Here is a 65,185-nt window from a genome sequence, read left to right as displayed (position 1 = left end):
TGTAGCTTACATTTATTATATTGTCTTATTGTATTATTGTATTCTACTTTACTTATAAAAATCGAGGTTTTAGTTTTCACACAATAAATAAACAATTATATTATATAATTTTATTTACGAATATTAATAACAAAGTACAAAAACATGAAATGTTTACGAAATACGAATGGCATTATATTCTATTTCAGACTATAGTGGTACTCGTAATATTGAACTTGGATTAAAACTATCATAAGTAAACCTGTGTAAAAATTAAAGTTCTGAAAGTACGAAAAAAATAATAATTAAATATAGGTACATTTAATAAAATATGGATTTTTTACAGTTACCATCTACCAAAATATATAGCTCTGAATGTGATTCAGGTAATTATTACATTTATATAAGTTAGTTATGACTTATGGTACACAAGGGTTTTTTTCAAAGCTGGGCAGTAACGAGTTAAAAAATTAAAGTTAATTTAATTTAAACTTTTTAACTTAACTATTTACTTTTGGCTTTTCATTAACTTAACTGTTAACTTACTAAATTTCTTTCTTAATTAACGTGAAATTAACAGGTTAATTTTTCATTTTAGGAAGTGAGTTAAATTAATTTATTTTGTTTTTAATTTTATAATTTATCACTATTTCAGTCTATTTCGTTATCATGTCAAAAAAGGTGGGAAAGTGGATGTCACTCTGCTGTACAGTAGGTTACAATTTGGTCACTGTAATGGATAATGTTAAATTTGAATTCAATGATATAATATCATTGTATAAGAAAAACGATTCTGAGCGAAAACGGTCAGTCAGCCTATGATTTTACCATGTATATTTGATGATATTATTGTGAATAAAGTAACTTATATATAACCTATTTACGTGGAGCCTTGTTTTAATTGTTTTAAATTTTCAATCCTTAGCCATAAAAGTTAAAAATTTATAAATTTTTAACCAAAAAATAATTAATAAATTATAAATTTGATAAATGTTGTCAAAATTTGAACTTTAAATGCTTATAAATAAAAACTGTGACTAAGGATTTTTAATTTTTTTCATCTGCCTTTGAAACAATAACCTAGGAGCCTTCTATTAAATTTTCAAGCTTTTTTACTCAACAGATAAAATTTTATTGATATTTATAGAAAAAAAAAACTAAAAAAATTGAAAACTGACAGAGGCCGTAAACAGCTCAAAAAAGAGTCAAAAAAATTTGTAAAATTTATGGTGTATAGAAAATGCTAATATAAACATTCAGTCAAAATTTCATGTTCCTACGGTCATTTGTTTTAGAGTTACACCAAAAACCAAAATCTATTTTCTCGAAAACAGATTTTGCGTAAAAATTCCCGTTTTTCCTTAATTTTTCTTTTGTTTTTCACGTCACTTGTGAAAACTACTAGGAAATTTTTACTTTTGACCCCCCAAAGTACCAATTAGATTCACTTTCCTATCAGAAAAGTTACTATTGAAGAAAATCCAAGCACTTTCACTGTCCTAAAAGGTTACACAAAAATAAAAAAAAAAATTAAAAAAAATTAAAAAATTAAAAAAAAATTAAAAAAACACACATCATTGTAAAATCAATACATTCATCGCTTCGCTCAAATCTAAAATATGCATCGTAAATTGTTTTAAAGTTAAAAATGTATATCATTTGAATCCAACTTATATGGAAATACTGTATGAAGTATTAACACTATATCCTATAATTGGGTTGGAAAAAAATTAAGTACGCTAGTGTTGGCTAAACAAATTAACTTTTTTTTAACTTAATAAGAAGTTAACAAAAAGTGTGTATTAACTTTTAACTTAACTGAGTTAATTTAGAGTTAAAATTAACTTTTAACTTTTAACTTTTTGTTATTGGTGCATATTAACTTAACTTAACTGAGTTAAAAAAAATCATTAACTTGCCCAGCCTTGGTTTTTTTTGCAGATATAGAAAATTTTACTAAAATAAAATAGATATTAGATACCTACCTATATTATATTTATATAAATTGTTTTTATTATATTTTTTATTTAATTTTAATTACTATACGGACATAAGCGATTAGCGTTTCTTTATCATCTAGTCTAGTGTAGTTTTCTTAAATAGGTAGGTATCGTTGGTAGATATTTCTAGACTGATGCATAGGGGGAGAGGGGACTCGGGGTTAAGGAGGATTTATAACTCCCCCAAAACTATGCCAATTCCGCGCCCCCGAATCAAGTCCTCACCATGTATGTATAAAGTAAATATAATTTTTATATTTTTTCTACAACTTTGAAATTAAACCTATTAAAATATATTGAAATTTATTCTTAATTTCACGGTTAAATATTTCTAAATTTCTGGTAGGGGATCTTATGCACAAACAGTGGGAGGACTGGAGGTCGGGGGATAAGCCCCCAAAAAACTTAAGATGAAAATATAATATAATATGAAACATTTTCTTCTGTACATCAAAATTATTCAGCCCTCCCCATCAAAATCTCAAACACTATTACCGCCTATCGGCGAGGTTCGTGAACTAACGGAGCTACACGTGTTTTGCTGAGCGTAGAATTTGCTATATTACGCACTTGTAAGACGGAAACAATACATGCGGGTATCACGTCCTCTTAAAGATAAGTATACCTACCTATTCTATTAACATTAATAATAGCATACAACTAAGTAGTTTTAAAGTTACAGCCGTTTAAAATTAGCAATGATAGTGCTATATTATGCAGACCGTGTGGCAGGCATTATATACCTACTATAGATAGGTACCTAAGTAATATATTATTTATATAAATTATATTATATTATATAATTTTATTCGGTGTAAATCAAGTTTAGCGCCCACGCGAATTTTTCAATTTTTTAGGAAACCTTTATGTATTACAAACAAAGAATGATAGTGCATCAATTTGATTCCAGAAATCGTTAGTTTATAATTTTTATGGTATGTCATTACGAAGTTCACAATTTTCGGTATTTTACAGTTTTACACACACACGCACAACGCGTATAGTTTACCGCGCTTAAAATGGATTTTCAATTTTTTTTTTTTTGAAACATGACTAAATCAACGTTTTGAAAATTAGGTTGTGAAAATAATTCTTACCCATGATGGTTTTTCATAACAAGTCGAGGGATGTTTTCGATTTTAAATGTCCGAGCGAGCGAAACGAGCGAGTGACCACGCCGGGTGTATATTATGACAATACCATACATTTCAATTAGCTATAACTATGACTTCCCCATTGTTTTAAGTATGCCTCACTGCATAGGTACGATAAATAAAATTTTTTTACAAAAAAGGGTGTTTTGTAAAACAGAAAAGTTCCGTAAGGCTATAACTGAAAAACTAATGAAATCCTGCAATTCATTTTAGCAATATCGTTGTTAACTCGCCATAATACAAAATTTTCCCTAAAAAAAAAATTTTAATATTCTAAGGGTGCTAATCTAGAATTTTTCCATAATTTAATACATTATATTCTTAACCTATATGGCTATAATACTAAGGTATTTAAATGTTTCTCTGTTATCCTTATTACCTATTATTTTATTTTGTTAACAGATGGAATATATTTTGAATAAAAAAAAATAATAAACTTAATGACGTATATTATATATTTATATACCTATATATTTTAAATTCAACTTTTGAATTTTTTTATTAAATTATTTATTGTAACGAAACCAAAAAAAAAACATTTTTCGTCGAAGAGTGATAGTCGCTCCTTCGTGGTATCCTCTGGATAATGTTAAGTGGCTGTCATACAAATAATATAACTTATAAATTATAATTAATAGTCTTTGCTGACTACTAAGCGCAATTTACTATAAGAAAATTATACCTGAATGTATTGCACACAATAATTTACAATGTTTTCCCTTCGTTGAGCTTGATTTTTGAACTAGGTACTTCATTGTTTCTATATATTTATTTTTGCATATTTGTATTTCGTAATCAATAAGCATCAAAAGTTCAATTTAAAGAAAAGGTGGGTAAGAGGATGTCACTCGGCTGTACAGTAGGTTACAAGTGGGTTACTGTAATGGATGGTATGAAATTTGAATTCAATGATATAATCTCATTGTATAAGAAAAACGTTTCTAAGCAAAAACGGTCAGTCAGCCTATGATATTAGCAAATATATTTGATGATATTATTATGAATAAAGTAATTTATATATAACCTATTTACGTGGAGCCTTGTTTTCAATTTTCAATCCTTAACTATAAAAGTTGAACATTTTATACATTTTTAACTACAAAATAATTATTAAATTATAAATTTGATAAATGTTGTCAAAATTTGAACTTTAAATGCTTATAAAAAAATTGTGCCTTTGTATTTTTAATATTTTTCAACTGTAACATTATATCAGTAGCCTTACAATAAATTTTCATGTTTTTTCACCCAATGATATTTATAGAAAAAAAAATTTTAAATGTCCGTAAACAGCTCAAAATAGGTCAAAATATTTGGAAAATATTATGGTGTATAGAAAATGCTAATATAAACATTCAGTGAAATTTTGTATCTACAGTCATACGTTTTTTAATTACAACAAAATAAGAAAATCGTTACATGAGAAATCGAGTGAATATCAAATGTTGTAAAAATATGAATTTAAAACGCTCATAAAAATTTGATTTGACTTTCTTGTAGACATTTTTTTTTGATAAAAATAGGCAAACTTATGAGGAATCTTGTATTACATTTTCAAATCTTAGATTTAAAAAGGAAATTTTTTATGCATTTCTAACTCAAAATAGTTTTCAAATTTTTGTCATTTTTACGAATTTTGTCAATTTTTGAACTTTAAATGCTTATAAAAAACATTGTGAGTATGGATTTTTAATTTTTTTCATCTGCCTTTGATACAACAACCTAGGAGTCTTCTATTAAATTTTCAAGCTTTTTTAACCAACAAATAAAATTTTATTGATATTTATAGAAAAAAAATTGAAAATGTCCGTAAACAGCTCAAAATAGGTCGTAAAAATTCCCGTTTTTCCTTAATTTTTCTTTTGTGTTTTACGTCGCTTTTGAAAACTACTGGGAAATTTTTACTTTTGATCCCCCAAAGTACCAACTAGATTCACTTTCCTATCAGAAAAGTTACTGTTGAAGAAAATCCAAGCATTTTTACTGTCCTAAAAGGTTAGGTTAGGTTAGACACAAAAAAAAAACACACTATTGTAAGTGGTGCATGCATATTTTGTTCTGACAACAGTGCTAAAGCAAATTGGCAATTTCCAGAAGGCTATAATTTCGAAGACCAAGTCCATGACCAAGTGACCCACATAATATTCTGATAACACTTTCGTTATTAACTACGTTCCAAAAAAAAAAAATTAAAACATTTGTGAGTGACGTGCTAAATCAAATTTGTTCCCTAAGAAACCACAACAACTCAAAATACTTGTTGCGGCCGTAACACTTAGACACCGCCACCCTGGCTACTGGTTTTGGTGTCACGCTGCCACTGATAAAATGTATCGGAAATAATAATGGTAACTATACGGTTCGATTTTCTTGTGATCGATAATTGAATTTTCGGGGAAACATTTCATACAAGGTGCTGTACTTATTTCATATTTCATATTATATTGGTAGATTTCCTGAACGACAGTATGACACACGAGTCGCTTTCTGATTCGGTAGGTATTGATCGGTAAAATAAAAATGTAAGTGTATAGTCATGGGAACTCCGCAGTATGACGCGAGGCGATGTCGCCCACGTCACGGCTGCGCATTTCATAATCGTCACACTCGTATTTTAATAGAACTTACCTAGGTACTTATATTAAATAATAAATGATATATTGATATTATATTATATTTTTCATATTCATATTGTGTGTAAATTATAAAATATGACATAAATAATATCAATACTATTGTAACCTGTGACCTATATTCTAAATATCCAACCTTCAGCTGACGACCACCTGTGCGATTGCGCAGTTACGATCTATCATTTCGGTCGTCGTCGTCGTAGTCGTCGTCGTTTAATGTGTGTTCTTGTTTCCTCTCTGGCACTTGTCGTCCCAATGGACCGTAATGGCAGTAGATCACAGTAAAATTATTTCAATTTCTTAAGTTTGACACAATTCGCAAGTCCTCTTTTCCAACACACACCACAATTACATCACCGATCTCCGTTACGTTTGGGTCACGTCCGTCTGTCTAGGCCTTAGGGTGAGTACGTACGATTAGTAATTCACATATTATTATCATTGTGTGTGTAAGACGTTCTTAAAAAAAGTGATTGCCTGTGACTCGTGCGATATCTTAGATTGTTTCCAGCGTTCCCGTACATGCAAACAATTTGGTTTAGTCGCTTTAGTAGCCGGTGTAGCATTCGTCAAGGTTTCCTGCTCAGTTTGGTTTGTTCCTAAGTTAGAGGGGCAATTTCATCATGTCTGCCAACAATAGCTTCCAGTTCAATATACGAGACAGCATGTACTTCAGATTCTCAACGAAATACATGCAATTATTTCCAAGAAATGTAAGGAGAGTTATAGAATTTGTATTTCTATTTGAGGTAAGTTTTCACATTATACCTACGTACCAAACGTCAGTGTTTAGAACTACCCAGTGTTGTAATATTTGCGTTTTTTGATTTTAGGCAATATTAGTTTTGTATACATTTGTTAATTTTCATATAAAGTTATCGCAACCAGCTCATTGTTTGGACCATGTCATAAATATTTGGCCCAAAAATGGTATACTGAGAGTGGAGATAATTCAAAATTATGAACGCTATCCGGAACAAAAAGGCAAAATAAACAAATTCTTAACAGAAGAAAATATTTTTGAACGTGAATACAGATTAGAAAATGTATTATACAAAATAAATGAGAATTTTTCACTGTTCAATGATTTCATTAAAACGTCTAACCCTGAGTAAGTACCCAAAAGTTATTAATTTTAGAAAAAATGGTCTTATTGTTCTTAATGCAATTAATTAATTTAATATCTAGGTATTAAAAACCAATCTTCTTAAAATATATCTACTTATAAGGCGCCCGGTGCCAATATAATTTTGCACATAGAAATACACTCTACGGGAATAATGATTCTGTTCTGTAGAACCAACCAAATTTGATAATTTTTTTTTTTCTAATAGAGGGTAACATTCTACGCATCAAACGCCGTTTTTCAATATTTTTATCTCAAACTTAATAATTTGCAAAAAAAAACCAAATTACAATTTTAAGCATTTATTTATAAATTATATTACATCATTATTTTAAACAATCAAAGTTCAATGAGGTCTGTAGGAATTTTGAATTCTGAGTGAAGCAATGAATGTATTGATTTTACAATTGTGTGTTTTTTTTTATTTATTTATTTTTTTTTTGTGTCTGTCATCACCTTTTAGGACAGTAAAATGCTTGGATTTCTTCAACAGTAACTTTTCTGATAGGAAAGTGAATCTAGTTGGTACTTTGGGGGATCAAAAGTAAAAATCTTTTTCCCAGTAGTTTTCAAAAGCGACGTAAAAAACAAAAGAAAAATTAAGGAAAAACGGGAATTTTTACGCAAAATCTGTTTTCGAGAAAATCGATTTTGGTTTTTGGTGCAAATCTAAAACAAATGATCGTAGGTACATGAAATTTTGACTGATTGTTTATATTAGCATTTTATATACACCATAATATTTTCCAAATATTTTGACTTATTTTGAGCTGTTTACGGACATTTTCAATTTTTTTTTCTATAAATATCATTGGGTGAAAAAACGTGAAAATTTATTGCAAGGCTACTGATATAATGTTACAGTTGAAAAATATTAAAAATACAAAGGCACAATTTTTTTATAAGCATTTAAAGTTCAAATTTTGACAACATTTATCAAATTTATAATTTAATAATTATTTTGTAGTTAAAAATGTATAAAATGTTCAACTTTTATAGCTAAGGATTGAAAATTGAAAACAAGGCTCCACGTAAATAGGTTATAATATATAAATTACTTTATTCACAATAATATCATCAAAATAATATACTTAGAAATATCATAGGCTGACTGACAGTTTTCGCTCAGAATCGTTTTTCTTATACAATGATATTATATCATTGAATTCAAATTTAACACCATCCATTACAATGACCCACTTGTAACCTACTGTACAGCCGAGTGACATCCACGTACCCACCTTTTTCTTCTTTCAGTTAAAAAAATAGTTACCAAAATCTGATAATTCTACAAGACCTGTGAATTATTCCCGTGAAGTCATTTTTTCAATATAATACACCCTATAAACCCCTCCCAAATAGGAATCGGGTAGTTTAATGGAAAAGTATTATAACTGAGGTGGCAACTAAAATATAAAATTGTATAGAACTGCGGACAATTTGAAAAGCTGGCACCGGGTTCTTTAAAAACAATATTTTATTATAATATTTAAGTTTATAGAAGAGTACCTAATCTAACGTACATGAATATGGCCCCCCGTCTTTGTCCAAACATTTTCAAAATTATTGTAAATAATTGTAAATTAATTGTAAATAATTGTAAATTACATTTGCAAATTTGTAAATCAGCAGATAACTTATAAATCAAAAAACAAAAGTCGGGGGGCCAAGTTCACGTAGCCCCCCGACTTTGGCCGATCGCCTCCGGACAAATTGCAGGCAATTGTAAATTAATTGTAAATAATTGTAAATTATATTTGCGAATTTGTAAATCAGCAGACAACTTATAAATTAAAAAACAAAAGTCAGGGGGCCAAGTTCACGTAGCCCCCCAACTTTGGCCGATCGCCTCCGGACAAATTGCAAGCAATTGTAAATTAATTGTAAATAATTGTAAATTACATTTGCGAATTTGTAAATCAGCAGAAAACTTAGAAATCAAAAAACAAAATGTGGGTAAGTGGATGTCACTCTGCTGTACAGTAGGTTACAAGTGGGTCACTGTAATGAATGGTGTTAAATTTGAATTCAATTTCTGTTTTATTTAATACTTAATATAATATGCTAATTCACCATTATATCTCCTGTTGAAACAAAACTTTAATTTTTTTGGGAGATCATTGTGAGATTGCATTATGTAGCATGTTATATTTAAAACTAAACCGTCTGTATAAAAACCCAATGCTTTCAGTAATAACGCATCGTGTGGCCTCAGCATCAAATCAAATTATATTGTTTCGACTGTACCGATTGTTATTATTATTGCATGGTGGACGTGTTGTTACTTGTGTGTTGTATTTTTTCGGGATTTCCTATTTTTGTGTAAAGGCGTCGTCTAGATATGCCATTGACGATTTCTGTAGACAACAATAATAATATAGGCTAAAATTTACTGATTGATAACAATATTATTAAATTAAAATTATAGTGATTGTGTTCTCATATGCAGTCCAGATGTCCAGTCGCATGCTCTTGCATTTTACCCTGGTTTATATATTTTATAATAATTTGTGTATTGTTATAATATTTTACTTGAAACTTAATACATCTTGTTTATAATGGTAAGTTTAAAAATATTTTCAATTACAATAGTGTGTACCTATTATTAAAATAAATTTATTAAATGATACAGCCATAGGTAATTCTTTTCATAGTCCACACTAAATTCATATTTGTTGATTCAATTTTTGTATGCCATAAAGTTATAATACTTAATTTCTATCAAGACATTTGATTTGATTATATTTTTATCTGAATGATTAGTAAAGATAAGTTTTTGGTTCTTACAATATCCATCTATGTAGTGAGTTACTTTGTAATGGATGTAATATTAGGTATAGGGATGTATATATTATATAATATCTATGGTCAACTTCTCAAAGTGGGCCCACCGCATAACATGTATTTCAAAATTACCTATAGGTACTATCATTTATGAGGCATATGTAACGTCGACGGGTTTCTAACTCACGCGACATAATATAATATAAAAATATATAATATTGTATATGTTTTTTGTGTTTTACTTTAGTTTATATTAAAAAAATTTAAATTGATAAGAAATCAATAAAAAATCTTTTAAAGCAAATTGATAAAAAATATGTTTGATAAAAAATTCATTATTCAAAAAATCTATATTTTAAATTAAAAATAGATAATTTGTAAAAAATCTATTGAATAAAAAAAATGTTAATTTATAATCCAAATTTGCTAAAAAAAACTATATTTTTATGTTTTTTTTACCAAATATTGATTGTGTATCAAATAAAGATTTTGTATAAATTTAGATTTTTTTAACCATATTTTATCAAATATATATTTTTTAAACCATAGATTTTTATCAAACGAAAAATACCTCACATTATTATTTTTTATTTCATTTAAGTTTTTTTTAAAAATATGAATTTTTTATCAGGGATTTTGTTTTATAAATTTTTTTTTCAAATTTAGATTTTTTATCAAATATTGATTTTTTTACAAATAAAGGTTTTTTAGCAAATTCAGATTATTATTTAGTATTTTTTAAATTGTTATTATGAATTATCCATTTCTTCATTACATATATAATTATCATTGAATTTTTTATCAAATAGAATTTTTATTAAATTTATTTTTATAAAATTTGGATTTTTTATTAAGATTTTTATTAAATTTATTTTTATAAAATACGAATCTTTCATTAAACAGATTTTTAGTTAATTAACGTAACAAATAGTTATAATACGTAAAAACTGTACAAAGTGTAAATCAATACTAGACACTGCTAATACTATTAATTCATTAATCCATTATAAATATTATAAAGTTTTAATTTCAAGTAGGTTAGGTTAGGTTTTTCATGTTATGTAATCCTCTTCATCATTATTACTTGTTGTACTTAATTGTATAGTTGTATATTTTCTTATTAAATAAAAAAAAAAAAAAAAGTTTTAATTCGGTGAAAACTATAAAATAAATTGTATATTTAAGGCTACAGTTAAAAGGGGACGAAAACCTCGTGTTGACGAGAACCTAGTTTTTGAGACATTAAAAAAAAGAAAGCATGAAATTATAAATGAACAAGGTTTAATTAGCCCAGTTTCAAGTAATGTGTGGAAAGTTTTATCTGAAGATTTAAATTACAAACTTCCTTCAAATTCATTATATATTATGTTTTATGAGGATAGACATGGATGGAAATCTAGATTAATTAAATTGCTTGGATTGGAAGATCATATAAAAAATTCTATAGAAGTAGACCAAAGTTCATCATCAGATACAGAATGTTCATTGCAATCTAATGAAGGTGAATTCCTCAAAAAGTTATTTCAAATAACTATTCCTTTTAATGTGTTCACTCAAATTAAACCTAAAACTGTGTCTTATAAGGATAAAAAATCTGCGTACAGATCGTATGACATACTCCCACCAGGAATTTGGACAGATATGATCAACGATATATTTTTAAAAGAGCATAAACTTCCATGCAATTTCATATATAAAAGAGGAAAAGTTAGTCGTGATCCTCGGAATAGTAAACATTATATTTGGTTCTGTGCTAAATGTAAAGATTGTGGTTCTGAAATGGAAGGGTGGTCAGACACAGAACCTAAAGGTGGTGAAGCACTTATCCTTAGTCTCCGTACTAACGACACTAGGGGCACCGAAACAAAACATGACACTAAGCGTCCATTAAAAGGTTTCAAACGAAAAATTGTTGGGGAACAATTGTCGTCAGATTTTGGATCTAATTGGAGGAGAAAAAATGCCAAAGATTTGGAATTTGGATGTACTTCTCCGCCAAATCTTTATACTCTTAATACTTTGAGCAAAGCTAAGCAGCAATTTAAAGATATATCATTAGGAATTGTTGAAAAGTGTCCTATTAAATCTCTCGTTGAGTTCAAACATAATTCAACTTATGCTGGATCAATATATAATATTGGTATGGATCCATTTTTTGTTTACTATTGGTCCAGTCATCAAATTATTATTTACAAAGATGAAGTAAAAAGTTATTGCAGATTAGCCATAGATGCTACAGGTGGTTTAGTACAAAAAATTAAAAGAACAAGTATGAACATATCATCAAATAATATCTTTCTTAATGAAGGAGTAATAAATACGGGTTTTGGGCAAATTCCAGTAGTACAAATGGTGTCTGAAAGTCACGATACAGACAATATATTCAATTGGTTATGGCGTTGGAAAAAAGTGGTAATTCGATGTCCTCAAGAAGCAGTGTGTGATTATTCATTACCAATACTGGGTGCTATGTCTCGTGCTTTTTGTAATGCATCCTTAAGTGAATATGTTGACAAATGTTTTTTATGCTTAAATAAATCACATAGTAATTTACCATCATGCTACATAAGAATAGACGTTGCCCACATGGTAAAAATATTTTGTAGACTTAAATGTTTGAATGGGAAAAATAAACATCTTAAAGTATTCTATGTCAGTTGTCTCAGACTCCTTTTAGTATCAAAACACATTGATGATTTTCGTGAAATTTTAACAAACTTACTAACTGTTGTATTGAGTGAAACTGATGGATGGTTAGATAAATGTTGTACAAAACCTAATCCTTCAGAAAAAAGTAGAGTCTATTTAGTAAATCGTATAAAGGATATTATACCAATTAAAGACGGAGTAAATTTTGATATGTTAGACGATGAAGAATTTAACGAAGACTCTGAAGAAAATTTGGCTTCTGGTTTCGATGAACGTCCAACCCAGATTACAGCATTTCTAGAAGATGTATTAAAAACAAGTAAAGATAATTCTGAACAAAAAGGTAACCGTTTGTCTGCTCATTTACTTCCAGAACTAACCACTGATATTATACGTTTATGTAAGCACTTTCCTCTTTGGACATCTGTCATGCAATCATTGTTTGATTCCCCATATGATATTGCTACTTCTGCATCCGTCGAAGGGGACTTTAAAGAACTGAAATGCAATATTCTTCGTTTTGAACGTAAACCAATGACAGTAGACAGATTTGTTATAAATCATTTAAATAGCATAAATAGTAATGCTCGACTATTCAAGAGTGCCCAAATTCGAAACTCAGCAAAAATAAATAAACAAGAAATATCAGTTAAAGGCCAGGATACAAAAAATACATTATCAGTTGAGAAAACAAAACCACTTGATATCATTGATGTTCAAAATGATATTTGTATTCAGCATGACAAAGATGTATATATACCAAGTTGTTCAAAGACAATATTTGATATTAACGACTCATTTGATGAAGAGTTTGACAAAGAAATAAACGACACGCTACCAAATGTAGTCTCTGACAAAAAACCAGATGTATGTGAAGGCGAAAAATCTGATAGCAAATATAGTTGTATAGAAGATGAAATATCTGACGACAACTCAATAACCCTTTCAACTTCTCAGTCTGGTGAAGAATATGAAAATTGGCGTGGACGTGGTGGTGAATCACAGGAAATATATTTTAATGATAAGCCTAAAAGACAGAGAATAACAAAATATATGCAAGCAAATAGAGATATCGAACTGTCGTTTAATAAAAGAAAAACAAGATCAAATTTCAACTCATTACTATTGAATGGTAATTTATCATCTATAGTTTACATGGAAAAAAAAAGATATCTTGTAAATAACACTTGTGCGTTTGATTCTGTAGCCGTAATTATTTCAAGAGCATATATTGATAATGATGAATATAAACATTATATTGATGAAAGTTCTGATGAGTTTTTGAATTTTTGCAAATCAGTGGCTTGTGGAAATTCCCCAAAAACTATATATAAAGAACGAGTTAAATTAATAAGGAAAATATTTGACGAAGAAGACGGAGTATCTGGATTGAAAGTTATAAACTCTGAGTGCAACGTAACATTCATAATTTATAAATTATTACAAGAATTTCCGTCAGCGAAAGAACATATCAAATGTTCTAATACAAATTGTGAAAATGCCAATAACATCAAAAATTGTAGTACAATCATATTGGATACACAAAAACTTCAAAAAATATCAAATTTGGAAGGTCTGCTAAAAACATATACAGAAGAGAGAAATTATAACTGTCGTCAACCATCATGCAACGGGATAGTTTCGGCAAACAAAAAATTAAGTCATCATATATTTATTGAAATGGATCAAGTTGTAGGAACCAAACATTTTAATATGGCTCACTTCCCGCTAGAATTGAGTGTCAATAATGAGAGGTATGTATCATTTATTAATTAATTTATGTAATAAAATGAAATTATACTACATTATACTTTTTACTCAGCTTTTTTTTAAATGGATCCATCAATTATACAAATGGACATTATATAAGCCATGTACGCCGTTTGGAAACAAAGACAATATGGGAAACCCACAACGATTTGGTTAAAAAAATCGCCAGATGTAAGAAACCAGAACAGATAAAAGTGAACCCACATTTATTAGTTTATACCAAAAAGTAATATTTTTATTGAGCTATATTTTATTTTATTGAATACAGTTATATTTTATTTTTTAATTAAAGATACGAGTTAGTACTTTTTAACCAATCATAATTTTATATTTTTAAATAATTTGTTATAATGAAAAGAAATAAACTATGTTTTTAAGCCAGCTAATTGTATATTAAAATAGATCATTTCAGCATAGATTTCAACTGAAGGTGATCTCAGCCGGTAATGTAGCAACAAATATCACAATTATTCTTAATTTATGATAAACGTTAGGTAATACTCACTTGTACTCCATTCGAAGCCTCAACAAATATCATATAATAATATTATGTAACATTTGTAATACAATTCATTAACACCCAAACAAGTTTTGAAAGGAAGTAGATTTTAGAAATTCTCTAAAAACTATTAAAAATAAAAGGGTATAATTAAACAGGAAATTATAATAACTTCAACACTACCTAATACTTAAAAAAATATCACAATACTTCTGAAGGGTCTAATAACTCAAAATCAGCCAACGTATGTAGTTGGTCGGATTGCTGGACTCGATCGGCCAAAGTCGGGGGGCTACGTGAACTTGGCACCCCGACTTTTGTTTTTTGATTTATAAGTTGTCTGCTGATTTACAAATTCGCAAATGTAATTTACAATTATTTACAATTAATTTACAATTGCTTGCAATTTGTCCGGAGGCGATCGGCCAAAGTCGGGGGGCTACGTGAACTTGGCACCCCGACTTTTGTTTTTTGATTTATAAGTTGTCTGCTGATTTACAAATTCGCAAATGTAATTTACAATTATTTACAATTAATTTACAATTGCCTGCAATTTGTCCGGAGGCGATCGGCCAAAGTCGGGGGGCTACGTGAACTTGGCCCCCCGACATTGTTTTTTGATTTATAAGTTATCTGCTGATTTACAAATTCGCAAATGTAATTTACAATTATTTACAATTAATTTACAATTGCTTGCAGTTTGTCCGGAGGCGATCGGCCAAAGTCGGGGGGCTACGTGAACTTGGCCCCCCGACTTTTGTTTTTTGATTTATAAGTTATCTGCTGATTTACAAATTCGCAAATGTAATTTACAATTATTTACAATTAATTTACAATTATTTACAATAATTTTGAAAATGTTTGGACAAAGTCGGGGGGCCATGTTCATGTACATCCTAATCTAAGGATATTAATAAATGCAAGGAACCAATAATTTTTTTTTAAATTTTACTAAACATGGTTGTGCATATTACATATGTTTCTAAGGGTTTTCTTTGACTTTTTAAATTTATTGATATTTTTCTTTATAATTATTAATTATAATAATTAAATAATGATACAATCATACGGTTATAGTAGAATGTTGAATAAAAAGATAAACTTGTCGTTTAGTATACATTTTGTACGTATTTACATTGGTGTATTTAGGTTTATTATACCTATTGTTATCACAATTAATTTTAAAAATATTTTCTAACTGAATCTCTGTATATATTGTATTTCTGAGCGAGTTAAGTTATAATAATTGATACAATGTCATATGTATTCATTTGTATTATTTTTCAATAAAATTGATTATAATGATATAGGCAAATACAAAAGTTAAAAATCAAACATTTTGTTTATTTTAATAAATTTAAAAACAGCTTCTTCTTTGTATAATGTTACTAAAAAAATGTCGATTTTAGTAATGTTTTTCTTTTTTATTATGATTTATGATTGATTTTAAGCTGTTTAAACTACATATTAAAAAATCTAAACTTATTATGTTCATTATTATATTAAAATTAATTTGCACCACCTCTTGTTAAATCCTAATTACCATAATTATTATGACCTGTACATTAACTTACCTTATAAATAAACAATTTTTATATCAATGTTTGAAATACCTATATATTAGTTTATATATTATATACTATTTATAAATAGTCAATAAGATAATATTCGGTAGGTAAAACAAATAATTTGTATTTAATCTAATTTTATTGTATTTTCTTCTTTTTGTACAGTTTATAAATTATTAGATTTAAGGACGCCACACACTGCAGCGGTGGCGGTAAAGTTCTTTTGTCTTGGCAGTGCCGGACTCATTTTTCCGTAACCGCGACCCCCATCGCCACCGCTGCAGTGCGTGTATTAAATCAAAATATTTTTAAATAGTGCACATTATAATTATTATTGAGTGATGATTAGAATACTTAAATATTGTTAAGTAATATATTATGTACTATAGGTTCAATGATCGATTACTATTAATTGAAATAAAAAGTGAATTTAATATTATCTTATTACTAAATATTCTTTTTTAGGAAAAAAGAAGAAGTTTATATTGAACATTCAACAGTAGAGTTAGTTGAAAATAAATTTCGAGAGACTAGCGCCCTAAAACCTCACTTATACTCAGAACCAATTACAAATAACATAAACGTTGAAGGTACAATTTATTCGGGGAATTATTGATTCCGCCGAAACTACCTGCTTAAGAAAAAAGTTTATATTGATTCCGCCGGCTATTAATTCCGCCCGCTACTGTTTATAAAATCTACATATCGATTCCGCCGGCTATTAATTCCGCCAGCTACCGTTTACAATATTTACACATCGATTCCGCCGGACACTATTCACAATATTTGATAATTTAATAAATAAAAATGTGTGATAATAACTTAAGGTAGGTCTCGAACTCTCGACCAACCTTAATTTAAGTATTAATTTTTATTTTCTTATGCCAAAGTCTTGTTTATGAATGTTATTTGGCCCTAAATTGTATACAATTATACAATAAATTCTATGTAGGTATAAAATAAAAATGCATAAATGTAAATATTTTTGATCATAATATTTGGTCACATGTCTAAATTGAATAAAATGATAATAATAGTATATCAGTATAAAATAAAAATGTATAAATATAAATCATTTTTTTCTAATTAATATTATGTATATGATATTTTAAAATGTATAATGTAAATTGAATAAAATTATAATAATAATATATAAGTATAAAATAAAAATATAGGTATAAATCAAACTACTTTTGATAATATTTGGACACATGCTTTAAATAAGTAAACCTAGAAATTTTATTATCGTTCAAATCATTTGATAAATTTTTAATACTTTGTTTTTTTTTGTTAAAAGCACTATTTTTGCTATTTTTCTCGATGTTTATTCCGTTTATATGTATGAAAGTGTCGGTTTGTATGTTTATTTAAAACATGGGTGAATATGAAAATGTTGGGGTGAGCTTTTGTGAATTGTGAATTTAATTTTGAGTGGAAAGACTCACAGCTTTTTGTAGTACGTTCTGATGTTATTTCTCTCGATGCCTTTCAATTAAATACATTTTGTCAAAATTTGAACTTTAAATGGTTATAAAAAAAAACGTGCCTATGTATTTTTAATATTTTCCAACTACAGTTATATAAACTTATGGGGTATCTTGTATTACATTTTCAAGTTTTTTGATCTAACGGATAAAATTTTATTGACATTTATAGAATAAAAAACTAAAAAAACGGAAAATTTTAAATGTCTATAAATAACATCACATTTCTAACTCAAAATAAATTGCAAATTTTCGTGATTTTTACGTATTTTGTCAAAATTTGAACTTTCAATGCTTATTAAAAAAAATTGTGACTATGTATTTTTAATAATTTTTAACTACCGTTGCGACAATATATTAGAAGTCTTGCATCAAGTTTTGAAACTTTTTTGCCCAACGAATAAAATTTTATTGTCATTTATAAAAAAAAACTAAAAAAAGATCGAAGATTTCAAATGTCTATAAATAACTTAAAAAGATTTGAAATTTTTTAATAATAATACGTTATAGCAATAGGTACGGTTTGAAATAAAATGTATTTACTCGTGCGCTACACGCATAATATTATAAGAAACCTGATTGGTTGTAAAAACATTAATTTGGCACAATATCAAAAATAGATTTATAGATTTATAAAATTTATAAATTCACTTATTAACTGTTTCCAAATATTACCAAAAGTAGGTAGTTATACACTTTAATTGTGAATTATACAATTTACACTATATACAATTAACAATATATGTATATTCACATACACATATTAATTAAATACTAATATTTTAATTTATAGTTGTATATATTGTCCAAATTATACTAAATAGATTATACATTTTAAAATACATATACAAAGGGGGGTGGGATGAATAGTGTCTGGAATCGATGTGTAAATATTGTAAACGGTAGCCGGCTGAATTAATAGCCGGCGGAATCGATATGTAGATATTATAAACAGTAGCCGGCGGAATCGATACAAAATCGGCGGAATCGATATACGCCCATTTATTCTAAGTAAACATGAAATAAGAATATTTACTATTTAATATATGTCGTGTTTGTATGTGTATGTGTGTGTTTGTAATGGAAAAAGTGGTTGTGTTTTTGCAGTTTGTGGTTGGTTAAATTTAAGCACAAATATTTAGTTTTAATATTCAAATTTACTTCTAATTTATTCATACTTTATTTCATCATTAAAAGCATATTATTTTATTTCGTTTATTGCTAAAATGCTAAAATTAAAATAAACTACACTAAATACCTGTTGCAAAAAATTAGACCACTTTTTATGTACACTTAAAACTAATAAATTTCAATTTAATTTTTACGGTCTTGTCATTTGTAAGAAGAAAAAAAAAATATTTGAAGCTTTTAAAAGGATTCATTTTATTTTGTATTGGGTTTGCACTTGGTTGTATGAAAATATGCTTGATGGTTAAGAAATTATTGCTCAAAGTACACTTTTTGAATGTGTGTGTTTTTATGAGGACATGATACCCGCACGTGTTGTCTCCGTCGTACAAGTGCATAACATAACAAATTTTACGCTCAGCCAAACACGTGTCGCTTCGTTAATTTAAAAATTAGAGTTAATTGACTTATCATAAAATTTAAAGGTAAGATTATTATCTAGGCGACCTCCTGGGCTTTTTATAATATTTTAATTTTTAAGCGAGTTATGAGTACTTTAAAGTGTATAAACAATTTACAATTTTAAAATACTCATAGCTCGCTTTAAAACTAAAATATAATAAAAAGCCCACGATGTTGTCTAGATAATAATCATACCTTTAGATTTTATAAGAGGCCAATTCACTCTAATTTTTAAACTAACGGAGCTACACGTGTTCTGCTTTGCGTATAATTTGCTATGTTACGCACTTGTAAGACGGAGACAACACATGCGGGTATCACGTCCTCTTAATATGGCAGTCGCAGTGGCGTGCAGTGGTATTTGATTAATTGAAGCTTGGTAGGTGTCAAAAAAAGGGCGGTTCCATTTTCCTCCAAAAATGAAGTACCGTTTTCCTCCACTGTTTTCCTCAACAAAAAAAAGGTTGGTTTCCATTTTCTTCCACATTATTTTAGATTGATATTATGTCCATTTTCCTCCAATATTTTAGCCAGTGTTGTAGTATTACGTTTCGTATTATACAGATTAAGGCTAGGATCCAGCGCTTGCAAACGTTATATTAATTGACAAAAAAACGATGGAAATTTGTAAACGTAATTATAATGGAAAGCGATAATCAAAAATAATTTAATACCGCAAAACTAAACATAACAATATTAACAAAATATATTATATATCATTAAACAAAACATAACGCAAAATGTAATTTATAGAATATCATTGACAGAACAATAATGCAAAACGAAATATTTTAAAATCTATTTATTTAAAAGTCTATTGGTTTCGTAGAAACATTTATTTCATGCGACAATCTAAGAATTGATTATATTATATTTCATATCTGGGCCATTAACTACCCGAATTAGTTATTTTTAAATTTTATAGGTATTAACACTATTTTAAATAACGATAAACATAAACTTGTATAACGTTTAATTCTGGATAACGATAAACGCAAAAGTTGAATAACGTTTTAATTGTAAATAACATAAAACAGAATTTTTTTTCAAATGCAAGCCCTGCCTATTTGGTTGATACATTCTGGTATCGGCTATATCTATATCAGCTGTCGATTAAGCCTAATAAAGAATATTTTTATTTTTTTTGATATTCAAAAATTATTTATATTAACTATTTTATTATTTTATTTATTATTTATTGGAGGAAAATGGCTACGGCCAAAAAAAAAACCCCTTTCAACAACAATAACATTATTATACAGCGTATTTGTACTTAAAAAAAAAAAAAAAAACGTTTGGTATCAAATAATCCGTTTCTAAAAGTATTTATAATTGCTCAATGTAGCACTCCTAACTGCTGTGTAAAGCCGTGGTCACCCTACCCTAGCGCACCTGGCCTTGTGGTTTGCATACAGTATAATGATACAAGTATTGAAATCTCAAGGGTTATGTCAACATAATATTGGATATCTATTTAAATTTCTAATTTTTAATATAAAATAATACCGGTAATTGAGTATATTATAACCGGATTAATGCAAATTGACATTATAAATTAAATTAATTTATTGTCTTCCTTTTCAAGCGATAATGCGACACATCACACATACCTTGTCTGACTGCACGCCACTGGTCAGATACATTAATCATTGTGAAGAAACCCATTTAAATTTAAGATAAATGTATTAGTGTGTTTCATATTAAAAAATTACTTGTTGTTTTGTTGGTTTGGGGTTTGGGTTTTCTATGGTTTGCCATTATTTTTGTCATATATAACACTTTGTTTTCTGTCATATAAATTTCTGAATGCATGTACGTGTGGTAAATGTATGTGTTATTATTTTATTTGCTGCTTTATCTACCATTTAATTTTTATTTTTATAGAACACTGGTATAAAATGATATCAAGAAGAAGTCAATGTTCTTGAATATATATCATTTGAAAAAATACATAATATATTACATTTTAATGCCTTTAAGTAAATTAAATGAGAATATTGATAAAATAAAAACATAACTGTACAAAATATATATGTATAAATAACCAAATATTTAAACCCAACCTAATTGATAAATATAGTTATGATGTTAGGTTATTACTTATTGTAATATTATGTTAGTAATATTTGGTAATCTAAAGGCATGTAAACACAATTGAAAAAGTTTAACCTAATAGTACAGGGGTGGCCAAAATGTGGCTCATGTCATTGACTCATGTAGCTCCCATCTTTACATGTTTCTTAATATTATTTAATAGGTATTATTCCTTTTCGTGCTTTTTATATTATTTGTTATTATATTGAGCGGCTCCAGGCCCGGCGCAAGGGTTAGGCGACATAGATCCACGCCGTGGGCGGCACTTAAAAATCACTTTAGTAAGAGGGTGGCACTTTCAAAATACCGATAGTATTGATAGTATTATATAGTTAGGGGCGGAAAAATTCGATTTTGCCTAGTTCACTATTTTCGCTTGAGCCGGTCCTGAGCTCGTTGGCCACCCTTGTAGTGGTATAAGCGTCCAAATTATGATACACTATGTTAACAATGACATTATTTTAAGTTCAACTAATTTAATTATATCACGAAGTTAAGAGGAAGTCACTCCGTCTTACACACGTACGACATAGGACATTTCCGATCGCTAGTTTCAACAGTGTGCAGTCAGTTTTGAAATTAGAGTGAATTGACCTATTATCAACATTTTTAAGTGAGTTATGAGAATTTTTCAAATATTAATATTTTATATACTGATAACTCCCTTAAAAATTAAAATATCGTAAAAAACCAACAAGAGAACACAGATAATGTTGTTACCTAAAAGTTTGATAATAGGTCAATTCACTCTAATATCAAAATTGACAGCACCCTATTGAAACTAGCAAATTAAAATTTGCTTTGTCGTACGTGTCACGTGTGTAACACAAATCCAACACATGCGGGTGCGACGTCCTCTAAAAAAAATTTTCGTTATCATTTTTTTTTTCAAAATGCAGCGTCATAATATAAAATAATTAATATTTGAGTAATATTATTATTATTTTACAATGATATGAGTAAGATTTATTTTTATTGTTATTTGTTGTGTAAATGTTATGTTATGTTCATAACTACATAAAATTAGTAAGTATTCTTTATAGCTTTTATAAAATTAAAAATATTATTTCTATTGATTAATGATTTGGGTACTTATTATTTATCAAATGCTTCTCATTCATATACATATTAAATCAATACAAATAAAACCAGTTTTTATTTAAAGTAATAACAATTTAAAATAAAACTTAATATTTAATTTTTTAATTACCTTTGATTCTATATTTTTTTTTCTATAAGTATTGTCATACAATATGTATACCTATTGTATTCATTTTTCTTATTTTTTTTAATGTTATTTATTTTTGAACCCATTAATTTATTGATAATAATTTCACTAAAAAAGTTAAACTAAACTTAAACTAGTAATAGAACATTTTATATATTGAAATATCTTAAATTGTAAAATGTAGCAGTGATTATAATTATTATACACCAGACACCTATTATAGAGTCAGAACACTGAACATTAATTTTTTATTTTTAAAGTTAATTTTATTAGTAAGTTATTACTTATTATAATTTTTGTTAACATACATTATACTAAAATATTGTTGAAGGTTTTATTATAAGATAAAAAATATTTAATTTTGTTATTTAAAATTATGTTGCCACTTTTAAATGTTTGTTGAAATATTAGCGTATTTCATATTTATCAATATTAGTTGCTTACATTTGTTTTAAAAGTTACAACTTATAACACAAAGAATCTTTATTATTAGTAAACAATTATAGGAAACTGTTTTAAAAAAAAAGAAAAGTAGATGATGAGACCAATAGGTACTTACACAGTTACACCAAGATTATTAAATATCCTAATTCTTTAATAATTTGATTTATATATATTTTTTTGTGAGCTTTAATTTCAGCAGTGTTATTCTTGTATTATAGTCGTATTTATTTGCTATTTATTAAATGGTCACAGAGACAATTATTTTTTTACAACAAATAGAGGGCTTATCCCCCTTAATTTTGACTTGGGGCACAATGTATTAATTGTCCAACATTTTGTAACTACATCAAAATATGACTAACATCTCCTACTCCTTTTCTTATGACAAAACTTGGTGAACATTTTATGCCTTTACCGCTTCTCAGTTATATTTTCCGTTTACTAAAAGCATTTGACTGACTATTGTACCCAGCTCTAGATCACCTACAATAAATTTTACTAGCTTTTTACAATGCCAATACCAGCTATAATTTTATAAGTTATTGGACAATTTAATGAAAATATATCTTAAACAGAATTTCTCCAATTTCACGACCAATTTATTTTTAACAAATAAAGAATTTATAATTATAATATATTTATACAAAAATATATATTTTCAGTGATATTGTAACTCACCATATTTAACTAATTAATAATAAAATTGTACAAATTATAGTTTATTGATTTAATATAAAATAAAATGTTATATAATTATTGTATTCTATTTTATATTTTTTGATTTCTGACTTGGGTACTATAAAATATTAGCATGTAATTTTCACAGTAAATAACAAAAAGTATACTGAATTATATTGTTACACATATTTATATTTGAAATATAATAAATAGTATTTATATAATTTATTATACATTGTATAATATATTTCAAAATAACATAATATTTTACGTGACTCCAAAACTTCAATAGGGTCAATGGGCCATAGTTTAAAAACCTCTGTCTTAAACAATTTTTCCAGTCATAGATAGTCTTAAGTACTTGTTAGTAGGTATTTTTAATATAATAATTACATAAGTCTTTGTCAGTAAATAATAAGCTCTTACCGTAGAACGTGGTGAAGTGGGGCACTTTTAAGTATATATTTTAAGATTCCTAATAATTTGTTTGATCAAAATGATTGACATTTGCAATATATAATCTATACGCATGAATACAGCTACCTATTCATGATTTTTTTTTTTAAAGTTTCTTTTTTTTTTTTGTTCTAAAAAGTGGTCGATTTTACCCCCATGTGTGGGGTAAGGTGGTCCAGGAATTTGATTTCCAATAAAAACCACTTATATAGTTTTGAAGTGGAAAAGCTAAATGTATGAATATAAAATTGTTATTAAATAATTGTTGTAAATAAATTTGATTTAATTTCACAGATTTAACTCCCAGAGTTAAATGCTATTCAGTGTACTTCAAATTATAGCGACCAGTATAATTTTTCATGTAGCTTCTTGGTGTTTTGCGGATGCCCGATTCACCCGACGTTTTTAAAGTGTTCAACAAATTCTTTCGCCAAAAACTTAATAACAACACATTTACCATTATGATTGAAATTGTTAATTCATATGAACTTATTGATAAGATTATTAAGAGTGAACATTTTTAATTTAGTTGCTCACTTTTGAAATATTAATGACTTTTTAAGACTTTCAAATAAAAACAAAGTAGTTTTCTGTTTGGGCAATAAAATAATTTCGTTTACATAATTTGTACGTATTGTTATCACGAGTATCAAAAATTGTTCGTTATCATACTGATATGGCGGTAGAATTGATAAAATAATTTGTATTCAACCATATCAAAGTTATTCTGATAAATATTCAAAAAAATTAGAATAGGGTACTTCATCCCAATTGCTGGTTCACTTCACCCCGTCTTACGGTACCTATTTTAAAATTATAATATATTGTGCTCAATGGGAATTTGTAAGCAGTGTTTTGTGATGAATTTGTCGTGAGTATAGAAAAATTAAGTATTACTATAAACTCTTACGATTTCCTTAAATTTTTCTATTATTTTCACAAATTATAATATTATTTTACAATGATTATTTAATTCGGCAGTTGTCACAAAATATATTTTGTAGTGTTTAAAGAGTTAAATATTTTTTAGTCATGACCACAAACTCGGCGTTTTTCACTATAAGGATATCCTTATGGGTTACATACATCTACATTATACAATATAGTGTATGGAAAACGTTTCATTTGTTTAGCATATACATCTATTATTTCTTTATTTTATTTTTCAAACAGATGAAAAAGAAAAACCGTCAGTTTCATCACAAGTTCATTCTACTGAGGTATTTGTACTATTCCTCTTCATCTCATAGACAAGATAATAAAATAATATATTTATGTTTTTCAGTGTCCAAATAATTTATTTGGAAGTATATTGGGAGCCACTAGTTGTTCGTTATACCAGTACACAAGTACCACATTACCTCCGGACGTAAACAACAAAGGTAGGTATATACCAATCTACCTATATTAAATTAATTGTGAAATTAGCTTAAATGGGATTTATCAATGAAAATGTTTACAGTTATTTTTGGTTGTTTCATTTTAGGAATATATTACGAGAATCACATTGTCGAATATTCATTGAATGATGAAAACTTGTTTTTGTCGTCCGAAGCTAGACAAGGGTTAGAAATTCCGGTAATGCTTGTAACCCTAGACCCTACACAGAACAAATGTTTTGGAAATTCATTAAATCGGTACTTCTTAGAAAATTACATTGGCTATGACGAATTACTGTATGCTTCTATTAAAGCTGTGGCTAAATTTGAAGAAAACAAAGGCTTTTTAAGGTAAAGACATACAGTCGTAGGTACATGGCATAAATAATTGTAATGTATTAATATAGGTACCTAATGTAGATAATATTATTATTGTTTTACGTTTCAGAAATTTCATTACCTGGAAACATTGCCCAATTGCGGTGAAAACACAGAAAGATAGAGCATCATACATTTCTTCAATTTTCATTATGATATCCACTGTTAGTATAAAATTATTGTTTATTATATACAGCTTAACCAACAAAACTATTATCTTGATCAGTAACTCACACAAAGGGTGTACAAGGATGTGAGCTATATATTATATTGCATTTATATACTTATAAGTATGATTGAATGAAGTAATTGAGTAGGTAACTAATAGATTTGTTAAATTTTAATTCAATGCTAAATCATTATTAGAGTGGAAATTGTTTGGCAGCCTATACCTACTTCTAGATGACATTTTATTAGTATAATTTCTATAAGTATATTTATATTGGTATAAGTAATTAATTGTTGTATTAGTCATTCAATAGGTTGAACTTATTTTTGACAAAAACAAATTTCATATATTATTGAATATAGATTATAATATTATAGTCTAATACATATAATCAGAGTTAAGATATTGATGACTTTTGCATTTTTTTTTTAAATTTAGTTCATGCTTCCTTGATTCTGAATATATGAATTTTACTTTGCATTTTTTCGTATTTTTAGGCATTTTAAGCTATAAATGCATTTCATTGTTTTTTCATATTTTATGTAATTTTTTTGTGTTTTTTTATGTCATTAACATCCTAACTCTAGTAATTATTATAATAATATTATTTCATACCATAGGCATGCGCAGACTTGAATTGCAGATGCAACATATAAAATTAAACAGCCCATTTTTTAACAATCGGCCAAATGAATGTTAAACAGTCAAAGTTATTGATCATATTATACACAGGCTGTGTTATTGTTACCTAAGTGGCTATAATACGTAGTATAATAATTTATTTTTTTAACAATTGACAAATGTAAACATACTATTATAGTTATAATGACTTAGTCTGCAACGATACATTACAGTCTACATTCATTGTAATGATACTTCATTTCATGTAGATTAAATTAATGTTAAACATTATTATCTCTAGAAATATCTATAGAAATTTGATATTCTGATTATTGACATTATTCAGTCGATTACTTTTATTATTTTTAGAACGTACCAAGGGTTTTCCAGTGGATGCGTCCGACTAGCTATTAGAGCTAACTCGCTAACAGTGCTAACCACTACCACCTCCCCAATGACCATAACCAAGACATTAAACATAGACATATTATTATATATAGTATAAATTTTATTTTTATATTTTGTTTAATAACATATTAACTGATAGCTTTGTCTACACTCTACTGTAAAAATAATTATTTATTGGTTCCCATCAATTTTATTTACTTATAATTAATATTAAATTATTAAATAAAGAATTGGCCCGACCGGTCCATAGACCAATCAATCGGCCCAAAAGATGTGGCAGATGCAGCACATGAACCTACTGCACCTGTACGCACGCCTATGTTTCATACAATATTACCTGCTATTGCCAACTTGTAAGTCATCTGTGAAGTAGACTAGGGTGATCGTGTGAATAGGTTCATGATATAAATAACTCAAAAACAATCTAAAATAATTGTATAAAGTTAATACATAAACAGTGACAAAAAGTTTCAAGTCAATAAATAATTACAATATATTTAAATTTCTGTCAGAAATTAAAAATTAAAAATTTAATACAAGATTTTCCAGAATCCGCTTATTCTTGCACTTAACTAAGTAAACTTCGAGACTAAGAGCATTAAAACAGAATATCAAAAATCGGATAAACATTTATTTTACTGGTGAATATTCAATGTTAATAAAATTTGAACTTCAGGCGCTCATAAAAAATTATTGTGGATTTACTGTCAGATTTTATTTTTTTAATTGCACTAATAAGTTATTATAACTTGTGCATAGGTAACCTTGTATTTAATTTTCAGAATTGTTGACCGAGCAAAAAGTTATTATTCAACAATAATTCAAAAAAAACTAAACTAAATTAAATATACCTATAAATAATTAAAAAATGATCGATAAAATTGTATCTTGTTTTTTTTTTTTAATTGGTCATACTAACATTTAGTGATAATGTAAAGTATCTGCTGTTAGCCATTAAATGGCCACATTATTTTGAAAATTATAGGTATATCAAGTCTAGGAAATGCTAGTATAAATATTTGGTGAAAAATGTAAAACAAATAATATCTACTACAATAGCAAAATAAAATCGATTTTGTCAGAAACTAAATAGATATATATATAAAGTACCTAGTTTTGTTGAAAAATTCCCGTTTTTTCATGACTTGCTTTTCCTGGTAATTTTAATAAGTATTTTTATTTGTATATTTATCTAAGTTGAATCGTTTGTATTTGTTTTTGCTTTCAGACATTTGTGATTTCATTGTACATGAGGTACTTGAATTATCAACTAGTCGTTGCCCTCAGTTATTTACTAAACCATTTTAACGGTAATAAATAAATGATTATAATAATTATTAAAAAATGTCTTACGTTTTGATTTTATATTGCTGCTTATTATTTTTTCAGGGGAAGTTAACCTGGTTAAGTTTTATGTGTGTTTTTTGGGTTTTTTGGGTGAGTGAAACAAATTACAACATTAATCCGTTTGACAGTTCGTATGATTTTTCGTCGTAACCTAATATTATTATTACTGCAACTTTGCCAAACGTTGTACACGTCATATTGGAGTTCACTGAAGCCACGACATCCATCCCGCAAAATATAATTTTAAGCACTAACAATTAAAAACTTAATCAACTTGATAATTGATAATGCTGTGCTTTAGTGGCAATAATTATAAAAGCGAGTGGTTGGTCGCGTATAAAAGGGTTTTTTTTTTATCTCTGATGACGATATGCATTTGTTTACAGTTATATTAACAAATATTATTATTTATATTCCTGACAGGCCTATCATCATTAATATGGTTATATTTCAAAGATGTCGATACATTGTTTTACATCATGTTGATCGTGGTAACGGCTGAAATGTACTACGCAACATTCAGCCATAATGAGACCACGAAAAAACATTGGCCAAAGTGAGTACCTGCCTATTATTATACCTATAATTTAAAAGCTATTATTATTTTAATTGTGTATTTTATATTTATATGTATACCCATTTGCGGAGGAGGGGATCTGGGTTAATTGGGTGGTAGATAAGAGGAGGGTACCCTAATAATTTAATTAATAATATTTTTAATTTTACCCGAACTCGGTTTGACAAAAACGTAGAACATTTGTTTGGTGTTTCTTAATATGCGTGTATATTATAGTCCGATTTATGTAAGTCGAATATTTTATATTTATAATTTATTAGAGTTCATCAAAATAAATCATGAAGAGTGAACTTTTATATTTTTATAAATATTATGAAAATGACAATTCGTTATGATGTAAGTATATAATTGTTTCGATCGGTTCTATACAAGAAAATTGCTGATGTAAATAACAGATGAATAAAAAAAATGAAATGCATTCTTTAGAAGGAAAAAACAAATCCTGCAAATAAAATAATAAACAAAAAACTGACCTTTATCTGGTTTATCGGGCGTTTTGTATAGGCAATATAAGTACATTCCGGATGTTATGGCTTGGCGGTGTTATTGTACAAGTATGTCAATTTGTATGCGATTTAAATATTTATGTTTTGAAAAGGTTGTTTCTCAACACAAAACTAACTGTTAAAGTCGTTAATGAATTTGAAATTTGAATGTTAAAACGCTGATCTTTATCACTCACACATACACAATCCACACTATAACCAAACTGCAATCTGAAAAGCTTATAAAAACACTTTATTGAGTGTTCAATTATTTTGTTAGTTACCTATCAGCTGTCGGTAGTTCGTGTTCTGTAACGTTTGTGTCAAGCAATCGAATATTTTTTATTTGACTGTCGCTAATAGTGAAGAGAATGCCACTGAGTGGGAGTACAGTAGTACAGTTTATTAGACACTGGAAAAGAAACATAATTATAATATGTTATATAAAATATTAAGATTATATACTTTAAAAACACCAAGTATGAATAATATTTTTAAATCGAAACAGAATAACTAAAATCGTTATTCTTTGTTTAAATATATAATGCTATCCTAATCTGAACTTATAAGATGTCTATAAAAAAAATACTTTGTTAATAATTTTATAATTAGATTTTTAGTTTTTATTTGTTTACAGTACATATTATTTATTTATGAGAAATCTCGTGTTTAATGTTCGATTATTAGCTATGATAATTAAACATTTTATACATTTTTAACTACAAAATGATATACAAATTAAGGGTACAGATGAACAACTGTAGCTTAGGTATATTATAACTTATGTCTTTATGAGGAAACCTGTATTAAATTTTCGAGCTCTTTTACCCAACGAAAAACCAATGAGTGTCTCCATCGTAGATTTTAAAATGAACAGTACGGTGTTATATTTAATGTATAATATACCTATATTACTTGTGTAGGTATATTAAATGTATATAATATCTACTATATACAGTATAGCGCGAATATAAAACGTTCGCCGCGATGGAAAGCGCCGAGGTTATTGATATGAGACAAAACAAAATGTAAAATGTAATAGTATATACTATATTGTATGGCAAGGGCGGGAAGTGAGCTATTTCAGTCACGGGTGACGTGTGCGACACGAGCTGCTGGCGAATGAATATAATATGAATATAAGATGTAACTAAAAGTGTATGTTTTATAAGGACAGTAGTATAGATTTTAGTGTCGGTTTGTGCTGAGGATACGCGTGATATGTGAGCTCAGTACTTTTGGAGATTCCCACTTTACCACCGGCTGGACGGGAAAAGGACGCTTTTTAACGCCGTCCGTCCGTCGATTTCTAAAATATAAAATCGCAAATTGATTCAGGATCTCTAGAGTTTCAAAAAAAAAATAACATTATCGCTTGTGAACGTGGCTGGAAAAATAATTCATATATATTTACCTCGATCAACCCGTGTTAGGTTCCTTGTATGTTATTCTACGATTAAAATAAAAAAGTAGATGTGCCAGAAACTGAAATAATCAAATTCAATTTTTTTAAGTTGAAAGATTAAAGTTCAAATTTTGATGACATTGGATATTCACCCGAAAATAAACGATTTCTCACAGAACGATGTTTTTATTTTGTTGTAGCTAAATCAATAACAAATAACCGTTGATATTTGGATTTTTCACTAAATATTAGATTTATGAATGTATATAGGTATAATAAATAGAAATTATATTATTTTATTTATAATGATGGTTTTACACTTTTACGTCTTGCGTTTTAAAAACATTTTGAATTAATAGACTTGTGAAGTATTCAATTTTTTTTTTAAATTAATGACAATCAAATGTTTTCGTCAGGTGAAAAAGTTTGAAAATGTAATACTAGCCACTTAATTCCTCATAAGTTGTAATAATAGCTGCTGAACAACATTAAAGATACCTTCTATAGGTACTTAGATGAATTTGTTAAAATTACGAACATTTGCAAATAATTTTGTAGTGAAAATTAAAGGGCTTCAAAACGTTATAACGGAAATTAATGAAAACAAAATACGTGTAGTTTGTTTACCTAACAACTAAATACTTATATAACATTAACATTATTCAAACACTAGGATAATTTAAAATAATGTTTCCTGGCAAACAAATTCTACTAATTTGATAGTTCTTACATCAAAGTGTGGTTACCTAATATTAACTTATCTATACCAAAAATAACAATATAATTTATATAAAAAAAAATTAAACAGAAAACAAAAAACAAAAAATTAAAATTCAATGATATAATATCAATAATGTATGCGAAAAACGACTCTGAGCGGTGACGGTTTGTCAGCGTGGATATTTTATATTATATTCATATTGTTATTAGGTACTTATTATTAATACGGTAGCCATTAAGTTGAGTTAATATTATAAAATTACAACAAAACAACTAAAATTATTATTCTTGGTTATTTAATATGTTATTTCCCCCAAATTTGAACATAAAATAACTTTAAAAAAACGGTGTTTTCGTATTTTTATATTTTTGAATTTTGTTGGTTACAGAATAACCTACTTACGTGGACCTTGTTGTAGGTTTTCAATCCTTAGCTATAAAAGTTACATATTTTATAATTTTTTAACTACAAAATCATTTTTTTATTTTTTTATTTGATAAATGTTGTCAACATTTGAACTTAAAATGCTTTTAAAAAAATTGTGCCCGTGTATTTTTAATATTTTTAAACTGATATTCTAACAACATATCAGGAGCCTTTTATTCAATTTTCACGCTTTCTTACCCAACAAATATAATTTTATTGATATTTATAGAAAAAAAAACTTAAAAGATTGAATACTGACAATGTCCGTAAACACCTCGAAAAAGAGTCAAAATATTTTCAAAATGTTATGGCGTATAGAAAATGCTAATATAAACATTCAGTGAAATACCATTTATCTACAGTTATTCGTTTTTGAATTACAAAAAAACAACAAAATCGCTACATGAGAAATCGAGTGAATATCCAATCTTGTAAAAATATGAATTTCAAACACTGCTTGTAGACATTTTTAAACCAACTAGATTCACTTTCTAATCGAACAAGATACTGTTGAAGAAAATCGGAGCAGTTTTACTGACCTAAATGGTGGTGACAGATACAAAAATATAAATAAAATGAAATAATAAAAAAAACACACATCATTATTGTATTGTTGTATTATTGTATTATTTTGTAAATCTATTATTTTTCTGTTCCAGGTTTTTCTATCTGTACCTGTTTATGTTCTATGCTTACGACTATCGGTTCAACGGCCAGTACAGATCCTTGAGTCTCACCTGTTCATGGTCTTTTATACTGGTAATTATAAATGGCTTTTTTCTATTGTAAAATTAAATTAAATTTAATGATAATTTATAATATCCATACCTGTATAGTTTGGAAAATATTACAATGTATTAATGACAAAGACCTAACTCGTAATGTTTCACTCAAATGTTAAAAAAAAAGTAAAAAATGTGCCAAAACTTTGAAGATTTACCTTAAATGTCACAAAAAAATACCCAAAAACTAAAAAACACAAAAAGAATTAAAGAGAATAATAATGTAGTTATTTAGATTCGTATGTTATTGAAACATATTTTAAGCTTGGAAAGCATCGTCTATGATGTTCCAAAAAATGGTGCATAAGTCATCAACATCCGGGCCCCATAATAATGAGTACATATTATAAATCTAAATTAACTGAAGTCTATTCTTGTTTTCTACCTGCACCTCTTTTTATAGATTTGTCTATTTTTTTGAAAACTGTATCTTGTTGATCATATTTGTATTGCATAATATAAGATTAATTTTTTTGGAATCTCATCCACTTTATCTTCAGCCAATTTACTTTCTTCTTTTCTGTGTTCAAAGTTGTATTTTGTATCATAGAACCCACTAATTTTTCAAGGTTATAAAATTCATTATAATGCATAGTTGTAAATTTGTATGGACTAGGTTTTATCCTAGCAGATGAAAACAATAATGCCCATTCTCTGGTGGTAGAGTCTGCACAAAAGTTATACACATTTAATTTTTTTCTGTAGTATAATTGATTTTCTCCAGAAAATGGGAGGCTTAGAATAGCTTGTAGATCAAAGCTAATTGTTCTGAAAGATTTTCTTTTATCCAAGGCAGACTATTTTTTGTCATCACTTTTCATTTGCATTACTACTTTTTCCCTTTCTTTATGCTGCACCCAATCATTTTCTATGTCTGTTTGGTCAATTGCATTGTTATATGCATTACAATGGAAACATTGGTCCTTTTTTGGTAAAAAGAAGGACAGTTGAGGATCAAATGAATTAAATGTTTGTTTATAAATAAAAAAAGAAACAGGAGAAATATTATTTTCTTTAAAAAAATGATCGGTATATAAACGGTACATAAGAGCTTTATAAAGGTCTGATGATAGGTATAGCTTACTAGAGTCACATCTACAATAATGAGACTCGACTTTAGGGAAACTATTGATGTGTTCTTTTACCAAGTTTAATGCAGATATTGGAGTTTTATTAAGAGCTTTATGATTAGTCCTATTATCTTTTCCAACAAACAATCCGTTATCTACAATATTTTTCATACATAAATTGATAACTCTATGACTAATAGAAAAAGTTGTGCAAAAAAAATTCAAACACACACGTTTTTTTCCCCTTTTACATCAGTCATTGAATAGACTCTTGACACTTGCTTTGGTTTAGTAGTAATTACTTTTTTACAAATAACTGGCACATTCTGTATTAAGCCTGATAGATACATTTTTTGTTTTCCATAGTCACCGATATTCCAATATTCTTGACATCGCAAAGAACGAACATCTTCTGGAAAATTATCATTGCATTTGTACCTGAAAAAAAAATAATTATTTCCTAATTAAGATACAATAATGATTATTTAAATTATTTAAAAATGTTGTACTTGACCTACCTACACTTGATACAATCAATTGGTTTTGGTACTTTTTTGTCAAATGTTTTGCCATTTCGATTTGTGTACCTTTCTCCACTCAATCTTTTTTTTTTTAACAATAGTTCTTTTCCAGATTTCTGGATTTGCCTTTCTTCGTTTTTTTTTTTGTTGAATAACTTCAGTTTTATCTGGTTGAATTACATTAGTCTCTATTAAATTAGTAGAAATATGAAACTCATCACTTAAACCATCAGAAACAGTGTCAACTGGTCCTGGCGGTCTATATGACTCATCAGAATCCACATCGAACAGTGATGATCCATTTGAGTCATAATCTACAAATAATATTAATCAATTCGGTATTAATTTATTTACTTTATAACTATTAGGAATATAAATAATATTTTTCTTACCACAATTATCTATGTCTTTTTCTTCTGTATTTTCATTTGGTTTGTAATCAACAGCTGAAGTACTTGTATCAAATAAATCAACTCTATTTCCTGATTGAATTACATTAATCTCTGTTATTTCACTCTCAATATGCATAACATTGCTTGAACATTCAATAATATGTTTCAGTTCATTTGAGTCATAATCTACAAAATATAATATTAATCAATTCAGTATTTTATTTAATTTATAATTATTAGGAATAAAAATAATGTTTTTCTTACCACAATTATCTATGTCTTTTTCTTCTATATTTTCAATTGGTTTAAAATCAACAGTTGAAGTACTTTTCTTAAATAAATCAACACTATTTTCTGATTGAATTACATTAATGACATGATGATCGTGTGATGATGTGTTGCAATTTTTTACATTAAGAGCAAGGTTAACTAATTTATTTGCTCTTGCTTTCTTCATTTTTATTTTGAATAATTAAGGTTATTTAAATAAGTAAAATAATTGTATGCTGCATACTCATCATGAATATTTTTAATGAATAATACCAAACTTTCAATGCAATACACGATGTCACGCATAGATAATTTATTAATATTAATATTATACAATACTAAGAACGGATAGGACACAGAACTTATCACAAGAAAATAAACTTTTAAAGGTTTTATTATTATGGTGCTAATATTGATAATAATATGCTAGATAGATATGCTTGAAAGATTATAGAAATGTTTCTAGTATTGTCTATAAAATGCGCGCCAAACGTGACAAACATTAATAATATTATTTATTATCTTTATTATTTCATAATATTGTTCACAAATGTTTTAACGTCATTTAACACATTTGAACGCAACATACAGACATTCATAAAAAATCACAAATGTTGTAAAGTCACTTTGAACATTTGTAATTTTCTTATTTTAGAATTTCGTACTTATTCCAAATAAACACGACATCTGGCGGTGTAAATAATGAACTATTCACTTATAACGTTTGTACATAATGTGCAGAATTTTATGATTAATTGAATATGCACTCAACTCATTTTTTAAAAAAATGTCACTTATCACACTTGTGCGCTACGCCATCGTTATTATAATGACTGCAGCGTGTTACCGCCGTATTATTAGCCTATCATATTATATTATATTAGGCATACATATACGGACGGAAAATTAAAACGCATTTTCGTCGTATTTTTTAATTTTTTGGAGCATATTGCTGTGTTTTGATTATATTACCTACTTCGATTCTACTCGTGGTTTAGGTACGTACATATTATCTTAACTATACATTTATTCCATTTATCGTCTGTTGCGCTTGAACTCGGCTTTACACATTATTGTAGTTGTATTTCTCTAGACTTTTTTTCCGCAGCACTCCATGATATACTTTTATCACCACATCGAACTGCCATACGTGGTGCGGCAAATCGAACTGCAGGAGATGTTTAGCCAGCGGCAACTGCAATATTTGAGGCAACAGGGCCGTCCACCCAGCCGTCGGGGATTTCGTGCTGCACCCTGAATGCTGTTGTGCGGTGGAGGTGACGGTGTGATCTATAGTTATTAGTCAGGTCCAACATTTCAGCCCGGAGAACGGACTGAATTGCGGGCAGTTGGATGTTTTTATATTATAATTTAAGTATTAAGTGTTTGTGACTTTTCAATATTATTTTATATGTAACGATAATAATAGTTATTTAAAAACTATGATTGTAACTTGCGACGAAAAAAGATATCACATAATATGACCAAACAACTATACTATTATACCGAGTGATCCATCGAATGAAACACATTCATTGATTCAAAAAATATTCGTTTTATATAATTTTAAGTATTAAGAAAAATTTTTCTAGAAATGTATATTATAGTATTTTATTAACGTTATTGTTTTTTAATTATAATTTTTTTAATAACATGCATTTTAATTTTTATATTACAAAGCTCAATATTTTTTGGAGTACTTCCATGTATAAAAATCAAATTTTAGACTAGTATAGTTTATGAGTTATAACTTATTAGACATACGCATGTTTAAAATTTATACGATGAAGCGGAGTGTTACTACTCATCTAAACTTTAAGTATTTTTAAATATAATAATCTACTTGTTGAAAAATTAAATTTTATATATCAAAATACTTCTAATAATATTCTACTTAGGAATATGGAATTAAAAATGTATGTCATCATGGAAAATAATTATTAACATAAAACATTGACAACAATAAAATTGATAATTTTTTCCAAAAATGTTGTTTTGTAACGACTTGAAATTATACCAAATATTAGTATTTTTTTTAAATAATGGATGTCTTACGTTAAATGGACCACCCCGTATACATAAAAGTGTTTGACAATTAATGTAAATTTCGTCATGTAAGATACGCCGAAAGACGTCAGTCCCACACTCCCACCACCTCCTTCGACGTCTCCAATTGCCGTACCGATTGCAGAACCAGCATAATTGATGTTAAACCTATCGGGCACCGGCCAATAAAACACAATAATTACAAATAAAATAACGGAACAGCCGACTGCTTCCAGAATGTTTTTTTATTATTTTATCCGTTTTTATTTAAGATTTTTTTAAAATTTAATCGTGTATCAAACTACCATCATAAGGGAGTCACACGGTCTGCACCGGGAAAAATGAAAACAAGTAAAATTGTATTTAACTGTACCTACACTTTTTTTTTTTTTAATAAGATAGTGGTTTGGCTGGTACAATTTTTTCTGTTTGTCCTTAACTAGTATTAATGTTAAAATTGTTACCCATGAATTATTACTTAATTTGTTGGACGACCATAATATTATTACAATTTTCCCCTTAACTGCATATTTATAAACGAAGAACGATCATTATTATTATTATTATTATTGTTAAATCATTATCATTATTCCGATATATCGGTCCGGAGTTATATGCCACAACGAGCTTTCTCCGGCCCACGATTATTATTGTTATTATTATCAATTTATCATGATTATTATTACAATATTTCGGTCAGGAGTTTTATACCTGCGCGATATTTTCTAGCCTACGTGCCTGTATCTATTAAAGATCGAATTATTTAACCAAACTTTTGTTATCATTTATATCAATGGTGTTTATTTTTTTTATCCTGTATGCAAAATTTCTATCAGAAGGAATGCTCCGATTTCAACATATAGTACCTTATCTTTTAGGAAATTAGATCAAGATGGTACTTTAAAGAGGTAATTTTTTGATTTTCTCAATAGTTATTTAATGCCATAGGAAAAACTATCGACAAATTACGAAAAACCGCTAAAAATGAGATTTTAATTTCTAACGCTTTGTTTATCACTATAGAAACGAATAAAAATAAAGATTTTAGTTATTTTGTTGTAATTTATAATATTAATTCTACTTATAGGCTATAATAAAATATAATATTAATATAGAATATCCAGACTGACAAACTGTCTCCGCTCAGAATCGTTTTTCGTAGACAGTGATAATATGATATCATTGAATTCAAATTTAATGCAAACCATTATGCAGTGACCCACTTGTAACCTACTATACAGCAGAGCAAAAGCCACTTTTCCGCTTTTTTATTTTATTTTTTTCATTTAAAATACCTAATTTATAGCCGGTATTCGGTAGTTTGTATAATTAAAATAATATAAAATACGCGGTACACATGTAGGATTGTTAATGGTAGGTATGTACTTCAACAATATACTATTTAGTTTTCGTTTTGTACATAAATTAGTAGAGGTAGCTGTCAAAATAATTGGTTAAGACCGGCGAGTAGTTTGAGATAAGTTTTTTTGTAATTGTGGTTTTCAAATTTTTTTTCTGAAAATATTAAAGCATTTAAAAATTTATCATAATCTATATATACAAAAATGGAGGACATTTAAAAAATTACCTGTACTGATTAGTAATTTTATTATTTTCCTATTACCTGTTTAAATGATGATCATATTAATATTTACGCTAAACTGTTTAAAAAAATAATATAAGATAATACAATGAAAATAATTGCAGAAAAGGGTCAATATAGGCAATTTTGTATACAGCTCTGAACAATTCTTCATAAGAAGATCCATTCCTGTTTAAGGCGCTTTATGAATACTAGATTCTAAGGAACATTTTATAGGCAACTTCATATGTATTCGGCTGTAACTATACCATTGTGTTACTTATAAATTAAAAATATTATGATCATTAGTGTGAGCATAAGCGCAACTAGACCAATCATTTTGGACAAATTATAATATATTCCCAGACCTCCAGACCTTTAACACAGTATAAATATTTTTATTTATTTGAAATATTATTTTATTTATAAATATTAACAATAATTTATTTTGCTATGTATATTTATGCACTATATTCAAATTTTTTTATTCTGGCCAATTTGAACTAGAAGTAGAACTATCTTCTTAAAGATGGATATATTCTGTTAAGTGTAAGTCACATCTACTAAACAACAACACATGGACCTGAAAGATATGAGTTATAAATAAATGTAATATTAAATATAAAATGAACAATTTAGACTAATTGATGCCAATAATTAAAGTGTGCAACTTATTAGTTTGCACCTATATGAAATTTTAGATGTTCACAATGTTTGCACACTTTATTTTGTATCAAGTTGCAACTTACTCGCTATGTCCCAAAATACAGATCATAACAATCAGATCAATAACGATGAGTTCTAAAATAACTTTTTGTTTCTAAAAACAAATGTAATTGATAACCGTATGTTATCATCATATTTATCAATTAGGTATGTGATTTGTTAAAATGACAGTAAATAAAGAAAAGTAATAATTTCAATGTAATTCCACCAAGTTCTTATATTCAATAGATTAAAATAATAATAGAAAGGTGGGCAAATGGGTAACGCTTTGCTATATTATGTATGTGTTAAATTTAATTTAATGATATAAAATAATTTTATACAAAAAAAGATTCTGAGCAAAAAGCCAAAGACTATCAACCTATATTACAATATAAGTACCTATATTTTATGGTATGTTTTAGTAAAACAGTAGATTGAATTAATTTTTACCAAAAACATTTCATTTGATATACTTTAAAAGCTTCAAGTAGATACAGTATGAAATACTTATGAAAACTCTAGAAAACTATTAACCCTTCACTATTGTACATTTTATACATTTTTAACTACAAAATAATTTGCAAATTGTTGATGAATTTTGTAAAGATGTGAACTTTAAATGCTTATGAAAAATAGTGGCTATGTATCTTTTATATTTTTGAACAGATATTATAGATACTATAAGGACCCTTGTATTACATTGTCAAACTCTTTGACATAGCAAAGAACTTTTTATTGACAATAATTTTAAAAACAAACCTAGTTGAAAAAATTAAAATATCTTATTTTTATAGTTAGCTCAAAAAGAGTAAAATTATTTTAAAATTGTATGGTGTATAAGAAATGTTAATCGGAACATTCGGTGAAAATTCATGTATCTATGGTTATTTATTTTAGTTACCCCAAAAAACAAAATTAATTTTTGTCAAAAACATAAGTGGACGGCATATTATCAAATTTGCATTTAATGAACATAGTTCTAAACGCTCCGTGTATTAAATTGAAATTATCAATAACTATTTGTTGATAAAATATTAAGCTAACTTTGGGATGAGTACTAAGAAATAAAATATAAACTATAATTTGTGTCATTACAGTTTTAATATTTTGAAAACTTACATCTCAGGAGTATCACAGGTTCCTCAAAATAAATATTATAAAACTAAAAAAAAAAAACTGTTTTAATTCAAAACATACTTTATGAATGCTTCTTATTTTTATTTTTATGATAAATAATTATAAATACTTACTTCAAATGGACGATCGTTGGATGCCTGGACTTCTGAAAATGTGTTAATAACAGCAACAATGATATCTAAAGATGTGGTTATTGATATGTTACGTCGTAGTTTGTTAATCTCATCAATTAATAATTTGGGCAGACTGTCTTTCAATCATGAAATCATATTACGCTTCCATACATCCCATACATCCCAGATCTCTGATCCCCATCTGTGCTGGTGAAATGTGGCCATACAAATGCTTTGCTTCTATCAGTTAATGTTTCTTATTATTTGATTTATCGTAGTTGCTAAGAATGCATTTATATTATGATATACATACTTAAATATGTAATATTGTCAAAAAAAAAAAACTTACTAGTACAGTAAATCTAGATTTTTGATACTTTTCCAATACTTCTGCCAATTTCCATGATAATTTTCTAACAGATTTGCAGTATTTTCGGTTTGAATAATACTCAATAGTTGAAGTACCAGTTCCTCGAGTAACGTAACTTTGTTCAATTATAAAGTCTTTGACTGATCATCGTAAATATCGAAACATTTGTACCATGCGTCTCTTGATATATTGTCCAGTGTTATGATTTTCTTTACAGTCTCTTGTACAAATTTCCAGCATTCCTGAAAATTAATGTTTGTTATTTTATGTGCCATACTTGTTAAATTATTTTTAAACAACTAAACTATTACTATAGTTTTACTATATTTACTATTAGTCTTACTATTTAAGACTTAGGTAATTAAACAATAAAAATCCCAATAAAAACTTTTCAAGTATTTGTACCTACTATTTACAATATTAAGAACCTACTGATAAGTAGTAAATAATCATATATCATTAATCAATTTAGCATGGGTGCTGTATTGGTGATTACCATATTTCTTAGTTTTCCCCTTCCTTATTTTAAATGTAAAAAGTATCAATTTTTAATTAGTAAATAGTAACCATTGTTTTTATAAAACTATTTTAATTACAGTTATTGAAATTAAAAGTTTGAAAGAGCCAATTTTTCAAATTAAAGATTTAGAACTTGGAAATAAGATACCTAGACAATCGTTTTGGATGATATGGCTAATAATATTATATTAAATACTATTTTGTCATATTAATGTTTAATTATAAAAATAAAATAAAAATTACTCTATTGTAATCATGACATGAACATTAAATAATATGTTTTATTGCCTCATAAATATTACAAGTTCATGAGGTCTAATCCAGTTTATTTTGTGTTATTTGCTATCAAACATGAATTGACTATAGTCTATCAATATTAGACTAATTACATCAATTAATGAACAAAATAATAAATTTATATAGACTTAATTCTCAATAATGAATGTACAGTAAACAAATTTAATTCAATGTATGAAAATTGCAAACAACTATAAGGAAGTTGATTTACAAATCTGTTTCTACTTATTTTCTGTGTAGACAAAAACAAATTTATCGAAACTAAAGTTCCATAGAGTAGTCTATAGTGAATAAATTATACAATAAGTAGGACAGAGGATTTGTAGAATTTGTACATAGCTCTGTGCTCTATTTTACTTTCAAAGCAAGGTATGGAGATTTTAAGATTGAAACATACAATTATTATTTTATTAATTTATTTTGACTAAAAGACAAAGCCCTTTCGATACAAATATAAGTCCACGCACACAATTAGATATACAATGTGTCCGGTGAATAGCTTTAAGCTTTAAAATAAAAACCTATCAATAATATTCTCACCTTTAAGTTACATAATTCTCTCCAATATTGTATGGCTTCATCTGAGCTGGCAGAATTATCTTCAAGTAAGTCAAAACTGAAAAATTGTCAATACTATGGTTAGTCGGCCAACTTCTTAGTTTCTTGTATGTAGTACATCGTATATTTCAGTTTTGAAAACCATAGTATTGTAATATACTTGGTAGCTTGGTACCTACTATCGTAGTACTAATAGTAGATAAGTGGCTGCCAAGATATTATAGTTGCAGGTCGCAGACAATTTGTTTGATGTTGAAGTCGTGGTTGATAATAAATAAAAGACAGTTGTTGTTTTATTGTGAATTTTATTATATTGTTGATAATTTTTCTAAGTCCAAAATATGCTCGTACAGAGTGGCGTGAAGGTGCTTGCACTAATGGGTGGTAGTACACGTCTGAAAACAGGCCGATTCGGGCTCCCTTTTATATGCAGTTCCCCGTACCCCTTGCCTGTAGATACTGTATCTCGGCTCACGGATGTGGTTGGTGTGAACATCGTTCCAGCCCACGCATATTATGACTTCCAGTATAATTCTGTGTATTAAATTTGAAATAATCTTTTTAATATAATTTTAATATTTTTATAATGACTATCGTCGCGTACAGCGTACAGCGTTGTAATCAAAATAATCATATAGTATATATTTTTATATTTGAACATCTGTCGTATACAGAGCAAATTATGGTTCAGCGAGTTCCTAATATCTACCGTCTCTTACCCAAGACATTAAAATGTAATATACAGAAAGAACCCTTAACTCCGTTTCTATTATCCGATTTATGCCGAATTACAGTATCTAAATTATAGTATAGTAGAATTATGTACCTGTGTAATTTGTTTTATTGTTAAGCAGTAACTTGCTTACTACATCTCCCCCTTTAAAAGTTGATTTTTATCGTCTAAACGAGAAAAATTAACTCAAACTTCCTCCATTAGTTCAAGCACTTTCCTATGATTACAAATTTTACATATATCAATTATTACGTTACATTCAATTATTACATGTTTACATTTTATGTTTTACATTAAATACATCATTATAATTATATGGTACATTTCACCATATTAATTATTATTGACAGAATACAGATTATAATTCACAATATTACAGTATATATTTTGCTTATTATCTAGGTTAGTATCTTATGTGATTAACAATATATTCTTTTTTTGTGTTTTTGTTTACATCAATAATCTTATCTTAGTGTTAATATAATATATGTAATAATATTTTAATATAACATGAATTCTTAAAATCTATTACAATATATTTTTTTTTTTGTGCAATATATATATATGATAAATTAGTGGTGTTTACTATATTTTATTTTTCCATTACCATGTTAATTATATTTTAAATAAGTTAGATTAATATATTTCATATTCCATCACCATGTTAATTACGCCAATACATGCTAATATGTTCCTAACTTTCTTTTTTTTTTTTCATTCATTCTACGTTTACGCTGCTTCTATATATATATTTTCCATTAATCGCTATATCATTATATTTTATATCTAGTTAATATTACTATCCCTATACTGTAATTAGATTATATCTTTTTACTACAGGTCCAGACCAACAATAAACTATTGTACTCAAGTTTTATTACATGATCAAGACTAATTAAATCGATTCTATTCTATTCTATTTTCGTAATGATTTCATCTTGGTAATTGAACCCGTGTCGCCAGAGTGTGCTGCAAATCAAAGCATCCTCCCGCGACACTGGCTAAACTAATAAGATTTTGTAATTTCTTATTGTGATTTATTATGGCCATTTGGTCCCTTGGTGATCCCGTTAAAAAAAATCTGCTATTCACACGATTTTTCCAACCAATCACCAAACGATCAAATTCCAACATTTTCCCTTAAGTGGTCAAACCGTTCGGTGCATAATAGTGCACCATTTGTCAGTCTCCAATAAAATAGACAAAATATGCTCCTATTATTTACCGCCCGATTCCTAATGTTATTTCTCTTTTTTTTTTTTCTGAAATTAATGCATTTAAAATTACTATTTGTGGTATTATATTAGTTAATTATTAATATCTAGCGTTACTTTTTTTTTTCTATATATATTTACTTTAGTGTGTTAATTAAGCTATTTTGTTATTTGCTCAATTCAGACTTTTGTTAAGTTGCGCTAAGCAGGTTGTCTCCACTTCCTTTTTGTTGTGAAAAATCCGCCTTATCGATTTCTCTGCCAACTGTGTTTCACGAACAGTCATAATTCTTATCTGTTCGTGGAGTGGCAAGAGAAGCGGCTTCCCCTCGAGCTTACGAATTTTACACTTGTTTAAGCTGTTCGAGATTGCTCCTGAGTCCTGATATTAGCACAATGTCTGTTCTCCTCATATTGGTGAATTCGAAATCCATGACAACGAACTTGACTTCCCTTCTAATTTAAAGTCGATAATATATTTAATGTCATTATTAACTTACAATTAATGTGTTTTATTCTAATTTACTATTTCTAACTACTTGTGTAAATATTTTCTATAAAGTTTCTAATACTTTCTACATATATATTCTAATTATATAACAACCTAACCTAACCTAACCATATATATTCTAATAAAATATTATTTCATAGGTTATTTTATTTGAGGTGGTACATCCTCCCCTCTGAGTGTATTTTGTTCGTCTACCTTATTAAACTTTTGTTCAACTTTGATATCATCCGTACAGAGTTTACTTCTACCTAATCGTACCATTTCATATTGTGGACGTCGCAACGAAGTAAGCCTACATTTATACGTTATGTATATAAAAATGATTAACATGACCGAGAATACTATCAAGCCCAATGTTAAATAAAATAAATAATTACGCGTATCGCTTGCTTCTAACTGTCCTGATTGTGTTAATATTTCCGTTATATTTGGTAATGGGTGAAATTCATTTAAAGTTACTTCATTAAGTGCCCTAAAATCGATAACTATTCTGAATTTTTGTTTCCCCGAGGCGTCCTCCTTCTTTTTGACTAATATTAATGGTGCGTTAAACGGACTCATTGATCTTTCTATGATTTCATCTTTCATCATTTGACCTATTTGTTTTTCTATCTCCGGTTGTTGTGAAAACGGTAAACGATATGGTTTTTTATAAATCGGTTTCAAATCCTTAGGAACTTTTATTACGTGTTCTGCTGCCGTAGTACACGTAAGATTATCCCCTTCTAAATAGAAAATGTCCGCGTAATGTTCAGATATTTTTACTATCGAATTATATTCGTGAACTTGAAGATGATCAGTACGTATCAACGCCCTGACCCGACGCGAGCGTTCAGTGTCAATTGTGTTTATACACCGTACGCTATCTGTCAAAACATCCGTGTCGTATGAAATATTACGCGCTTGACCTACATTTATTTCCTGCGTCATTTCAGATATATTTAATATGCTTATAGTAGTTTTGTTGTTTTTGACTGTATTGTAAATATTCGCGCAATATACGCCCGGTATTAATTCTTGTTTATTAATTAAAATATTTTTATTATTCATTTCGTCATCAGGTATATCGATTTGTACTATTGTTTCTGAGCGCGGTTTTAATGTAAAACAGACATCACTATCGCTTCCGGTTTTATTATTATTTATTGTTAGCGTGTTATTAGCGACGTCTATTACTGCATGATTATCTATTAGAAATTTATTACCAATAATTCCGTCTGCCAGAATCGGAAAAATATTGTTTACAACATAAAATTGTGTTTCGAATGCTTCATTATTAATTATTAATTCTATTTCTGTTTTTCCTATTGTAGAAACTATTTTTTCATTGATGCCTTTCAAATAAATTTTTTCGTTTTCGTTAATTTCAGTGTTTCCTTTTAATGCATTAATTTTAATTATATTTAGATCCACCCTAGTATCGACTAATAATTTAATTTGATTCTTATTAAAACTGGGTGATTCTAAAGTAATGTGGTTGTCTATTAATTTTGCTGTGATGTGGAAAATCCTGTGTGTGGGTCTTGAACTATTTCTTGGACCAATCTGACTCCCACTGGTGATGGTCCGTTGGCGTTTCCCGACGTGCTTCTTTCGTTTTTCTGTTTTGTATAACAGTTTGAAATTTCATGACCTATCTTATTGCAGTAACTGCAAAGTACGCCCTGAGTATTGTTATTGTCCCTACGAACATTATTGTTGTTGCTCGCATGGCGCGTGCCGTTTACACGATTATTGTTATACGTATTTTGTTGCACATTAGGTCGATTGCTCCAGCAATCTCGTGCTATGTGATTAGATCTACCACAAGTGTAGCATCCGGTGCCTCGGTTAATATTATTTTGTTGTACATTATTGCCATTGAAATTCCGTCCATAGCCGTTTCCGCCTCGATGACCGCCGCGATTAACCATGTGTGAGCCATATCCGCCCTGATTATTATTCCCATAGTTATTGCGGTTGTTGTGATTAACATATCGGTTGTTATACCCGTTGAAATTATTATTTCTATATTGCTTTGATTTGAATTACTGTTTCCTCCGCGATTAACTGCGTTATTTGTATTACCACCATTTTGTCGTTTTTCCTCGTTATTGACGTCTGCCTGTTTTCCATTACCAATTTGTCTCTGCAATTTGTCCATTTCTACTTTTGACTCATATTCGAGCATCTCATCGATCGCCGTTTTGAAACATTGTTCCAATGCACTGGGATTTCGACTTTTCAGTACTGTATATAGGTGATGAGGTAACCATGTCATAAATATGATCATTGCCTGTTTCTTTGTTTGTTTTTTCACTATATCTGCCTCGGCCTGAGCTAGACCTATCGTACTTGCCGCGCAGAGTTTATAATATAACTCTTCGATTCTACTAGCGAATTTTGCCACACTTTCTCCCTCGGCCATACGTGCCGTGTTTAAAGCTATTGATAGGGCCCTCTCCGATACTTTTTGTTCGAATGCCCCTTCTAATATTGTTTTTATTGCTCCCCATGTTTCTAAATTTCGATATTTTGTTACTTCTAACGCATTTCCTGTTAACTTAGAAGTAATTATTTTTAATAATATCGGTGTATCTGCTTCCGTTGTCTCTTTAATTGCGATTTCACAAATATTTATAAATTCGGCTACGTCCTTTTTGCCCGTGCAAATAGGTATCATAGCAATTGCTTTATCTAAATCCATTTTACTCATTTTTTTCTTAACCACTGACTCTAACTGCACGTGAATTACGCTTGAGTCTGACCTAGTACCTAAACGACCTACGGTTTGTTTTCGTGGCGCGGTACCTATCTGTTCTGTTAAACTATGTGTTCTTACTAACTTTTCTTTACTAGTTTTTTTCAGTTTTAACTATGTGTTTCCTAGTTTGCTCTAAAAATTCTTTCTTTACAGCGTCTTTTAAAATTGCCTCTTTTAATTCTTTCCTAGGTTTATATTTTTTGTCCGCAGAACTAGTGTCAATATCTGAACTATCGGATTCTGACATATATTTATCTAAACATTACATATATATATAATTTATAATCAATTATATCTACTAGGTACTTATAAATTATATCTACTAAATTTATTAATATCCTATCCGCGTGAGTAATTACCAAAAGTATTTACTCTACATGTATATACTATTATCGATTTATAAACTAATAATACGTAACTACCGTCACCAAAATTAATAATACGTAAAAGTTATTACTTATAAAATAACTATCATGCACAAATAATAAAAAGAAATTACGTAAACGCGCGTCGTACGTTGGATATGGATGAGTACCTATCTAATAACACGTAAAACGTTCGACCGCCTCTATGTTACGCGTGTTAAATTTCGATACGGTATCCCCTCACCCGTTTCCCTCGCGCTGATCCGCGATGTTTTTTACGCGTACGCGCTCGTACTACGCTCGAATATTATAACAAAAAAAATTCCCGGTTAGCTACTCCGTAAATCCCTCTAATAATATTCGACTTCCTATCCCTTATTTTTATAGACTATAGACTATAAAAGTCTTATTACTAATTTTTCCTAAATGATTTAATTTCCTAATTTACGCGCTTTACCATTTAATCTTCTAAACATTAACAATTTTTTTTTTTTTTTTTTTGATTTCTAATAATTATTCTATCAACTTATTCTTAGTAACGTTATATTATTTCTTATCCTAGGGCCCTTATAATTAATCTCCCTTTTTTTTTCAAAACTTTTCAAAATTTGACGTCAATTACTTTAACAAGGTCATCTACTGCCTTTTAATTCAAAATCTATTTTCTTCAATATATATCAATTAACTTCTTTCAACAATTATATTTCAATTCAAAATTCAATATTTCACTTTAATCAATTATTCTCATATATAATTCAAAAATGCTACGCGCGTGCATCAATTTCCTAGATCAACCTATCGCCGTCTACTTTAATTTATTAGATCAGTCTCCGCTGTCTATCACAAAATACCATAAAATACTTAGGTCAGTCCCTGCTGCCTATCACAAAATACCATAAAATACTTAAGTCAGTCCCTGCTGCCTATCACAAAATACCATAAAATACTTAGGTCAGTCCCTGCTGCCTATCACAAAAATCTTAGATCGGTCCTTGCCGTCTATTTACCATAAAAATCCTAGATCAGTCTACAGCTGTCTATCACAAAAAAATCTTAGATCGGTCCTTGCCGTCTATTTACCATAAAAATCCTAGATCAGTCTACAGCTGTCTATCATAAAATACGTATATAGTTCTTCCCAAGCTTGTTTCCTATTTTTTTTTTCTTTATTTATTTCTATTCGAATATTTTTCCCTAATATTTTACACCACCACCAAGTATAAAATAAACGCTGATATATATGTATCAACGTGAGACGTGCACTTCAAGCTATACAATTTTAACTTAATTATCTATCTTCACTTAATTAATATACTCACAACAACGTTGTTGCCACTGCTGTGTTCATTTTTCTTGATTGTCTGCTGGCCCGTCTTGAATTGTTCGTTGATTCCGGAGTCGCCTTGGTTGATCAGACCTTAACTGTTACCTCCGTGGAGCTGCTGACGTGGTGTAGCCGCTGCGTCGGTACTGGATCTCCGATGTTGAATGTAGCCGCCTTGACTGCTAGACTCGCCTTTGGAAATTTAAATCCGCCGCTTCGACTGCTCGCCTCGTCTCGAAACTCCTTGAACCTCCTTTTTCGACTGCGCCAGTGTAATATACTCGGTAGCTTGGTACCTACTATCGTAGTACTGATAGTAGATAAGTGGCTGCCAAGATATTATAGTTGCAGGTCGCAGACAATTTGTTTGATGTTGAAGTCGTGGTTGATAATAAATAAAAGACAGTTGTTGTTTTATTGTGAATTTTATTATATTGTTGATAATTTTTCTAAGTCCAAAATATGCTCGTACAGAGTGGCGTGAAGGTGCTTGCACTAATGGGTGGTAGTACACGTCTGAAAACAGGCCGATTCGGGCTCCCTTTTATATGCAGTTCCCCGTACCCCTTGCCTGTAGATACTGTATCTCGGCTCACGGATGTGGTTGGTGTGAACATCGTTCCAGCCCACGCATATTATGACTTCCAGTATAATTCTGTGTAATAAATTTGAACTAATCTTTTTAATATAATTTTAATATTTTTATAATGACTATCGTCGCGTACAGCGTACAGCGTTGTAATCAAAATAATCATATAGTATATATTTTTATATTTGAACATCTGTCGTATACAGAGAAAATTATGGTTCAGCGAGTTCCTAATATCTACCGTCTCTTACCCAAGACATTAAAATGTAATATACAGAAAGAACCCTTAACTCCGTTTCTATTATCCGATTTATGCCGAATTACAGTATCTAAATTATAGTATAGTAGAATTATGTACCTGTGTAATTTGTTTTATTGTTAAGTAGTAACTTGCTTACTACAGTATGTATAGTCCATGTATGAACTAAAAACGATAAACAATTAAGTAACTTTTGGTTTTGGCAAACATTTAAAATTGGATACTTGAGTAATATACTTACATTAGTGTGCATGAATTAGACATTAATAAGTTTCCAAGGCATTTCTGGATGAATTAAAATCATCAACTGTAAAGTCTACAAATTCTTTATTGGTCTGTTCATTTTCTTCTAACTCATCGGTGGAGAAATATAATTTTCTACAAATGTCAAGTTGTTAAAAAATAACAAAAGTTTTATGTAAAAATATTGTAATATTAAATGATTTTACCTCTTAGATAATTTATTAGTCGTGCTCTGAGTAGTACCAGTGTTGCTGTAAATAATTAAAATTGATTTTATATTGTTTATTTTACTTCTCTATCCCAGACAAGTGGTTAGGATTATGTTTTGAGATAACCTCATAATATCCACTAACTCACTGAGCTTTGTTTATAATCACTGATTGTGAAATGATTAGCGCAGATTCTATGCCAGATAAAAATTGATTAATAATTTAATTTGAAGATTTTTGGCCATTATTTCCTTGTATTTTCATTTTTTTGGAAATCTATTATTTGTGAACAAATTAGCAAATTAAACTGACCACATATTTTTAAGAAATATAACCACTACCTACAACTAGAAAATAATACTTACAAATGAAAATTAAAGTAATTTGGCGAGGCGATACTCTGGATGTTTTACTAAAAAGAATACACTTATGCATGGTAATCTTTTACTAAAATGTATGAAAAGAACTCTGTACGAATGTAGTCTGTAGTCGAATTTCAAATAATCGAATTATTCAAAAGTCAGCAAACAATAAAATAAAATAATGTGTTGTTATTTATTTGATAACAATTAATGCCTACTATCTTAGTTCGTGGTACGTAGTGATAAGTGCGAATGGTTATCTATTGGAGGTACTCCTGGCCGATGTGGCGGGCATTAAATTTCACCGAAGTATAAAACATCGGCAACGCTGCCTCCATGACCACGATTTAAGAGGACGTAACACGGGCATTTTATCGTCTGATTCTTATGTAGCGAATTTACGATCAGCAGATCACAAATTTTAGCATCGTTAGTTTTAAAATTAGATTGAATCGACCTATTGTGAAACTATTATCAAATTTACTCTCTGCGTAATACATTTTAATTTTTAATTTTTGTGTCCGTGTTAAGTACCGGGTCGAAATAATACTTCGCTTCTCGTCTTTTCCAGTGGGAAAGTGAATCTAGTTAGTAGTGTATTATATGGGAGGTCGAAATTCCCAGTAAGTAGGTACCTAGTCTCCAAAAGCGCTTGGAAAAAAAAAAAAAATATTTAAGGGAAACAAGTATTTTTTTCGTAAAATCCTTTTTTTGACAAAATCGATTTTGGTTTTTGATGTAAGTGGTGTAATTCTAAAATACATTTCTTATGAACCTACTGTAGATACATAAAATTTTCAAAACATTTTGATTCATGTTGAGCTTTTTATAGTTTTTGCTCCGTCAAATAACTTGATATTGTGAACACCTACAACGTTCCTCGTAAGTTGTTATTAGTGGAAACTGCTAACCATGTAGGATAAATTACGACACATCCTAAGCTTCCCCCACCAACATGGAGGAAGCGCTAAGTGAAGTCAACACAAATGATATTTTGAATTTCTTTAACTTCACCGATCTCATAAACCTATTGTAAAAAAAAAAAAAATTAAAAAAAAAAATATATTATATAATATAATATACCTCTTAAATATCATAAATAATGTAAAACAATTTGTAAAATAGATGAGATTGTAAAACTTTTAAGCTAATAACCTTTGCAATCAAAGACCTTCAATCACGATAAAAAAGAAAGCATGACAATTACACAAAACAAATATACAACTTTGACTTCACGAAGTCGATACAGTCACAACAGTTTTAAAATAAATACAAAATAATATGGCAGTACAGTACATCCGTATATAATACATATTATATATATTATAAATGTATAATAATAAGTCTTTTTTGTACATATGCATAAGTAGAACAAAGACACAAATTATTAATTGCGTCATCGCATACACGTCTAGTCTGAAGATAATTTCCTGATTGAATAACTGAAGAATAATCTTGAAAGTGTAGACGTAGGTGTTGCTGGAATTGAATAATGGAGGACTATAGTCTTAAAAGTGAATGAACTGATAAATCTACACGTAAATCTGAACGCAATGGGTATAGAAAATTGGCACGAATTTCTGACTTATACATACGCTCTCCGTTATTTCATTTATACACAGTCACACACACTCACTAATAATCACTAATAATAATAAACAACAATAAGTAAACTCATCGAGAATATAATCAAAGTCGGAAAGTTGGAAAAATTCATAACAAAATACTCTAAAAATAAACCCTAAATCACCCCTGATTATAATATGTTGTGTTTATATTACAATAGGTATTATACTTTGAATATCATTATATAATTTACCTATATCATCTTGATTTTTTATCAAACCTTACGCAACTACCTATATATTATATGCAATATACGTAATGTTTACGAGTATACCTATTTATATATTGCTAAAAAAATTAATTTCTGATCGTTATTAGATAAACATTAACTTACCCTTAAGGTTGTCGATGACGGCTTTTACAATTTTCCGTATTTCTATAAAATGTTTAAATTATATTTTATATTATAATTGCAACAATAATTATAATACTTATCCACTTATTTTCTGCCCGATAACTATTTAAGGTGGGGGGGGATGGATAATATGGTGTATTGTAGTTGAGTTTTACTTGAGTTTTTCCTGTAAGACATGTTTTTGTACTAAAAACGCACCGACTTCAACGCCCTTAATATACAATTCAAATAAATATGATGAAAAGGTCTCATAATGGTCGAATTACGGTGATCGATGTTAACAATGATGTGTAGATATTGTGGCCAGCAATGCTTCCATCCAAATTAACCGCCTGAAGTGATAGTATTTTCTCGCCACCCCCTCCCCCCTCACAATAAATAACTTCCAGTGATTAATATGTATAGTACCTGATCTTGATAATTTTTAGAAATAAGTAATAACTATACATTTTTAACATAATATATTATGCAACATTTTTTTTTTACTTAAGTAAATCTGGTGTACCTAGGTAATGTTTAGCCTTTAGAGTCCAGTAGTTTTGTTTAGCAACCATTATGTAGGTTAGCAAAAGATGTGTCTTGTCTTCTAAGTTATAAAATACCTACATTTTTTTTTATGTTTTTGTTTGTACTGAAATCTGGCAGGGGCGTAATAAGGGGTGATTAGGGGGATGGATCCCCCCACCCGAAACATTTTTTTAGTGTTAACATTTTGATCACAGTATTGATAATGACCATTCATGTTTGCTAAAAATGTATATCCCCCCAAACCAAATTCCTAATTACCCCACTGTAAACAGGCGCCTTGCCTTGAGGCTCTCTAACTGAGATGAATTGTTGAGTTATTTAGATAATATCTCTATTAGGAATTATGTTTGAATGTGGTTAGAATATTTCGACTAGTTCATCGTGAAAACATTTATTTCGTTTATATAGGTACTGCTAAAGATTCATTTTCTAGTTGAGGGTCAATTTACTTTGTTTCTATCAATCCTTTTTGTTTTTTTTTTTAAGGAAATCGTCGTTTTATATTTATATGATATTTCTCAAATGTACCTGCAGGCCCCTTGAATATGTTACCTAACAAATAAACAAGTTATCTTTAAATAATTTGTTACCATCCAATTGCTTCACATAATAGGAGTCAAGAGAATATTATGTTATATCATTTTTAGAGAATTATAATTATATTCAGAAATTCATTTTAATCATATAAATGTATTACTGTAATTTAGATAAATTGCGTGGTAAAGATGTTTCTCATCTATTGAAATCTAACTAATAATTTTTTTTTCAACAATTGACAATTGTTAATACAACATGAAAAGATTGACAATTTAATACAAGGTTCTTTATAAGTATTTATTACTGGAATTCCAAAACGTAAATAGCGTAAGCGTAAGTCCATAGAAGTTTTTAATGAGCATTCGAAGTTAAAATTATGAGTCATAATTTATGACGAAATGTTATAATATATTATATTTCTTTTAAGTTGGCCGCCGACTTTCTCCACCCGCTTCGAAAAATGTGCAAATATGAAATAATTGAAAATTGGTTTAAGTATTCACATAAGAATATGCTAGTATCTGTATTATTTAGGTAGGTACTTGTGAATACTAATAGGCCGGGTCTAATTGTGAATCTAACTCACCTCGGGAGGCACTTGTAACTTACTGTACAGAACAGCGACATCCACTTTTTTTTTATCCATCAGATTTAAATATGTTTAGGTTAGGATTTTATTAATCCACCGTAGGTTAAATTAAGTAAAAACTACAAATCTGGTAGAACTTTGATACTTTAGAGTTAAATTATTATGCACTAACATACAAACCACACGGGGTCTGTGATCTTAACACAAGTAAATTGTCTACATGATAAATATACTGCTATACATTAAAAAAATAATATAATTTAAACTAAAAAAGACATACTTATTTAATCATGATTAATTTATAATGTTATCACTAAATTAAAATTACTTGTAGTTAAGTTACATAAGCTGTTTCAAATACCTACATCGTTACCTACACTTTATGGGTTTTTCTTTGGGATATGGAAAAAACCCATAATTAATTATATATTGTTAGTATTTTAAAATCTAGATACGAAAATACATAGTTCTAGCTTTTTAGGTCACATTGTACGGTCGAACTTTAAACACTCAAATCGCGGACATTTTGTACGGCCAGATAAAGTGTACACATTTTATACGCACTGGTAGAATGTACATTTCACAACCAGGACAGTTTGTACTAGAAATCTAGTACCTATATACTACTATATACTACACACCAGGGGTAACCAATTAATATTTTTGATTGACTAAAATCTGGAAGTTGTTCAAGAGCCGTAAAATTTGCTAACGTCAGTAAAACCAATGAAAAAAAAAAATAAAATTCAACTCTAGAACCTTATACCTAATACTGTCGGTTTTTATTTTATTTTTTCTTGTCTGTTGGCCACCATTTGATGACCCCTGCTATATAAATAAAAGATCCTCCTGAAGTCATGAAAAATTATATCATAAATGTTAAAATATTTCATATAATTTCAAATCCTTTTAGACCAAAACTCGTAAATGATGGTTATAACTACCTATACCCAGTGGCGAATTTAGGGCAATCGCCACGGGCTGCACTTTTAGGAGAGCAGCAAATTTTGGTGGGAGCCATTCTTCGAAAACAGATATACAATGATTTGGGCACAATTATACAACATTTATTGTGGGCTATGGTGTTGGTAATATAGTACTGATAGTACCAGAGGGACGTACCTTTATCAAAAATTATTAATTCTACAGGAGAGTGTTTTCAATAATTAATAGCTTACAGACTACAGTAATTTGAAAGTTATGTTCAGCCACATGCCCACATATAAATATATCAAATTATATTCAAAAAATTTCATGTAAGTTTTATGATTTGGGTAGGTACTTTATAAAAACATAAATTAATAGTAATAGTATTTATTTATAAAAACACTAAGTATAGTGCATTGACCATTGTATTAACTAACTATTTAATATTTATACTAACATACTTTCAAAAAGATTGAAGACTACTGTAATAGACTGATAATTTTAAATCAACTAGTAGAAGACACCACAAGTTATACTACCGGACTTACTTATTCATTGTAGGTACTAGCTGTTGTGGTGCTTTTACAAAATCAACTGAACATCTTACGTGTTTGATTTCCATATAGAGCAAAAGAAAATTAACTTACCCACCTAAAGATGTACTAAGAGTCTGCAATCACGAAGCTGAAAAAGGAATTTGATGTTACCACTCAACTTACTTAACTACAACTAAAAATAAAATATGTTTAGTAAATGAAATAAGAATAATGACATGAGATTAATCCATTAAAAAATCTATCCGTGGTTAAACTCTAAAAGTGTTTGACCAGGACAGTCATAAATACTATTTGGACCAGGGTCTTATGCTTTTACAGCTTTAATATACAAATACAGAATAGATTGAATTATCATTACCTATTAATTTATAAAATATTCCATTTCCGTGTATTAGTCTATATAAATAATATATTGTATTACCCCATAGATTGGGGAACGCACGTGGAAGGCTAATGACCTATTATAATATAATATTGCCTATGAATACAAAACGTTCGCGTAGTGAAAATAATAATAAATATCTGATCAGTACCAAAGTGGTATCACATCATGGTCTTATTTTATACATATTATCTAAACTTTTAAACCAAATTATTTTCAGATCAAGAAATGCAACTAGGACATCATAATAAATAAAAATAATTATATAATAATACGGATATACGTTTTGTACTGACTACTATAATACTGTATACAACCAGTGTTGTAAATTAACTAGATAAGAATACACACGTAAAAAATATATTCACTAACTTCTAACATAAATTAAATCAAATATAATACGGTATAATTTAGAATATTTATTTTATGATAAAACTATTATTATAGTTTACAATCAAATCGTATCATTAATATACATTTATTGATTCTCCTATAAATTACAATCTCTTGTTGTAGCATATTGGCAACCGGTCTTTTGCCAAAATGCTAATCTTTCTTTTATAAGTAACATAGCAGTTATTGATCCACCTAACCTCGGAGGTAAAAGTGCCAAACCTAAACCCGGTATCAATGACACGAGAGAGAACCCATGACTAGTTGACTTGATGATTGTGGATGCTGTTCCGATTTCTTCCAAGATTGCTGAACACTGTCCGTAGTCTATATGATCCTTATTCAATGAACTGCCCATTCCTTCAAATACATCTTTCAAATGCAAAGAAAACTGGCCAGATATCATCACTTGCGTCAACGTTAACGCCGCACCGGTTACAGGTATTGCGCTCAGTGTTGTCATTACCGTGTAAATAGATTCATGTGTTATTAACGCCGTTTGTAAATCTTCGATCTGTTTATCGTTTCCACATAACGTGGAAATATTGGAAGAACATAATGCAATTGCTAACGATATGTAAAAACCACAGAATATATTGCTTTCATTTTTATTGGCACGTAGGTACAGCACAAGTTGAGTAAATATCCCAAGAGGTACGCCTGATATTCGTACGATTTGCAATGTGTCGAGTGAGCGTCTGTAAACATACAATACATACATGTTACCTATATATTATGTATATCAAGGTAATCTATGAAAAAGTCCATTTTGATAATAGTTAGACAAAAAGTCCAAAACTACAAAATATTCTATCAAATTTAATATTTATTTAAAACATGTAATTAATTTTATTAATATTACATTATATTTGAATTTGATTATTATGATGTATATGTTATTCATGATTTGTTGGATGGCTGTGCTGAATACATTAAGAGTTTTAGTTTAAGAAGCTACTTAAAAGAACTAAAACTTTTTCCCTTGAAATAATTAAACGACAGAATATTTGCTTTCTATAATGGACCAGAACACAACAAACAATGCATGAGATCTATGGATCATATAAATCTAGGGAAAATTAAATAATCGGCACCTGAAATGTCATATTTCATCAGGTATTTTGGGTTTACTTATCGGTGGTTTTGTACCAATAGGTGAGCCAATTTGGGACCTTTATTTATTAGAGTCTTAGATACTCGACTACGTTTAAGTTATCAGTCCTAAAGGCTCAGTCAAACAGAAAGCGGTCTGCCCGCGCGGGCACTGTAAAATAATACAACCGACCGCTGCCCGCCGCGGTCAGCGTACCTGTAGACCATGGCAGCCCGCTCTCTGTTTGACCGAGCCTTAAGTCTGAATAAATTTTCGTGCGGGACCTTAAACCTTATTTAAATAAAACTGAACTCAATCTTATTAGTGATGAACCATTAGTTTGTGTTAATGGGTCTGAAATTAAAAGAACTCGTTATAAAGTCATACATTATACATATCATACATATTATCATAAATAGAGATGAAGATGATGAAAACCATAAAATGTATAATAATAAAAGTGTATTATTTAAGTGCAATATGTTGTTCCTCCAATAATATAAGAGTAATTTAAAAAATATAGAAGAACAAAATTTGTTAATCTTTCTTTTAAATATGTTAAATTAAAAAAATAGTGAATTCAAATATCCAATCACTTTACAATAATCATTATAGTTTAATAAAAATTACGTTTTCTTAAACAATGATGTATGCGAAAAATTTTTCTATTGTCAACTCATTATTACTAATTATTGTATATATATTATATTATGTCAAATTATTATTTTTATTATTTATATTTTCTTATCCTTATACCTAATAAAAATATAATAGAAATCCACTATAGTTGGATAAGCAGGTACCTATATGGCTATATATCAATCTGATGTTTACTTTATTATTATTTTTGTAGTGATCGAGGTTTGTACTGACTATTTTAGAAACCGAGCGGAGTCATTCTGTACAGACATTTTAAGTAAAAATGTAGACAAATTTAAATATTTAAACCAAGAGTACATCTTTTGTTGTAATGTAAAAATGTTATTTGTAGGTATAAGAAATTTTAGAGTATATTATTATATTAATTCATACACACAATGACATTTTCGAATGTAAATTTTTTGGAAAAAATCAATTTAACCCACTGTTATACCAATGTTGTGAACCGGATGAGAGACACTGTTGATTGGCTTCGAAGTCGAAAAAATAACTGATTATAATATAAGTTTATTAAATATAAAACACAAATCAATTAAGAATAGTTTCCAATTATTGAACTTGTACAATTTAAGACATAAATAATCAGCATGGATACCGTCAACTAGTAGCCTGCCACTATAGAGTGATGAGCCTTTCGTTAGGGTCCCTCTTATATAGGTGCATTGATATAAGAAAAAGGGGTACCTACACGTACATCCTTGCGACGTGTAGCCTCGTTTTCATATAACAATTGATTTCATACTTTCCTTATACCTATTGTCTTTTATATAATAATTAATGCTGCACATCACGTACCGGACATATGCCGAACTGCATGTGGTCTTATACATTGTAGTATTTGCAACACCACCCCCACAAAACGAGGGCTTATGGTTAATGAGACCTCTAACTATTGCTCAGAATGCTACACTACTAGTATCATGAAATCCATCCTTTACAAATATGAACAATTATTAATAGTTTAAAAAATTCTTAATATTATGTTAGTAGATTACATTTTTTTTTATTGATTATATATATATTGTATATATATATTTTTTTTTACACTTGATTCAGTTTATTTATTTCATGTAAATATTTTTTATAACATACATTATTTTTTTTTTTATAAATATAAAATATATAAATAGTGGAAAAAACATAGTCTTATTTAAAGTAATACATTATAAAGCAACACAGTAAGGGTATCGAGAATTGTAGTGTCTGTTTGCAGTGATTCGAATACTAAGTTGCATGGCATTACTTGCTCATGCCCCTCTTCCTCGTTACGCCATTCTATGTATATGGATAATATTGTGTGCATTACCCCTATTCGTATCCTATTTAGGGGATACCCTATATTCCTATTGGCCTGCATGATGTGGATTTTCAGGCACGGTGGTATCTGGCTGTCCCTATTGGATGTTACTATATGAGTTGCCTCATATAGTACTAAGCGCAACTGTTCCATAAATTGAACTAGCTCTCTTAACGTGACCATGTTCTCCTACAGAATATTTTATAAAGAAGTTACTTCCACTCTAGGCACAATTATTGTATGACTACTGTATCAACGGTTAGTATATATTTTGAATAGTTTATAAGTTATTATCAGACCTAATATTATACTTAATATAATAATTATTTTAGTATGCATACCACTGGTTGATTTTAATATATTTTTATCTTTTTCCTCTTGGACAGCGTTTTCCAACTCCTCGATGGTTTTGGAAAAGTCACTAATGTCGTTTAGCTTGACTACCGGATTTTGGTATAATAATTTTTTTGACATCGAGGAGGGCTATAGGCTATATAACATTACGCTACGACCAATCAATAGAAGTGCTCAAACGGGGATTTTGAGATTTACGATGGAAATATTTGTTTATAAATGGTTGCTATTGGTTAAAGGAGAAATAATTTATAGAAAAAGTATTTATTTATTATTGGTTGCAATATTGATAAATCGGGCAAATCAAGTACCAGCATGCATCAAATCGAATTTTTGCTCATTTCCCACCAGGGTGGCTAAGTTGCACTTACTGCAGTGGGTTACACCAAAAAAGAGGTGAACAATCACAATTTTTTTGTTATTTATTATGGGCCACAAAGTGCGCAGGATCAGCTATATAACATTTCTTTCTGTCCAACTTTTTTTTTGGAATTTGGTTTTTTTTATTCATCGGCTTTTAGTACGGTTAGGTTAGGTTAGGATTATGTATTAATTGATTATATTAATCTACCGTATTAAATCAAAATAAACTTTGTATAACTTTGATACTTTAGAGTTAAATCATACACTTCCATTCAAACAGCGCTGGGTCCACGATCTACTACAAGTAGATTGCTTACCTGATAATATACTGCTGCACGGGAATCAGAATTTTTATTCCAGGCAACGGGAAAGTTAAGATACATTTTGAACACCATACACCAAATATTAAATAACGAATTGAACAAAGTTAGAGTCATATATAGAATTGGTACATTTAACGGGCAACAAAGTCCACAGGATCAGCTAGTTATAAATAAAAATAATAAAAATTAAAACGTGTTAGGACTTTTTGTCCGACAGTCAAAACAAATAATGAAACATTACTTTCTGTCCAACTTTTTTCAAAACTGATTTTTTGTCCCTTGCGAAAATTCGTATAACGATATGAATACATAATACGTCTTATAAAAATATGTTATATAAGTTTTGTGTGATGGGAATAGGTGATGGAGAGTAGGGGAAATGCGCAGAAGGCGCCAGATTATAAAGGAAGTAACTAGTTATGATGGCGTGCTTCTCGTAACTTTTATCCTACTACTAAATATCATTAGTTGAGTACCGAATTGATAATTTGTCTTCGATTGTAAAACATATTATGTATATTCACTTACCTACCTCGTGTTGTATTGAGCAAGACGTGTAGATTCTCGTTGGAATGTGTACGTCCATAGGCGCAACTAGAAGCCAAACACTGGGGGTGCTAAAATTATGCAGATGAAACAGACCCGTGGGGGCTACGCCCCCACACCCCCAAGTACCATACTTAAATTTTATTATTACTATAACCAATCTTAAATGCACTGTAAACACATAACCACACTAATATTTAAGTATCTACAGTAGTACAGTCTACACAGTAATATACATTAGGTATATGTTACCTATATTATTAGGTAATTCAAATAATAACCAAGTACAAACAGGTAAAAAAATATTAGTAACTGATGTCAGGGCGACGTGGTCCAGTATCCAATGAACCTAAGTCAGCTAAATCAGAAGACAACCCAATGTTTAAACTTAACTGTGGCAATTCATCATGTTCTTCAAAATAAAACATTTGAAAAAAACTTGTTAATTATAAAATTCTAACAAATAAAGTGGCCTATTCCATTAAAACTAAAAAATGTAGTAGTTAATTAGTATTATTTATAGTAAATATAAATCATAAATGCTAAATTGACTTACTTTGGTATACATTTTTTTCAATAAAAATAAAAATGTATTCCCTCTAATGTTTTTATGAAATAGGCCTTTATTGTGCAGAGCGCCTCAATTATTTTACTATATTATAGGTACCTGGAAGCGCTGCTGTAATAATTAATTCACAAGATGAACTTTGACAAGAGGTTCCCGGGTCATCAATATTTTCATCTTCTGTAGAGTGATTATTTTTTTGGGGTTTCTTTTTATTCATATTAAAAATATTAAACATTTTAAAATTTATAATACTTAACACACTTCACAGTTCACATTAACATAAGGGAACGAAATATTTATTAAAATCATAGAAATGCGTATACACTATAATATGAGTTTGATAAACAAAATATGGCGTTTGTGTGTATCAATCGAACAATAACATTTGGCGGCTGATCGAATAAACTACTAAGTGACAATATTCTATAAATAAACTACTGGGTTTATCGTCTTATCACTTATCTGTTATCTAAAACCTTTATATTTTTAAATGATATCAAAATTACAGACGGCTGACTGAATAATTTGTTATCTAATCTATGACTGAAACGATTTTCGATTCACGGCTATAGATACTGTCTAGTATATAATATCTATTGCCGTGTCCGTGTGTCGATTACATACCTACCTAATATTTCATATAACCAATTATAATTATAATCATCATAAACAATTTGTGTTTCCGTTAAAAACGTCAAATAAAAAAAACGTTATGTTGTTTTACAACATATCCAACTTTTTTTCATACGATTTTTCCAATTTTGGTGTTTTTGATCTGGGGGTGCTAAATTAAAGGCTGGGGGTGCTGAAGCACCCCCAAGCACCCCCCTAGTTGCGCCTATGTGTACGTCTCTGATTGATATGAGTCGATGCACGTTATTACGCTTAATGATTTACACAACAATAACCTGTTGTCAGAATAGACGAAATAGTAAGTTAACTTTTTGAAGAAAGATTAGTTTCGTGCCAAAAGAAAGACTGGTCGGTGTTGTGTGGTATTGCTGCGGGCGCCGTCGACGTGCGGTCATCTGTGTTGATCTGTCGTGTTCCGCTGAGTGTACTACTGTAATGAGTCTATTGTCTGTGCGTGGCGTTTATATAAGGAAGCGATTGTCTTATCCCCACTCAATTGTTATAGCGTGACGTCAGAATTGATTGTTCGCGTTTTTTATGTGAATTGCGCGTATTCATGTTGTGTTTTCGAATATTGTCATTGGGTTTTTAGCAATATTGATACGATAAGGGTGTTTCGCACGTTGGGTGCTATCTTATTATTCTTTTTGCGCATAGTTTTAGCAGTGATCTCAGGTTGTTCGACCGAATGTCGCATAGTGAGCATGTGCGTACATTTTATGTCGTATTTTGCACATTGTCATTGGCTTTTTGGCACTATTTGTACGAATACGGTGTTTTGTTATGTCATATGTTCGCGAGTGTTTTCACCGTCCCTTTGTACAATATTTTAGGATTAATATTTTAAGTGATTGTTACATTGTGCGTATGCTCGGAGGATGTGTTTCTGTCGTGTACGTTAAACTTGCTTAGTATAGTGATGAATGAAATATTTGGTATTACGACTTTGTAAGTTAGTATAGTATTTATATAGGTTCATGTATGTAAGTGCTGTAATGAATTTTTATTGAGATGTTGTTCTGATTTGCGCCACGATATATGTTTGCTATTTTTATTCTCCCCTCGTGTAATTTCAGCATTGGTTTTCTGTTGCTTAGGTGCTTGTGTAAATATCTAGATGGTTATTTGTTCATCTTTTATCTTATCTAGATAAATAGTTACAAGGTATCTAAACGTTCATCTTAGATAATTTTTTTACTAATCTAAATACATTCATCTAGATACATGTTTTATTGATAAAAATCACGAAATCTTACAAACCCATTTTAAATATTTATACAGATTCTCAAACCGAGTTTATGGTTTATAAATAATCTACTTATTTTTATTTATATCATTATTATTGTTATGTCTCTAGTGCCCAACTAAAATATACCTAAATTTAAAACCCATTTTAAATAAAAATTGTATCTTTTTTTTATGTAGATAAAAAAATATTTATCTTTATCTAAATAAATATTAGTTTAGTTATCATTTATATGTATCTAGTTACATTTGATTTGCATTATCTTTATTTTTATCTAAATACTTATCTTATCCGAACACTGCGCGTGAGAGTATTTCCTGTAAAACGTGGTTTTGAGCAAAATATCTATTTTTTACAATTGCGTACATTATCGGAAGCCGTTTTTGACTTGTGGGTGGACGCAAGGGATGGAGTCATCAACTTATTTTTAAAAAATTTAGCGTAACCCTACTACTTTTTATAAGGGGGACGCATGGGACTCTTCATAATTCTGAAAATGTATCAAAATGCGCGAGATACCAATTACAATCATGATTTGTCTTATGGATTAGTTAATATTAACCAATTATTACTAAACAGTTAATTTATTTATTTTATTATCCTGTTTAGTTCATTATTATTGAAGACTATAATAAATATATTAGGTACCTAGACCTTAATGTCTTATATTAACTTTTATTTTTTTTATTGAATATTAAGATATAAATATTTTTGTATGATTTAAAAAGGGGAAATAGGGGATGTGGGGGCACTGCTCAATACCGTTTAACAAGAGGTGGGGGACGCTCTTTTTTTTAAAAGTAAACAAAGTCCCCCAATTTAATTTTTCCAAATCGAGCGCTGCTTGTAAATATAGGATTGGTAAGGTTAAGTTAGGTACGTTCTTATAGTTGTATAGCTAGGACAATATAATATACAATAAGAAACAACAGTGTGAATAGGGTGTTGCCCAGTTGCCCCCCACGGCTGTTATTGGGATTTTAAAAATATACCAGTTGCCCTCAACCAAATGTACCAGTTGCCCTCAATGAAATGTACCAGTTGCCCTCACTTGTTAATATACACGCGATTACAATATTACAGGCTATATATAAAGGGGAGGTAAATATACAAATAATAAATAAAATTATTTATAAAAAATTTGTAAAATAGTATAAAATGAAAGAAAAAAATGCATATGCTTGGAATTATATATACCTACTTAATAATTTATTTTGTAATAATTACTTACAAAATATT

The 65,185-nt window shown here is 28.8% G+C and overlaps 2 protein-coding genes and 1 pseudogene across 2 annotated transcripts; 1 reads left to right on the top strand and 2 right to left on the bottom strand.

The window, feature by feature from the left end:
- The first annotated feature begins 6,389 nt into the window (after positions 1 to 6,389).
- Positions 6,390 to 36,876, top strand: LOC132935342 (membralin-like). Its single transcript, XM_061001867.1, has 12 exons — positions 6,390 to 6,515; positions 6,600 to 6,877; positions 16,628 to 16,752; positions 25,310 to 25,356; positions 25,422 to 25,518; positions 25,623 to 25,866; positions 25,964 to 26,057; positions 28,320 to 28,401; positions 28,481 to 28,528; positions 28,862 to 28,994; positions 32,712 to 32,811; positions 36,196 to 36,876. Exons 1-12 carry the CDS (start codon positions 6,390 to 6,392, stop codon positions 36,343 to 36,345), a joined length of 1,524 nt encoding a protein of 507 aa, XP_060857850.1. The 3' UTR covers positions 36,346 to 36,876.
- A 2,307-nt stretch (positions 36,877 to 39,183) lies between these two features.
- On the bottom strand, positions 39,184 to 41,147 carry LOC132935343 (uncharacterized; the record flags this gene model as incomplete). Its single annotated transcript, XM_061001868.1, is given in 6 exon segments — positions 39,184 to 39,298; positions 40,543 to 40,585; positions 40,674 to 40,780; positions 40,867 to 40,911; positions 40,914 to 40,954; positions 41,023 to 41,147. Coding segments are annotated over 6 exon segments (381 nt in total), but the record flags the coding sequence as incomplete, so codon positions are not given.
- A 15,813-nt stretch (positions 41,148 to 56,960) lies between these two features.
- On the bottom strand, positions 56,961 to 57,469 carry LOC132934559 (uncharacterized; annotated as a pseudogene).
- Positions 57,470 to 65,185: the final 7,716 nt, after the last annotated feature.

This window comes from Metopolophium dirhodum, chromosome 1, assembly GCF_019925205.1.
Source record: "Metopolophium dirhodum isolate CAU chromosome 1, ASM1992520v1, whole genome shotgun sequence".
NCBI lineage: Eukaryota > Metazoa > Arthropoda > Insecta > Hemiptera > Aphididae > Metopolophium > Metopolophium dirhodum.
The sequence above is the reverse complement of the archived record's forward strand: the minus strand, read 5'-3'. Positions and strand labels throughout refer to the sequence as shown.

Coding starts and splice junctions, on each gene's coding strand:
- LOC132935342 (XM_061001867.1), top strand. CDS start 6,390: ATGTCTGCCAACAATAGCTTCCAGTTCAATATACGAGACAGCATGTAC. Junction 28,402..28,480: donor TTTACTAAACCATTTTAACG/GTAATAAATAAA, acceptor TTATTTTTTCAG/GGGAAGTTAACCTGGTTAAG. Junction 28,529..28,861: donor GTGTTTTTTGGGTTTTTTGG/GTGAGTGAAACA, acceptor TATTCCTGACAG/GCCTATCATCATTAATATGG.